General features: G+C 45.9%; 3 protein-coding genes across 4 annotated transcripts in view; all 3 read left to right on the plus strand.

The window, feature by feature from the left end:
* Positions 1 to 21,496: 21,496 nt before the first annotated feature.
* On the plus strand, positions 21,497 to 22,240 carry LOC147958898 (uncharacterized). The gene is made up of 2 exons (XM_087533228.1): positions 21,497 to 21,528; positions 21,644 to 22,240. The coding sequence occupies exons 1-2, from the start codon at positions 21,497 to 21,499 to the stop codon at positions 22,212 to 22,214; spliced, it is 603 nt and encodes a 200-aa protein (XP_087389354.1). The 3' UTR covers positions 22,215 to 22,240.
* Positions 22,241 to 30,391: 8,151 nt separating this feature from the next.
* LOC125521585 (uncharacterized) lies at positions 30,392 to 33,952 on the plus strand. Of its 2 annotated transcripts, XM_087536651.1 has the most exons (5): positions 30,392 to 30,998; positions 31,085 to 31,139; positions 31,912 to 31,973; positions 33,108 to 33,299; positions 33,631 to 33,952. In XM_087536651.1, exons 1-5 carry the CDS (start codon positions 30,776 to 30,778, stop codon positions 33,633 to 33,635), a joined length of 537 nt encoding a protein of 178 aa, XP_087392777.1. In that variant the 5' UTR covers positions 30,392 to 30,775; the 3' UTR covers positions 33,636 to 33,952. The 2 variants fall into 2 exon arrangements, with proteins under 2 accessions (XP_087392777.1, XP_087392776.1); XM_087536650.1 differs by having other exon boundaries at positions 33,108 to 33,952.
* Positions 33,953 to 64,524: 30,572 nt separating this feature from the next.
* Positions 64,525 to 72,089, plus strand: part of LOC147958899 (uncharacterized) — an 8,972-nt gene continuing 1,407 nt past the window's right edge. Inside the window, exons 1-2 of the mRNA XM_087537536.1 lie at positions 64,525 to 65,052; positions 65,406 to 72,089. The exon at positions 65,406 to 72,089 is cut by the window's right edge and continues 1,407 nt beyond it. Coding sequence (XP_087393662.1) covers positions 69,332 to 70,606 — 1,275 coding nt within the window. The 5' untranslated portion in view covers positions 64,525 to 65,052; positions 65,406 to 69,331 and the 3' untranslated portion in view covers positions 70,607 to 72,089. The remainder of the gene's footprint in view (positions 65,053 to 65,405) is intronic.

A 72,089-nucleotide genomic window follows, 5' to 3' on the forward strand; every position in this document is an offset into this window, starting at 1 on the left:
TGGGACATAGGGTGCTGAGTGGCTGATCTTGTTTTATATTGGAAGTAGCTGATCTTTTGTACCAAGCCTAACGAGTTACATGAGTACTCGTGAGATTGGCTCGTTTAACTTGGTCTATAAACGATCTTAAACTAAAGCTCGGCTCGACTCGTTATTTTTCGAGTTCGAGTCGATTCGAGCCGAGTCATGAGCTACTCATTTAGCTCACGAGCTTCGAGCTTTTTTTCAAGCCCTAGCCACCACTACTACTCCTATCTCTGTTTAGCATCATCAATACAGGCTTTGTACACACACGCACACAAAGTCCATACGGCTTTGTACACACACGCACACAAAGCACACGACCATGGCCATGGCCATGACCGCCAGTAGCTGCAGTGCTAGCAACATTAGCAAGCAGCGGCCGCGGTGCAGCTAGCAACAGGCGACGGCAATAGAGCATCAGCGGTGACGGGCGCAGGTGACTGCAGGAGGACGCTGGCGAAGCGGCCAGAGGGCGCGGGGGCGGAGCGAGCTCGGGTCAGGCGGGCAGCAGCGTCTACGGCGATGGATCCACGCGAAGGAAGAAGGGGATCGACGGATGGGCTCATAGGGGGGGCGTAGGCGAACTCGGCGAGGTCGGGGGTGGTCGAGGCGGCGCGGATCGAGGCGAAATCGACGACGGCGGAAGGAAGAAGACGATCTCGATCCCGTCGTTCGGCGGTGCCCTGGCTCGATCTGGACTTGTAGACGACGTGGAAGACGACGGGGAAGCCGGGGGACACACTATCTTGGCGTGGGGACGACGGTGGCCGCGACAATGACGACGGCGAGCGCGGTCACCGCACGAGCTCTCGCGCTCGAGTACGAGCCGAGGAGGAGGCGGCTCGATGAGGAAAGAGGGGGAATCGGGCAAGGGGTGGTCTCTCTGGAGGCGGCGAGGGTGTGGAGTCCGGCGAGGGTCGGGGCGGCGGGGGTGGGGGCACGGGGGCGACGGGGGAGGAGTCCGGTGAGCGTCGGGGCGGCGGCGTCGTGGGTCGGGGCAGCGCGCGGGTGGATCTGGTGGCGAGGGAGAGAGGGTCGAAGGGGATCTGGCGAGGGAGAGGGAGGATAGCTAGGGGAAGCTTACTAATGGCGCACCACACCTTGGTGCGCCATTAGAAATCTTTTTTTAGATAGCAATGGCGCACCCCGCAGCAGTGCGCCATTAGAATGTTTTTTTATTACAGTTCGAGCACAGGTTATATAGCACCTAACCCAATCCACATCAGAACCCGCCCACTAGCCCGACTGGTCAGCACGTAGCACACACACTAGGAGGTCTTGGGTTTGATTCCCAGGCTCCGCAATATTTTTTTTTGCATTTTAAATGCTGTTTGATATTTATTTGTGTTTAAATATGTTCGAACTTGTTTAAATCATAACAATAATATTTTTTTTATAAAAATAGTAATAATTTTTTAAAAAATATGTTCAAATTTGTTACTTGAAAATATCATCGACGGCGGCGGTGGAGCGGGGGAGGGTGCGGGGGGTGCCCGTTGGCGGCAGTGGAGCGGGGGAGGGTGCGGGGGGTGCCCGTTGGCGGCGGTGGAGCGGGGGAGGGTGCGGGGGGCCGGGTGCTCGTCGGCGGCAGTGGAGGGGGATCGAGATCGAGTGTCCTGATGAATTCAAAAAGTGCCCGTGAAATTTAAAAATATTCATGATATCAAAAAGTGCCCATGAAATACAATCGAGAAATGAAGACTACGATTTAAATACAATCGATCTTAGCTAGCTATCTGTTCACAATCTTCTTGCCCTTCTTTTTCGCAAATGGAGTTCTTTTGTGGAACGAACGTCCTTTAGGTAGGGTGGTCCTGCTTCTTCTTGTGGTGTGTGCTGCTACTTCATCGTCGTCGTCATGTTCGATCTTCGGGTCGCCGTACTTGTCGAAGTCTTGCTCATTGGCTACTCCATCCATTCCGATGATCTTCCTTTTGCCTCTCCTCACGACAACACGACTGGGCTTTGACGGGTCGGTAATGAAGAAGCATTGGTCCACTTGGGAAGCCAGTACCCATGGCGCATTTTTCGCGGTGACGTTTGCGCCCGCGGTCTTGGATTTGGCTTCGGGTATAACCATGGTGGTGAAATACCGGTCTTCTTTTAGGACGCTCTTGGCCCATCTGACACGGAACATCGGGACCTTCTCTCCAGCGTAGCTCAGCTCCCAGATCTCCTCGATCCTTCCATAGTATCTCTCCTTGTCGTTACCGGTGTAGGATTCCATCGTTACCCTGGAGTTCTGATAACCATCGCTCTTCATGTCCTTGTTCTCGGTGTAGAATGTGTAGCTGTTGATATCGTACGCCTCATAGGTCATCAGGTTGTGCTCGGCGCCCTGTGACAAGGCGAATATGAGTTGTTCTTCCGCGGAAGAATCCTCATGTAAAGGGTACGACAGAAGCTTCTGCTTGAACCAACGCGTGAAACATGAGTTGTGGTCTTTGATTATATCTCCGTCCGTCCTCTGTTGGCCTCGGTCATTGTACGTCTTCTCAATAAAGGTTTTGTGCTCTACCACCCAAGGATCGACCACGTCTATGTGTTGTAGCGCGACTAGGTTTGCTCTTCCAAAGTCGGCGAGTCGACCCTCAAAGTCGGCGAGTCGACCCTCAAAGTCGACATGCATTTTGCGGCGACCCTCACGGTGACCCCATCCAGCGAGCCTGCCGAGGTGCCTGTTGACGGGCAGACCAACGGGGTTCTCGATGCCTAGATAATTCATGCAGTAGGAGATGCACTCTTCAGTCAGAAAGCCCCTGGCTATACTTCCCTCTGGACGTGACATGTTGCGAACGTATCCTTTGATGACACCATTCATCCTTTCGAACGGCATCATGCTTTGCAGGAACGTCGGCCCGAGTTGGATGATATCCTCCACGATATGGACCAGCAGATGCACCATAACGTCGAAGAATGTGGGCAGGAAGTACATCTCAAGCTCGCATAGTATCACCACGATCTCTTCCTGTAGCCTTCTGAGTTGCCTCACGCCAATCAACTTTCGAGAGATGACGTCGAAAAAGTTGCATAGGCCAAATAGCGTTTCACGGACGTGCGCGTCCATGATCCCACGGATTGCAACTGGAAGTATCTGCATCATCAGCACGTGACAGTCATGAGACTTCATCCCGCTGAACTTCTTCTTCGCTGGGTCTAGGTATCTGCTTATCTTCCCCGCGTAACCGTAAGGAAGTTTTAGTCCTATGAGGCAGGTGAAAAACTGCTCGATCTCCTCCTGACTTAGAGTGAAGCACGCGGGAGGGTAGTCACTTCCGATCTTCTTGGCCTTTTTGCCTTTGCGATGAGTTTCTGTGTCCTGCTTCGCCTCATCATCATCATCATTAGCGTGAAGCTCCTGCCTGATGCCCATTGATTTCAAGTCTGCCCTTGCTTTCGGCCCATCTTTGGTCCTCTCTGGCATGTTGAGCAGGGTACCAAGCAGACTCTCGCACATGTTCTTCGTGATATGCATGGCAACAAGGCTGTGACGCACACGGTGGATCTTCCAGTATGGCAAGTCCCAGAAAACAGACCTCGTTTTCCATACCTTCAGCAGCGGCTCTGGCACCTTTCGCTTCTTTCCCGGCTCTGACGCCTTTTGCTTCTTTCCCGGCAGTGGGCAATCTTTCCAATTTTTCAACAGCTCGTCTACTTCCTCGCCGCTCCTCGTACGCGGCTGTTTTCAGGGTTCGGTTTCACCATCGAACAGATCCTTGCGTTTCCTCCACGGGTCATCGTCGCGAAGCCACCTTCGATGTCCCATGAACACGGTTTTTGAAGACCCAGGATCTCTATCTAGCTGGTGATACATTGTGTCATCCATGCACCTTACGCATCCAGAAAATCCATGGCCTACCTGCCCCGCGAGATATCCGTAACCGAGATAGTCGTGCACCGTCGTGAGCAGTGCGGCTCTCATAGGGAAATATTCTTTCTCTGCGGCGTCCCACGTATTGGCTGGCGTTTTCCACAGCGTGTCTAGCTCCTCTTTCAGCAGCCCCAGATACAGATTGATGTCATTCCCTGGTTGTTTCGGCCCTTCAATTAGCATACTCATGTGAATGTACTTCCTCTTCATGCACAACTAGGGGGGAAGGTTGTACATCCACACAAACACAGGCCAGGTGCTATGTGTGCTTCTCTGGCTGCCAAATGGATTGACTCCATCGGTGCTCGCGCCCAGCACAATGTTCCGTGGATCCTTCCCAAATTCTGGGTATTCGAAGTTCAACTCTTGCCACTGGCTCGCATCCTTAGCGTGACTCAGCATCTTGTCTTTTTTATTTATCTCCGGATCATTTCCGTCATCTTCCCGCTTCTTCTCCTCCCTATCCGCATGCCAATGCAGGAGCTTTGCTACCTTAGGGTCCGCGAAATACCGCTGCAGACGAGGAGTGATCGGAAAGTACTACACCGATTTTCGAGGAGCTTTCTTCCTCTTCTTGTATCGAGTAACGCCGCACACTGGACATATGGTAGACTCTGCAATTGTTCATGCACACATGGTATTTCACGTGCGGTAAATCCAGAGGACACACGATTTTCTTCGCCTCCTCGAAACTGGTCGGGCACTTGTTCCCCTTGGAAAGACGTTCGTGCCAGAATGACATGTTCTCGTCGGAGCATGCATCGGTCATTTTGTGTTTTACCTTCATCTCCAGAGCCATGAGCATTACTTTCAGGCGGGTATCCTCGGGCCTGCATCCTTCATACAATGGAGTAACCGCGTCTATCTCCAGTTGATCTAGCTTGGCTTTCTCTCGGGCGGCAGCTCTTGCGTTATCCGTCTGCTTGAGAAGCGGCTATTGAATATGAGGGTCCTGCACCCAGCCTCCATCGTCGTCTGCTCCGGCATCTTCATCTTCATGATCATGCCCTTCGTCTTGATCTTCCTCATCATCATGTACGACATCTTCTACATGATGACTATGTACAGCATCACCGTCGTGATCATGTCCTGGAGATTCTTCGTCTTCTCGCCCGCCCTCGCCGCGGTGGTACTTCTCTTGTTGCTCTTCCTCATTTCTTGCTCGGCCCCAATGGACGACTTCATAGTCATCTTCATCACCTTGCCACCAATAGCCATCCATGAAACCATGCAAGAGCAGGTGGTCCCGCACCTGCCCGGAATTCGGGTCCGCAATAAGGCTCTTCAGCTTGCATCTTCGACACGGACATCTTATCTCTGTCTCGTTCTTTTGAAGCATCTCGACCTTCGTGGAGCTCAAAAACCTATTCACGATGCCTTTGGTCATCGTGCGGACCATGGTCGCCTGCGGGGTAGAGCAAAATGATATTTTAGAACCAAGAAAAAATTTGGCATGACCTTCCCTAAAAATAGGACCAAAAAGAATGCATAGTGCCAGAATTCTCGCCGAAACGGAAATGAATCAACATTCCGGCAAAATATTGGCAACTATCGCATTTCAAATACCGGTACCTGCAAACACAAACATATATGCAACACCACAAACATACATAGATCTAGCTAGGCCACAAAAAGTGCATGTGCACGTTGTTGGAGCGAGATAGGGAGAAAAAAAGTAGATCTACATCATGAAGATAGCTTTCCCCTTACTTACCTATCAAAAAAGGTAATTTCACCACTTAATTTTGATGAATGTATGGTGGAAATGAGGTGAGGAGGAGGAGGCAGCCGAAAGCTTGGAGAAGGAGCTGGAGGGAATGAAGTGGGGAAAGTGAGTGGGTAGGTGTGGCTGTCCAAAATATCTTGTTGGGGTCCCAGGTTACTAATGGCGCACCACCTGCAAATGCGCCATTAGTAACCCTGGTTACTAATTTTGCAGAAAAGTAAAATATATATATATATATATACTAATGGCGCACTTTTACAGGGTGCGCCATTAGTAGTTTAAACTAGTAATGGCGCACTGTGAGGCGGTGCGCCATTAGTAGTTTTGCAAAAAAAAAAGAATAAAAAAAATTCAGTACTGGCGCACTCCCTGTCTGGTGCGCCATTACTAGTTAGAACTAGTAATGGCGCACTTCGGAAGGATGCGCCATTAGTATGTATGTAAAAATGAAAAAAAATTATCACTAGTGGCGCACCTATTTTTTGGTACGCCATTAGTGTCTTCCACACTAATGACACATCACCAACTGGTGCACCATTAGTATATAGTAGTGGCGCACTACTTCCCTGGTGCGCCATTAGTGTCAATCCTATCTATAGCCCTTTTCCTAGTAGTGTGCTCATCAGGATGTAATGTTCCATCTCCTGCAAAAGGATTAGCTAGCAGTTTTTCTATCATGCCCAACTGAATTTCAAAGCAGACATTTTCATTTTCAGTAGGCTCAATAGATTGAGGAGCAAATCTTTGCTCTACTAGTCGGGGTGAAGATACCCCGAACAAGCCCCTCGGAGGATTACTTTCCATAGTAACAAGTGACAGTAAATTTCAGCACACTATATAAATTTTTCCTTACCAAATTCCACCTACCAAAGGTGCTTCACTCCCCGGCAACGGTGCCAGAAAAGAGTCTTGATGACCCACAAGTATAGGGGATCTATCGTACTCCTTTCGATAAGTAAGAGTGTCGAACCCAACGAGGAGCAGAAGGAAATGATAAGCGGTTTTCAGCAAGGTATTCTCTGCAAGCACTGAAATTATAGGTAATAGATTGTTTTGTGATGTGATAATTTGTAACGAGCAACAAGTAACAAAAGTAAATAAAGTGCAGCAAGGTGGCCCAATCCTTTTTGTAGCAAAGGAAAAGCCTGGAAAAATTCTTATATAGAGAAAAGCGCTCCCGAGGACACATGGGAATTATCATCAAGCTAGGTTTCATCACGATCATATGATTCGCGTTCGGTACTTTGATAATCTAATATGTGGGTGGACCGGTGCTTGGGTGCTGTCCTTACTTGGACAAGCATCCCACTTATGATTAACCTCTATTGCAAGCATCCGCAACTAAAACAAAAGTATTAAGGTAAACCTAACCATAGCATGAAACATGTGGATCCAAATCAACCCCTTACGAAGCAACGCATAAACTAGGGTTTAAGCTTCTGTCACTCTAGCGACCCATCATCTACTTATTATTTCCCAATGCCTTCCTATAGGCCCAAATAATGGTGAAGTGTCATGTAGTTGACATTCACATAACACCACTAGAGGAGAGACTACATACATCTCATCAAAATATCAAATGAATACCAAATTCACATGACTACTAATAGCAAGACTTCTCCCATGTCCTCAGGAACAAACATAACTACTCACAAAGCATATTCATGTTCATAATCAGAGGGGTATTAATATGCATATAGGATCTGAACATATGATCTTCCACCAAATAAACCAACTAGCATCAACTACAAGGAGTAATCAACACTACTAGCAACCCACAGGTACCAATCCCAGAATTAGAGACAAGAATTAGATACAAGAGATGAACTAGGGTTTGAGAGGAGATGGTGCTGGTGAAGATGTTTATGGAGATTGACCCCCTCCCGATGAGAGGATCGTTGGTGATGACGATGGCGATCATTTCCCCCTCCCGGAGGGAAGTGTCCTCGGCAAAACTGCTCCGCCAAGGTTCCGCCTCATGGCGGCGGAGTCTCGTCCCGAAAGCTTGCTTATGATTTTTTTTATCATCAAAAGACTCCATATAGCAGAAGATGGGCATCGGAGGGCCACAGGGGGGCCACGAGGCAGGGGGCGCGCCCAGGGGGTATGGCATGCCCCCCACCCTTGTGGCCAGGGTGTGGCCCCCCTCTGGAACTTCTTGCGCTCAGTATTTTTTATATATTCTGAAAATGACTTCCGTGAAGTTTCAGGACTTTCGGAGCTGTGCAGAATAGGTCTCTAATATTTGCTCCTTTTCCAGCCCAGAATCCCAGTTGCCGGTATTCTCCCTCTTTATGTAAACCTTGTAAAATAAGACAGAATATGCATAAGTATTGTGACGTAATGTGTAATAACAGCCCAGAATGCAATAAATATCAATATAAAAGCATGATGCAAAATGGACGTATCACATGACAGCAAGGCAGGTCAGAGGATAGCCTGTCAATTATGTTGGAAACAACATTGATACCAAGGGAGAGGGACGAAGAGAACCATTTTCCTGCTCGTTGAACGAGGCAGACCATTAGGCAAAGTTCTCGTCCATCGGTGGTTACCGCAACAATAGTAACAGGGTCTTACTGGTAGAGTTGTACACCAAGGTGTTTGCATAGGCAGGAAAATATTACTGCTTAGATCATATAGATCACAAGGGAGGTTAAACAAAACAATGGAACAAAAAATGTGAGTATCAGATTAAACAGAACAATGGAAAGGAAAATGTGCTTATGCCCAAATATCAAGAGTATATTTTTCACAAGGAAAAGCCGAGCATGATATGCATGATAGTACTCCAAGTATGTAACCAGATAGACAAAGGGGCAAGGAATTTAATGAGGTTTACCCATACAACGGTGTTTGGATAATTGATCAAGAAAAATTTAGCACTGCGCTTCCAATGTTCTGGTTGATGTTTGGGTACCACAGTCATGCTTCGAGATAGCATTGACATGGTCATCAGGTAAAGTTCAGACTTTGGATAGACAAAGGATCCATCGGAAACAACTTACAAAATAAGTTATACAAATTCAGCAAGGAAAAGATGAGGATGTGGCCCACGGGCTTAGTAACAATTCAACGGGGGGGGCAAGGATGGTATTTCGCATCATGAATTCGATTGATACCCTGGAAGAGCTTAGAATGTTCATGATGATCACGCCATATTTGTCGAGAGGTTCCATGAAGATGTAATAGATCGGCGATGACAAGAAGTCAAAGGAACGATGAAGCGAAAGGTTACTGGAACCACGGGTACGACACAAACTCGAAACAAGCTTGTTGTTCAAGGCAATACAATAAGATGAGGAAGATCGACGTAAGCTTACCTCATCGTCAAAAATTGTGCTACGGGAAGAAGGACTAGGTAGCACAGTTAAAATTTATCACGATAATGATATAAGCCATCAGACTAGGAATGACTTAAGGATTATTAACTCGTAAGCAACAAAAATTACTTCGAGTTATTGAATCGGAGTACGGAATCGATTCACTTATCGGTGTTCTCGAGTGCCTAATAACTCAGAACCCGGGGGGGGGGGGGGCTGAGATCGGTGAGAAGGAATACTAGATGAAGACTCATAGGAAGCAACACAGTTCTTATACATTCTCGAGATACCGGAGGATAATACTAGACGGAAGATCAAAATAGAGGTTGTGGAGATACATTGATTTGCAGAAGACAAGTGCTTTAACTTGTTTGAGAAATGGAATCATAGTGGAACAATCATGGTCAGAACCACGGTTGCAAAGGACCAAACATAGATACCAGATGAACTTATAACAAGGGGATTATTATTATCACAAGAAGCTTCCATGATAAGTTCCACATTGGGTCCATGAGCATGAACACAAAGTTCAAGGTCGACTCCCACTTTTCCAATGCATAACCTTTCATCCACTCCCTATTTTAAAAATGGCATTAGTGTCGAAAGTTTTACCTGGTGAAATACAAGATGAGTATGACTCGTGAACTCTTTCGGGTTCACACGGATTTATGGAAGGCGTACGTTCAACTCATAGGGGCATCTTAGGAACATATACCACAATCTTTAGGAGTCAATATCACCAGCTCAAAAGCAGAGCATGGTTGGCTAAATCAGATAATAGGATTTACCAATGGCATTATGTATCAAGGAAAGAACTTCTCGAGGTTTTTGTATACAAAGGACACTATCGGATGATAATTCAACAAAGGATCTGACAGTCCATAATGGAGCTGATGTGAGCATCGGCACACACACCCAGAGGAACAAACAATGCAATGAGATCAAATTATAGAAACAACTGACTAATTTAAAGCTCAGATGCAAAGGAATTATGATTTCCAAATCAAGGGATCAAAAGCAAACGCTGTGATTGAGGATGGGTAAGTTGAATATACTTAGGGGTACAATCGATGGTAATCTGATTGGTCGAGAATCAGCTCATGTCCAAGATGACGTTTGAGCCGGAAGGATGAATTCTAGGATTCGACTGAGGATTGCAAGCAACCACAACCTGTTGAATCAACGGACTCAAAATGATAATGACAAAGGATGCCAATAACATTACCAGACTTATGGGATTAATCATAATGCAAGCAAGCAAGAATTTCAAGAGCAATAGGCTGATGAGGATTTAAGAAAGATTGAATGGTATTTTGAAGACTTTTGTGAAATACATGAATCAACTGGGGATGAGCGGATACTCGATAAGTGTGAAAAATTATCTGAAGGGGTATTCAGGTGGCAAAGAACGATAAGGCAGTAGGCACAAAGTATTCTCAAAAATTAGAGATGATTTTGGCATATCTTCTAATAACAAGATCAACGAGGAATATTTGTATGAATGACAAGTGTATGCCATTATCCAAATGGATATATCGATGGTAGGGGATTGAAAAGGTGGAGGGCACAAGGGTCTCGGAAAAACATCGAACAACATCTTCGGAATCTTATGATGAAGTAGACAATCATCTGGAATGAAGGGCTCTCCGGGATGAAGTAGTTACGAGAACCTAGATTTAGAGTTAGTAAAATCTTTAACCCGAATAGAAGAGAGATCAGAGTCCCAGAGTAAAGACGAGGAATAAAAGCTCCTAATACCACCCAATGGCGACGTGTGCCCGTAAGACACACAACCATGTCAGTAAAAGTTTTTTTGTAGTGACTAGACTCAACTTCGGCCAAGGATTTGAAAAGGGGGATCCTACAGGCAGTCGGCTCTGAGACCAACTTTTGACGCCCTCGATTCAATCATACACGCAAATGTGTACGATTAAGATCAAGGACTCACGGGAAGATATCACAACACAACTCTAGACACAAATGAAAATAATACAAGCTTTATATTACAAGCCAGGGGCCTCGAGGGCTCGAATACATAAGCTCGAATACACAAGAGTCAGCGGAAGCAACAATATCTCAGTACAGACATAAGTTAAACAACTCTGCCTTAAGAAGGCAAGCACAAAAGCAACAATGATTGAAAAGGCCAGGCCTCCTGCCTGGGAGCCTCCTAACTACTCCAGGTCGCCAGCAGCCGTCACGTTGTAGTAGGCACCCTCGGGGTAGTAGTAATCATCAGTGGTGTTGTCTGGCTCCTGGGATCCGTCATCTAGTTGCAACAATCGGGTATGGGGGAAAAGAGGTAGCAAAGCAACCGTGAGTACTCATCCAATGTACTCGCAAGACTTACATCAGATCTAACTAAGTATGCATCTGTATCAAACGAATGGGTTGTATCTGTGGGCTGAACTACAAAATGCCAGAAGAGAAAGGGGAAAGCCTAGCATATCGAAGAGTAGCATCTTCAAGCAGCTCCAAGCATCTTGCAGCATCAGAAGAGATAAGAGTAGCATAAAGTAAAGTAGTAGAGTTATCAACCTCGGCCAGAGATCCTTTCTCGACTCCCTGCGAGAAAGCAATCCCAGAGCCATACTATCCATCTCTCATTCACAATCCATTTCTCATCACAAGTATCCAGTTCTAGTTGTATCGAACGGGATACAACTCCAAGTGCCCGTTACCATAATACAGGCTATAGATAGATGTTTTCTTCCCTGCAGGGGTGCACCAGCTTACTCACCACGCTCGATTAACTCTGGACGGACACACTTTCCTGGGTCATGCCCGGCCTCGGCCAAACAATACGTCGCAACCCGACCTAGGCTTAATAGAGAGGTGAGCACGTCGGACTAAACCTATGCCCCCAGGGGTCTTGGGCCATCGCCCCGGGAACTCCTGCACATTGCGTGGGCGGCCGGTGAGCAGACCTAGCTACCTCCTTCAAAAGGCAGGAGCTTACCAGTCCAACCCGGCGCGCGCCGCTCAGTCGCTGACATCTAATAAGCTTCGCCTGATGTATACGATGCAGAGCGCCCATACAATGCCCACGTGATGGTTAGTGCTATCAGGCCAGAGGCCCCTCGGATCAAATATCCAAACCGTTAGTGCGTTGGCAGTGCGGTCACGAGCAGAGACTGACGAAAGATGTGACCGCGTCGCCCCGTCTCGGGTACTTGCGGCAAGGGCTAAGAATGGCCGGCCATGCCTCGTAAGTATCTCGCGGGCACCTTCCAAGTCAACCCGACTCCACATCACTCGCTATTAAGCTCACGCGGGTACCCCTCAGGGCCGACCCATCTTTAGTAACATGGTTCAGTGTAAATTCATAGTAACCATAGTAACTGTGTGTCTAACACCAAGGGGAAAACCCGAGGAATCACCCCCGGTGAATTCCACTCGATGTAATCATTAAGGTGAACATAAGAGGATCCACCCTCGAGGTTCACACTTGAGGGGTTGCACGAGAGAGCCATATCAGAAGTGGTTAAGGAGGAAATCACCCTCGATGACCACGTATGGATAGCTACACTACAGAGATCTCATCAGGAATGATGTATGAGGTTCCGTCCTCGACACTCGATGGTAACTCTGCAGTGTCGAGCAACAAAAGGGGAAAAGTGATGTGCGTTGCTGGGGCCTGGTCTTCGATCACGTTGATCGAGTCATCGAACATAAAGCGGGGCAACTGGGTCAAGCTGGGGGTCACTGATGGATCACTAACCAACCAATACTAAGCAGTTTATGGATAAGCAGGTAGGTAACAAAAAAAAGGCTATGCATCAGAGTAGGATCATACAGAAAGCAGTAGCAGTTCTAATGCAAGCATGAGAGGGAAAGAAATGGGCGATATCGGAATTCTCAAGGGGAGTTTGCTTGCCTGGAAGCTCTGCTGAAAAGGAAGAAGTGTCGTCGACGTAGTCGATCACAGGGGCATCAACATCGGTCTCGAGGTCTACCGGAGAGAAGAGGGGGAAGAAACAGTAAATATAAAGCAAACAGATACAACACTAAGCATGTAATGACGATAAGCATAACTAGGGTCGACCTAACGTAGTACTACATGTTGCAGACGGAGGGGATAAACATCAGAGGATAAATTCCCGACGTTAGGTGGATTCCGGACAGAGGAAAAGAGGGGGAAAGTTCCATGTTTAGCTTACTAGGGGCATGTGACAAATGAACTAACCGCGTATTCGGGTTCGTTGGATTTTTCTGAGCAACTTTCATGTAGAAAACATTTTCATCCCAGTTACAGATTATTTTCTACGATTTTTCAAAGTTTTAAACAATATTCTGAAATCATTATTAATTCGAAATTAAACAACTAAAAGCTATGTGCACCCACAAGTGTACACAAAGGCGTACCTGTGGCAGACATGTGGGTCCAGGGGGTCCCAGTTGACCAGTCAATGTTTGACTGGTCAACAGGGGGTGGGGCCCCTTGTCATACACTGTTTTGCTAACTCCAAAATTAACCTAGTTTAATTAGCAGACTTAATTAATCCTAATTAGCATTTTAAACCGGATTAATTAATTATATTGGTTAATTTTTTAAAATCCTCTTTTTAACACCTATTTTGTTTTAAAAGAAAAGGGGTTGTGGGGCCCCACTGGCAGTGGCCCATCTGGCCACTAGAGCGGGTTAGCGAGCATTGGGCGTTGGGGCGCAGGGGTGGCCGCCCATCGAACGGGGCACGGCGAGGCCGTGGCCGGCGATGGCCACCGGGGCGCGGTGGGGCGCCGGCCAGGGGAAGCGGGGCCGCGACAAGCAGCAAGGGGGGCGACGCGGGGAGGAGCTGCGGGCTTGGCTACGAGCGGCACCGAGGCGGACGACGAGCGACGCGCGGTGGCGACGGCAGTTAGCGGGGCAGCCGGCGTTGAGCGGAGTAGCACAAGCGAGAAGTAGCAGCAGGGTGGCAAGCAGCAGCAGAAGGCCACGACGGGTGGGCGACGCGGAGGGGTCGCAGCGACTGCGGGCACGAGCAAAGGCAGGGGCCGGTGCGTACGGGCATGGTGACGCGCGTGTGGCGGGTCGGCGAGCGCCGCACGGGGCGGCGTTGGAGCAGTAGCAGAAAGCAGCAGCGCGGTGCAGGAGCACCAGTAGCAGGTGAGAAGTAGCAGAGCAGGGACGCGGCCAGCGCGACGGGGGCGACTGCGAGCTCGCATGGGAACGTAACTACCGAATGTGGGGAAACAAAGGACAGTGGCGGACGGCCTCACCCTTCGTTGCAGAGACAGGGGCGGCGAGGCGCGAGGGAGTCCGGTGGGGAGGAGACGGGGACGACGCGACGACGACGGGGATGAACGCGGTGGCGGCGACGCGGCTTCAGGCGCCCACGGGGCGGTGCTCGGTGCGGTGGCGCCGGCGTCAGCGTAGTAAACGGCGGAGAAGCACGCACACTCAACGAATGGGCACGGTGGTTCCCGGTTGTCATGATGGAGACGGATGGCGGCGACGACGGCGTTCGTCGATGGCGGATCTGGGCAGGGAGGTGGAGCACGAGGGAGAGGAGGGTGGAGTGGGGGGTGGGATCGAGGGGTCGGGGCATGGCGCCCTTATCCCCTCCCGGCGTCGGCACCGGCGAGGTGGTCCGGGGCGACCCGCCCTTGTAGCGACTGAGACAGAGGAACAGGGAGTGAGGGGGGAGCGACCGGGAGGGCAAGGTGGGCCGGCTGGTTCGGTCTCTTGGGCTAGGTCGAGTGGGAGCCAGGGGGGTTTCCTTTTCTCTCCCCCCTTTTTTCCTTTTCTTTTTTAAATAAACAGAGATGGGTAAGAAATATAGAGCATGCTATTTACTTAGGAAAAATATGGGAAGTGCCCCTTTTATTCCCTGGTGATCTTAGACAGTGCCACAAATAATGTGGAGACCAGAAGAATTCATTTGGTATTTTTCATAAATGGGATAGCATTTTAAAATGCTGAATTGGTGCTGTTATAATTGCTAATGCCCATCTTTGCACAAAAGTGATGTTGTGTTCCTTAACAAATAATTGTTATGGAAGTTTTGACAAATGATGAACATTTTGCCAGCAACTTTTGTTCAACTTCAAACTTCACTAGAATTTGAATTGACTGGAATTTCAAATGGGATATTGAACAAAGGTGATTAAGCACTGTCTGAAAAAATGATTAGCTTAATCACAGAGGGTTACTGAAGCATGACACTGGGATATTACAACAGGCTATTGTTCATCCAGCCCTCCACCGTCTACTGTTCATCCTGCCCTTCACGGGGTGGTTCTGTTCATCCAGCCCTCCACGGGGTCCTGTTCATCCAGCCCCAACCGGCTCGATCGATCGGGGTCCTGTTCATCCAGAGGCAACACCATGGGGTCCCGTTCATCCACCCCCACCGGGAACTGTTCATCCAACCCCTCCCCCCCAGCAACGCTCACTGTTCATCCAGAGGCAGCATTGATCGGCTTCAGTTAGCAGCAGTAGCGAAGGAATTGCTCGATCGGGTTCAGTTAACAGCCATCGATCGATCGCTCGGGTTCAGTAATGTGTAGCCTGCAGTGTAATCGCTCGGGTTCAGTTAGAGCCCAATGCCTCGCTCGGGTTCAGTTAGAGCCCAACGCCTTGCACCCACGCGCGTGCGTGTACGAGAGAAACACGCATCGCTCGGCCCCGACCACCCACCGTAACCGGGAACACCCCGATATTTTCCTCGCCCTCGCTTCTACCACGGTTTTTTCATCATGGACGGCCCAAAGAATGTCATGCAGCCGCGTCTCCGGCCAACCCAGGACGAAAAGTCCATTTTCTATCATGATATTTTGTCATAGAAGTAGGACCCCACCACATCTATGATGATACCGTGTTTTGTCACAATTATTGTCATAGAAGTGTCATAAGTATGGCAGAAAAAAATTCGTTCGTCCCAAAATGTCACGGATGTATCTTTTTTTGTAGTGGAGGTGGCTGGGCACGGGGGCTGCGCTTGGGTCACGCCCAAGCATACGCCACCCCGCCAGGTCCCTCGGACCTAGTCGTTGCGCGCCCTCAGGAGCCTAACTGATCACGTAGCCCCTCACTCCTTGGCCCGTCCAAGTGATCCGATCGGACCAATGGCAGTTGAGGTATGCACGGGGTCGGGCCCTGCCGACGTAGAACACAAGACCTACCATCGCATCTCCTTTCCACAAGTTGTTTGCACGTCAAGGGGGACTCCTGAGCATCGCAACTTAGGAGCCTAATTGACCACGTAGCCCCTCACTCCTTGGACTGTCATGGTGATCCGGTCGGCCCAGCGGCAGCTGAGGTATGTGCGGGGTCGGGCTCTGCCGACGTAGAACGTAAAGCAAATGGGAAGGAAATCGCAAAATCTCAAAGCAAATATTACAAGACATATTGTTCTCCGAATATCAAACACATGTTTAAACGCCTCCACGAGGCATGCTACATGTTGCAGGAGTTTCAACAGGAAAGGAGACGCAGGACAATCATCCCTCGATACCGCCGGCACATGCAAGAGGCACCCCCTCATGGGTGGCGTCGCATTCACCTGCAACACCGGTCGAAGTCGCGGGGGCGAAGGCGTCGAACTTCTCCAAGAAGGCTTCCACCTGACCTTTCACGACTGGGGTGGCGGCTGCGTAGTGTTCATCAGCCACGGGCTCCAGCAGCTCGTCAAGGCAGGCGGCAGGATCGCGAAGATGGAGGTGGTTGAAGACGCGCGGCTGAAGATAGGACGCGAGCCTCTGCCTCTGCCATGGGGCCAATGCCGCTCACGACTTCCTCAAGCGCCTTGACCAAGTAGGGAAGCAGCCGGGCGGGGCCGTCCTCATTGGTGGCCAACGGCTTCTCCAAGCCCTTCTCATAGATTGACTTCAGGGCCTCGCGAGACCTCTTATCCAGAAGCGCGAAGGCCGCGCGGTTCTCGGCCAGAACCTTCTCCTTGGCATCGAGTTCGGCCCTCTCAGCCTGCACATTCTGCGCCAGCTCCTCTAGCCGGCCGCGCTCAGAGGCCTGCGCCTGCGCTAGCTACTCCAGCTCGGCGTCGCGACCCTTGACGGCGTCCTCCCGGGCCTTCATCCTCTCTTCCTCCGCCTTACGGCCACGGGCAACTTCAGCACGCTCGTCACACAGGATCTTCAGCTCGGCCTCCAGCACTTGGCAGCGGGATTGGGCGGCCTCGTCGTCCTTCAGCACCGCCTCCTGAGCAGCTGCTACCTGAGCTGCGGCTCACTTCTCCTCCTCAGAGGTCGCCGCGACCTAGCTTAGCGCCTCCCAAACGGACACGTCAGAATGGAGCCAACCAGAGATCAGCTCCAGGCGACCAGCCACAAGGAGGGGTCCGGCGCTCTGAAGATCTTCTCACAGCCGGGCCATCTCAGAAAGAGGACGTCAGGAGAAGCGGAGGAACCTGGGGTCAGCAACATGGCAGAAGAAGGAGGAAGAGGCGGCGTCGTCACCATGGCCAGGGAGGCAGGAAGCTCCTGAGCCTCTTGGACCTCGCCACCCGAGCCGGATGCTGGCACCTCCTGAGTTAGCGGCACTTCGAGGAATGACTCCTCCCGAGGATGCTCCACCCAGCCTCGCGAGGATGATCGGGCTGGAGAAGCACGAGCACCGTCCCCACCTTTGCTCATGGAGAGGGGCGCGGTCGCAAGAGGCGACCCGGACTCAAGCAGCACCACCTCGCTCTCCCTTCTCCTCTTCGCCGTAGGCGTCAGCCTGGTTACACAGCAAGGAAAAAGAGTCGGAAACAAGCATCAATAGCAAGAACAAGGCCAGACGGGGACACTTACTGATTCGCCGCGACATAGTCCCTCCGCTTCGGGAGCTTGAAGCCGGAGAGCTTTACAACCCGAGGCGCGGATGCGCTAGCTCCGGTAGCAGAAGCAGGAGAGGCAGCTGGGCCGGAAGTGGCTCCAAGCGGCGTCAGAGCAGAAGCAGCGTCCCGGGAGATCAGCACCGATCGGCCCCTCATCGGGATAACCGGCGGCTCTCCCTTCTCCAGGTGGGCGTCAGCCTCGTCGTCGTCAGGAAGGGTGCGGAGGATGTCAGCTTTGCTCAAGGGGGAGGTCTCCCCCATCCCTTCAAGGGTCACCTTCGAGTCTTCCTCCTCCTCCTCTTCCTCCCCGCGGGACTCACCAGAAGACAGCTCCACCAGTGTTGGCGCCGCAGGGGCCCCGGTAGGCACCGGCGGCACCAGTCCGCGCCCGTCAAAGGTCAGCCCGAAGGCCACGACCAGCGCCCCATCCTTGCGGCGGAACAAGGGAGTGAGGGCATTCAGTGGGTACTCCTGGTCGTCCCCGACCAGGAGGTGGAGAGCCACAGCCAGCTTACCATCGGACAAGGCTTTTGGGCTCAAGCGAACCTTGTCCTCTTCGTTCCCAAGCTCCCACAAGGGGGGCGTATGCGCCTGAAGCGGGGCTACGCGCAGCATTAAGAATTCCCTCAGGAGCATGGCCCCGGTCACCTTTGCCGCCTTCGCGTTGCCCGGCTTCAAGTCGGCATTCATCTTCTCCAACACCAATGTCGCCCGCTCATCAGTAAGCTTCATGCGAGACCACCCCTTGTCGGATTGGGGCATCTCCGTCGGCAGCATCAAGCGTGGGTGGGCGCACTTGGCGTCTATCATGGCCCACTTTCTCCTAAAGCCATTCAGCCTTCTTCCCCGTCCTCGAGATTGAGTTGGTCTTGCCGGCCGCGATGAAATTGGCACACCCGGAGGTACGGCCGTCGTTGATGCGGAGGAAGAAGAAGTGGCGAAGCAGAGCCACGGACGGCGTCACGCCGAGGTACGCCTCACAAGAGAAGGATAGAGTTGGGATGAAGATGCGGTGCCTGCAGCCCGTAGTGGTCGAGGACCTCTTGGAAGAAGTCAGAGAAGGGGGAACCAGCCCCGCGACGATGCTGCTCAAAAAGAAGGGGAAGAAGGTGCTTCCCTCGGGCTCTGGCACGGAGCCCGGCCTTCCCCTTCTCGTTGCTTTCCCCTTTCGTCAGCAAGCACGTGCCGGCGAGGTTCTTCTTCGAGACATTGGGCGCATCGAGAGCTGGCTCGTACCAAGCCGGCGACGAGGCAGGCTTGACCCTCCGGGGCGCCATTAGTCGCTAATGCAGGAGAGGATGGGAGCAGGTCTGGAGATTTTGGAAGCAGGGAGCAAGAAGGGGATCTGGACCAAGGCGAAAGGAAGTAGTGAAGGCAAGTGCTGTCTTCGCCAGCCTTTTGACAGTCGGACAGTTGCCGAGGCAATGTGGGGAAGCGGAGACGCCCACGTCCAATCAACCGTCACACGTCGACCAAGGCCGCAGGATATTGGGGCCCGCGGCGCTCCGCACTTGCCCCTTGGCTTCGCCTCGAAGCCAAGCCCAAGCACGCCTTGTGCCCGGGGGTTACTGTCGGCATTCTGGGAACGGGGGTCCCAGACTTGCCTGCCTGCGGCCCACGGCGTGGCTCTGCAAGTGGGCCCGTATGGCCCATCTTCACCAACATGCCTTCAAGACCCTCGCGAGGGGCCAAGCCTCGTGAGGCGGACGACGCAAAACCTTCTCAGGAGCGGCCTCACCAGGATGGCTCGCGAGGGGCGGAGAGATCAAGGCAAGGCAAACCTCGCAAGGTTCCAATGACGTGAGCCGTGATGATCGAGATCCGGCAGGTGCCAGGCGGGCGCCAGCGCTCACAGTGTCCTTGTTTTCTCTTTGGTGTTAAGGAGGCAAGCACAGACGAAGAGTATCGTGGCGTCAAGCAAAGGTTTCCATATCGATGCAACGAGACCAAGACCAGCATGACGGCAAGATGGAGGTCACCGTGGATCCCAAGACGGCGTCACCACCAGAGCCTTTGGCAGGCGAAGAAGACTGCTTTTGTCAGGATAACTGGTACTAGCCGTCAGGAGGATGCATGTGGGACTTATATGAGCCGCAAATAACGCGGTCCATTTTGCACGCACTAGTTTTTTTAATACATATGTTAAACATAACTAATGAAAATGATGTTCAAATATTCGTGTGTTATAAATATTATGTACAAGCAATGATTAGTAAATAAAGTTATTTGAATATACACCCATGTACTCCCTTCGTAAAGCTATATCCAAAAGCTCTTATATTTCTTTAAGAGGGGGTATTATATAAAAATGTCTGGTAAATATGGAGATTTAAATGTTTATTAAATTACAAAAAATTATACACTTGTAGCTTATATTTAAATTATACGAGATGATGAATACAAACATTCGTGTGATATAATTTTCACTTGTGATTTATATTCAGAAAAATATAATTGAAATACTAGCGACTAATGAATATTCATATGAAATTTTAAATTTAAATTATGAACATTTCTTTATACAAATATTGAAATACAAACATGTGTGTATAATCACATAATTGTTTGTGTAATTAAAATAATATTTCGGAATTGTAATGTTAAAAACATTTGTATTGTTATTAATTATCCAAACATTTTTGGAATTCATAAATCTTATTTTAAATATATGACTATTTTTAAAATAACATGTGAACAATTACGCAATGTAATTTATTAAGTTTGTATGTATAATATTTATACCACACAAATAATTAAACGTTATTTTCATTACTGAGATTAGAAGTTACATATCTTTTACAAATTTCTGGAAAAGAACTGGTGCAAATGGGTGGCATTGATCACAGTCCATTTCAGCTCCACGAGCATCTTTGTTCTGCTACATTAGTTATCCATTTTATGACGTGAATACTAGAAGGTGTAGTTGCCACATCCTGCCGTGCGCAAGGCAGGGTCAAGGGTTCGAGACACAGGAGCTTTATTTTTTGTTAATTTTCACACTGCACTGACATATGGGATCCACCTCTCATAGAGGTGAAAAAAAAATGCCACTTCAAGTAGTTTTTTGCAACAACAAAAAAACAGGCCACACGCCCTCCTCTTCCAATCACCGATGGTGGGCCCCATGCCATGCTGACATGCCAAGTCAGCATCGTTTTGTATCCAAACATGGTTTGCACTGTACTTGCACGTCCGTGTCAAGTTTTTTCATCAGTTCAATGTGTGCCACAAGTTTTAGCACCAAAGTGACCGTTTACGCTAAGTTTAGGTATCGCCATCGAATAACACGTCGACATCGAGGGACACCTCAATGGACCCGGCCGAGCGACAGTCCGGACACCACGCAGCCGCCAACTCCGGGGTTGTATATACCGTCGGCCGGGATGACCAGACCGCGGTCCACAAACCCTCTAACTCCGAGCCAGTAAACATTGGTGGAGACGGCTGCCACCACGGCGGCCAAGCCCATCGATCTTATAGCGTCTTCACGATCTTTGGTTGATCTCCCGGCAACTCCTCTGGCCCGGTTTGGTTGATCTTAGCAGTAGTATTTTGTAGCCACGAGTCCCCGACTAGGTAAGGTATACGTGATGAAATATACTTCTTGTCCGGGTACGATAAGTATACAGGACTTTCGTGCGTGCGTACACATGTGTTGGAATTGGATTACAATTGGACTGCCAATCTACATGAAATATATACCTTCTGATCGCACCTCCGCTGCCTGCAAAATCATATATAGATCGATCGGTCTGCGCTAGCTTGTTTCGCCGACATGGACAAGACCCCCATGCTCAGCGGTGGCAGGTATAATCGATCCCATCCATAGCTTGACTTTCTACATCATATGTGACTTCAATATACTGTAAAGTTTTTGACCTGCGGACAAACCTGTTCCTCCTTTTCTGCTATACAATTACAGACGCGAAGAACGACGCAGCAAATTGAGATTTATAATTGGTAGAAGAAAACTTCGCCTATGTCTTCGCGACGAGTGTGGTACAAAGATATGCGATGAACATTATGACGACGATGCCATGCTCCGAACGACAGTGTTGGGCCGTGAAGTAGCTCTGAGAGAGGACATGGCTTTGATGACGATCTACTTCGGTGAGCTTAAGAAACTGGGCATGCTCCGTTGGGCATATTACAAGGAACATCGAGACAGCATAAAAGAATCGCTGGCGATAATCAACCAAAGAATCAAGAAATACAAAGAATGTCGCTTGGAGTCTGGATTGTTCTATTTGGTGCCAAATCTTAAGACTAGCAGGGTCACGGTCCGAAGTCACTTGCACCACATGCCGATCAAGGAAGCAGGGAGGAAGCGAAGGCTAGAACTCCAAAAGAGAAAAGACGCTCTCGACAGATATAACAAGGGTAGCCAGGGATCTGTGGTCTCCGACGACGATACTTCTGTTTCCCCCATAAAGAGATTGTTGTTCTCCACTATGTGCTCCATGATCGTAGGTTGTATAATTATCTTTGTTTAAACAGTTTTGCTAAAGCACATCTAGATGTGTCATAAGTATTGTACATCTAAGTTATATGTCATTGATTTTATGCTAAGATTCGTGCAAATCTTTTCTTTGTCCTTGTTTAAAACTTCTTTCGTGTCTAAGCCTTTCAGCACGTAATGTATGGTAGCCTTACCGTGTTTTACTCGTGGAAGCTTAATTTCAAGACGCTCCCAAATTAATCTGGGTAGTACTATAATCCTTTAGCACTTCAATACACTAGTTAATGTGTACATGCAATGCACGTTAGTTTGGAAATATATTAAGTGAATGGGATATTAAGTAGAATATTTTTTTTTGCGGGTGAAGTAGAATATTATATGCGTGATATTATGTGATTAACACTATATTTGGCAGGAAATTAACTGCACGCTAAACGTGTTGAGCGCTCGACATTGAAGCAGTCTAGGTCGTTGAATTGACATGATTTGATGGTCGAGATTAATTAGATCTGCCTCTTTGGGTCTTGTATAGATACAAATATACAAATCAGCCGACTTATTTCTTAGAGAAATCAGTCGGCTGGCTGGCTGTCAGATCTTTTGTTCGCTAGCCGTCGGATCCAGTCAACGCGACATGGAGTCGTCCTCCTCTAGTCGCATCTCCCCCTTTCGTTCTCTTCTAGCTGCGTCCGATACAAACAGCACACGCCCCTCGCCTGCTGACTCTAGCCGCCACATAGCAACGCCGGGTAGCCATCGCAGCGTCGCTGCATCGCAACACCAACTGCACCAAAAAAGAAAATGTGGCGCGTGAGCTGCGGTCGCCTCCGACCTCCCTTGCATCGGCGGCGAGGTGCGTTGCAGTAGGGCGGCCTCCGGCCTCCCTTGTATGCTCCGTTGCAGCCGGCCACACAACTTCGTCGCCGGCCCCTGCAGCATCTCAACCGTCACGCAGCATCGTCGCAGCCTTCACAGTGACGCCGGCTTTCAGCCTCAGGAGTGCTGCCTCGCAGCACCGACGAGCTACATCGCCGCACCGGCGCCTTTTCTCGCGTGCGTCGGGAGTGCTGCATAGCAGCGCCGACGAGGTTGTAATGCAGCGCCGGTGTCTCCTCTAGCTCCGCGCCCCATCCAACTGGCAGCAGCGGCAGCGGCGACGAGGTTGCATCGCAGCACCAGTCGTTGCATTGAAGCATCCGTCGCCGGCGTGGTCCTGCGGTTGCAACTCGTCCGTCGATTGCATCACCACGAACGAAGCTCGTTGCAGCATCTGCTCACTGGTGAAAATCTGCGGGTTGCAGCGCCGCTGTCGTCGCATAGTAGCACCCATCGCCGGGTTGCAGCATAGCGAGTGTGTGTTTAGGTGTTGCGCTGGCGTGGTTGATGCTAGAGAGGAGAGAAGCAAGAGGGAGAGAAGATACTTTGCAGCTGTAGCGGTGGCGGTGTAGCGTTCCTTGCCGTTGCAGCAACTGGTGGCAGTAGCGCGCGACGAGTCGCGGCTCCGGTGGCCGCCGGCCAGGCTAAGAGAGGGAGAGAAAGAAAAGACGAGCGAAGATAGGAAGAAGGCAGAGGTAGGAGAAACCAGAAGGAAAAGCCAACGAGTGGATCTCCTGTAACGCCAGGAGATAAATATAAGAAAGAGCGACGGGTGATGCGTGGCCTGGACACGTGGCGCGCGCGGGACGGGGATGAATTCTCCAGAAAATCAGCCGGATGATTTGAACACTTTTTCATGATTTGAACACTTTTCCTTTCAAATTTGGATAAGTAGATTTTCTGATTGTTGATCCTTTTGCCAAATTTTTTTTTTTGTTCTTTTCTTGTGTTGTTTCATATCTTCTCGGACCAAAATTTTGACGACTAGCCCCTTTTTGGATTAGTCAATTTTCCTGGCGGTCATGTTCAATTTTTTTTTCTGACGGTCGTTATCCATTGCCTGTTTTTTCTTCTGTTTGTATATGTGTTTTTTCCTTTTTTTTAGCCGATTCATCTTTTCTTATATGAGTAGTTTTGGGATGCCGAGTGAGGGTAAATGTATGCACACAAGTATACTACTCCCTCCGTTCTTGATATAAGGTGTATAGATTTTTTAGAAAATGTTTGAAATATAAGGTGTCTTGCGTTGCACCACTTGTTTGAATATTTTTTTTAGGGATTTGATTACATTTACTTATATTAGGAAAACTCCTTTATTTTCTCATGTCAATTAGTCAGGTGTAATCTCGCTCAAAACTTGTGAAATTTTCACTCCACGTGCGTTCTTTAATTTTCATGCTAAAAACTATACACCCTATATTTAGGAACGGAGAGAGTATATAATATGTGTATAAATTATAGGGCAACTCTAACACGGCCCATGAAAATCAGACACGTCAAACATCTAAAGACAGGACATGTCCGTAGACAACGGTACAGGAGCCGACCATCCAACTCAATGCAACAAATGCCTGCCCCGCGTCCAGCCTCCTCTCTTTCATATGCACATGTTGATCAATAACAATTTAGCATATGTATAAAAAGTACAAATATATGCAATAACAACCCAAAAGCATCAGATTTCAATAATTTTTTACTTCCAACCCATCCCATGCTTTTGAGTTGTTAGTGCTTCAACATGCTAGCACGATATGTTGCACAATCTTTGCTGCATCGGGATCCAATTCTGACATCTTCATGGTCAACATCTTGGCATTGACCTTCTTTTTTTCTTGGAAAAGGAGGATTACCTCCAGCATCTGCATTAATCGATGCATGCAGCCATATTATTAAAAAGCGTAACAAGGTCTTAAGTTTCAAGAAAGCTCAAAATCTGTGCAATAATGAAAAAAAACTCTATAAAGCGTCACATCCGGCAAGAAAACGCCACATCCGGTGATAAAGAACATGCTACGATGCCTGCACTCCAAGCCTATTATTAGCTCGTCATCCAAATCGGCTAAAGATAACTCGTGCTACCGTCTCCCAGCCATTGCACCCAATAGCCAAAAGCTTCCTGAAGTCCGCATGAGTGAGTAACGACCAAATACGGGTCCAGGTTGTAGCTATGTAGATAACATGCAAAAAATTAGTGAATTTTGTTCCATTAAAAATCATATCATTTCTAGTGTTCCATATGGCCCAGAATAGTGCACATATTCCTATCCGAATATGTTTAGCTATGTGTATGTCCACTCCATTAGGCCACGTCTCAAATAACGTGTTTATGCTAATTGGGGCATGCACATTAAAAGTTATATGAATTGATCATCATAGCAATTTTGCAAGTGGACATTCGAGGAAGAGGTGTCTAATCGATTCATTTTGATCACAAAAACATCACCTGGGGTTACCAACCCAATTGCTTTTTATCAGATTATCTTTGGTCAGAATGACTCCTTGGTGGACGAACCACATAAAGACTTTGATAAGAAGCGGAACTTTAATCTTCCAGGTGTGCAAAGACATTGACAATGGCCTAGAATCAATTAAGTCTAAATACATGCATTTCACAGAGAAGATTCAATTCATGGTTAACTTCCTGCTGATTGTATCTGCCTAGTCTGAAAGTTGAACATCCATCAACCTACGGACCAGGTGCAACCAAGCATTCCAATGTTCCCCTACAAGGGATCTCTTAAATTGGATATTAAGCGGTACCGAGTTTAATACTGTGGCGACATAATCGTCCTTATGTTGCACAATATTATATAGAGAAGGGTATTGCAAGGCTAGTGGCATCTCCCCTAGCCATGTATCCTTCCAGAATCTAATAGTGGTACCATTACCGATCTGGAACTTCACCCATTGAAAGAAAGTTACTTTTTTCTTCATTAACCCCTTCCAAAAGGGTGAGTCCGTTGGCCTTGCAGTCACCTAGGCCAAAGTCTTAGAGTGTAGGTAGTTATTTCGCAAGATTTGTACCCACATGCCCTCGGTCTCAGTAGTTAGTCTGTATAGCCATTTGCTAAGCTAATTTCTATTTTTACCTCTAAATTTTTGATCCCTAACCCACCCTGGTCTTTTGGTCTATACATAATATCCCATCTAGTCAGTCTGTGTTTCTTCTTGGCCTCATTGCCTTGCCAGAAGAATTGGGGTCTGTAAAAGTCTAATCTTTTTCATACCCCTACCGATACTTCAAAGAAAGATAAGAGGAACATCGTGAAACTCGTCAAAACCGAGTTAATCAAAACCAACCGACATCCGTATGACATTAGCTTACCCTTCCAACAATTTTTTTTTCAAATCTATCTTCTATACATTGTTATTCTTTGTTCGTTAACCGTCTATGATGAATTGGCATCCCTAGATAATTAAATGGTAAAGATCCCATTGCACAACTAAACAAGTTTTTGTATTCGTCTTGTTCTTCGTTAGCTCTACCAAAGCATAACAGTTCGCTTTTATTGAATTTGATTTTCGGCCCAGATAGTTGCTCAAAAAGGCATAAAATAAACTTGATATTCCTAGCTTTTGCAAGATCATGTTCCATGAATATAATAGTATCATCTGCGTATTGTAGGACAGAGACACCCCCCCTCTACAAGATGGGGGACGAGTCCTCCTACTTGGCCACTGTCTTTAGCCCGACTAATAAGTACTGCCAACATATCCGCTACAATGTTAAACAACACTAGAGACATGGAATCCCCCTGTCGTAACCCCTTACGTGTCTGGAAATAATGACCTATGTCATCATTGACCTTTATCCCGACACTGCCTTTTTATATGAATGAATCCACCTGAGATCTCCAAGCTTCATTGAACCCCTTCATACATAAGGCTTGCTATAGGAAGGGCCATTTGACCTTATCATACACATTTTCAAAATCCACTTTGAAGATAACACCATGTAGTTTCTTCGAATGGATTTTGAGCAACGTTTCATGAAGGACTACAGCCCCTACTAGGATTTTTCGTCCTGGCATGAATGTCGCTTGAGTTGGTTGCACAACCGAATGGGCAATCTGAGTCAACCTATTTCTGCCAACCTTTGTAAAGATCTTAAAGCTTACATTGAGAAGACAGATCGGTCTAAACTGCTCAATGCGAATAGCTTCCACCTTCTTTGGCAACAACGTTATTGTTCCAAAATTTGGGTGAAACAAATTTAAGTGACCATTGAACAAATCATGGGACATAGGCATAAGATCTCCCTTTATGATATGCCAGCATTTTTGATAAAATTCGCCAGGAACCCATCCGGCCAGGGCGCTTTATTATGCTTCATTTGCGTTATTGCATCAAACACCTCTTTCTCAGTGAAAGGGGCAAAGAACGCCTCATTCTCTTCTAAGTTAAGTTGAGGTATGTCCCCGATCACACTCTCATCTAGAGATACAAAACTTTCTTCAGGTGCCACTACAAGAAATATGTCAACTAGTGACCTTCTCTTAGTGACCCCAGCTGAATTGGTCGTAAATCCACGGCCATTTCGCTTGGAAGGGCTCAAACCCTGAAATTGCTTACACCAAATGGTCACAAAGCAGACAAGAGGTGCCAATGACCTTACTTGTACCTGATTACGACCAATATAAATGGTCATGAGATTGTGAACGTGGATGCATTGGTACTTATTGCTATGACTAGGCGCCACCTCATCAGTTTTGCCTATGTGTCATGTCCATGTGTTAATTTTTGCCCTAGGTTGTGAAGCAACCTATATTTCTTTCATTCCCAAAATTCCCAAAAAATTGGGCATTCTTTACTATCCAAATCATTGCCTCATGACAATATTCAACTCCATTTGCCTGGTAAATCTTCCTCGGCAAATTTCCAAAGTTTTTGTTCAACTCGAACTGTTGTGAAGGAAGTACTAGCTAGGCATATCCTAATGAGCTGAATTTTTGCCACATCTTCTATATTCCAAAACCATTGCTCTCCACAAAATTTGAGCCCCATCTAACAATACATGTGAGTGTGGCTTCAACATTCATATTTATGTTCAGTGTGGTACGTTGCAAAGCAAGTGACACCTAGGCTCCTCCATTTGAGCTGCAAATTTTCCAAGATAGTTTTCTTAGTAGATGATCATCCTCAGCCAAAACTCAGGCCCATTGGCCATGTGCATTTCCCGTACCACTAATCAAACACTTGGGTGCTAATTCATGTTTGAGCATTGTTCGGTCTCCTCGTGAGATTCTTCTCTTATTATTTTCTTCCAAGCATCTACCTGGAGAGTGCCAAACCTACTAGACATGCCTAGGATTCCTAGAACGCATGGCAACGCCACGGTGACCAAGCGACAGGCATGCGAGTCTACGCGCTTTGGAGTTGGGGCCCTGGGCCACCGTCCAAACCTCAACGTATCACCACCAAACCATGTATGTATGCTTAAATAGATACTTATGTACCTAGAAATGATTTTTGGAAAAACTAAATAGCAAACTATGAGGCATCTACAGTTCAAATTTGACCCGCTTCCTACTGAATCATCGGGAATTTGTCTTTTTCACCAGAGATGAATCAAACCTTTTGACACCCAAACATTTTGTCAATTGTGCGTTAAACATGGCCTAGTATTTTAGAAAAATGATTCGGTCCAATTTTGCAACAAATATATGGTAGTTCCTTCACACACAAAACTCATTTCGGGCACTCGAAAAATAGAAAATGAATTTTCTGTGCAAAGAAAATGAAAAATCCCTTAGGCAACATTGTTTGGAATTCCAAGATGCACCCTTGCGCACAATATGAGATCATTTGAACAAACTATGCCATGAATGTGGCCATAAGATTGATCATTTAGCTTGAAAGCCATGAATCTTCACGCATGATAGCTCATTCTGAGTTTAAAAATAATTGCCGTATTACAAGTTTATTATTTTTCATGGAAACTTGGTCACATATGATGACACAATGGGAAGATTTTCCAATTTTTTTATTTTTTTTTGAATTTTTATGCCCGTTTCAAAATGCAGGCAAAACGATGGGCTTTACCGTTCCTAGCTAGTTGTTGAATCTTGGAAACCTTTTGATATTTCTCTGATTAAATAGATAGTTATGTACCTAGAAATGATTTTTGGAAAAAATAAAGAGCAAACTATGAGGCAGCTACAGTTCAAATTTGACCCGCTTCCTACTGAATCAGCGGGAATTTGTCTTTTTCACCAGAGACGGATCAAAGCTTTTGACACCCAACCATTTTGTCAATTGTGCATTAAACATGGCCTAGTATTTTATAAAAATGATTTGGTCTAATTTTGCAACAAATATATGGTAGTTCCTTTACAAAAAAAACTCATTCTAGGCACTCGAAAAATAGAAAATGAATTTTCCTTGCAAAGAAAATGAAAACTCCCTTAGGCAACATTGTTTGGAATTCCAAGATGCATTCTTGTGCACAATATGAGATCATTTGAACAAACTATGCCATGAATGTGGCCATAAGATTGATCATTTGGCTTGAAAGCCATGAATCTTCACGCATGATAGCTCATTTCTGAGAACACTTTTTTAAAATAATTGGCGTATTTCAAGTTTATTATTTTTCCTGGAAACTTGGTCACATATGATGACACAATGCGAAGGGTTTCCATTTTTTTGATTTTTTTTGAATTTTTTATTCCCGTTTCAAAATGCGGGAAAAAATGGCGGGCTTGACCGTTCCTAGCTAGTTGTTGAATCTTGGAAACCTTTTGATGTTTCTCTGATTAAATAGATAGTTATGTACCTATAAATTATTTTTGGTAAAAATAAAGAACAAACTATGAGGCAAGTACAGTTCAAATTTGACCCGCTTCGTGCTGAATCGACGGAAATTTGTCTTTTTCACCAGAGGTGGATCAAGGCTTTTGACACCCAACCATCTGGTAAATTGTGAATTAAATATGGCTTAGTATTTTAGAAAAATGATTCGGTCCAATTTTGCAACAAATATATGGTAGTTCATTGACAAAAAAACTCATTTCGGGCACTCAAAAAATAATTAAAATAGATAGAAAGATCAGAAATGCATATGAATTAGTGCTCATCCATAAAATGTGGTCTAACTTGAGTGAAAATTTGTGTGATACCCTTTTGAAAAATAGTTTTGATAGCTACTTCAAAAAATCCCTCTATTTTTAGTACTTGAAAACTATTTTAAATCATTGATTTTCTGAACCAATCAAAACACTTCCCACGGATCGATGACATGGCGCCCATCCATCCATCCATATCTCCATCCAACATCCATCCATCCATTCATGTACAGAAAGAAAGAAAAAGTGATACCCCCCCCCCCCCCGCAGCCCAAACCCTAGATCGGATCCCCCCATCGCACCCCTCTCCCTGCTCCCAATCTCCCCGCCGCCACCGCCACCTCCTCCCCGTACTCGCGCCCCTCCTGATCTCGCTGTCCTCTCCCACCCACCGCCGACCTCGCCGTCCTCCTCACCCACCGCCGCCGACCTCATTCCTCCCTCCCCTCCCCGCATCTCCCAGCCTTGCAGCGCGCCGCCCCGATGCCAAGTCCCTCCTCGCCGTTCCTGCGCCGTCGCTGCTCCAATCCAATCCCGATTCGATTCAGGCCGCCGCCACCCTATCCTCTCCTCTCCTCTCCGGACCACCACGAGCGGCGATGCGCGGAGGGCACTCGGGGGGAGGCGGTGGGGGGCTCGGAACCCCTGCCCGACGATGCACCAGCTGTGGGCGTCGCTGCTGGTGCACGACACCAAGCACGTGGAAGGCCGCTCCTGGCCGTCTCCGGTCATCGGCCGCCTCTGGATCTACGCCGCCTCCAAGGTGCCCGACCCCGACACCGTCGCCGCCATGGAGGACTTCTACCGGGAGATCTACGCCGTCAACTGGGTCCACCACATCGACTTCCCCCAGCACTACCACGTCTCCTGCCTCCTCGGTCCATATCCATCATCTTCCTTGCTAGTTACCGCCGCCGCCGCTGTTCCTCTCAGCTTGCTGACACAATTGTCGATTATTGCTCAGGATGCGTCGAGGTGGTCGGCTGCGTCAGGTCTGCTGGGAGGATGTGCCTCAATCGGTAAGACAACCTCATTCCTCTCTTATCCATGGCCTGGATTTCTACAGCTTGTCATGTTATGCCACTGAAAACATTGGTTAGGGCCTGTTCAGAATAGATCCTTGTAAAACAAAGGAAAGCAAAAAAGTAGAGGAATGTGAATAGCAGCTAGTGGCAAAACAGAGGAATAAAAACAATGGAAAGAAATGAAGGTCGCATGTTCGGTTATGCATGGAAGCTTTTCAAGCGAGAGATATCTTACTAGAATATTTTATATGGCTTTGCGAGAATCCACAGGTTAAACCCCCCCAAAAAAACCACCGATTGTATCTGTCAGTCGCAATTAGTATGCTGTCATTGGCTAGTTTCACATCCCACCTTGTCAAAACACTGCTGATCATTGCATCCACCGTATGCGCCTGAGACTTTGATGCCTGCTATTTTTCTTCTTAAGTTGACATTTAGTTCCTGATTGATGAGTTTCATCAGTAAATTGTTGGTCATTTTAGTCAAGCTTGTTCTCAATGAAATGTTATATTTAGCTAAGCTTGTTATTTTCATACCAAATGAATGGTATTTCAGTAGGAGCAATATTATCTTATTGTGGATGACACCACCATCCTATCTACAACACTTGCTCTGGCAATTAGCAGAGAATGAATTAATTTGACAACTTCCAGCGGATGTTTATTATACCATTGGGTTGAATTCATGTACTGCTAGCTGCAAGATGCTATAGTCTAGATACATGATGCAAAGTATGTTGTATTTACACACTTACATCCAACTGCAGTAGCGGCATGGGCGACTTGAGGTGGGGGACAGAGAGGCTGTGTCGTGCGGGTTCTGATCATGGTATAGCAGCACACTTTCCAACGTCGATCTGAGCAAACGATGATGCAAGGCTGCTCCTCCTTGTACTGCATGTCTTCATTGACTTGATTCTTTGACAGGGAGATATTTAAAGCCTTCACTTGTTCATTGTGTCATCTGCTGATTACTTTTTCTATTATTTTCTTGCAAAGCATGTAATGGTTTGGAGTAGTTGATCATGGCCTGATGGAACATTCATGTTGTTAGCATGTATATATATACACTATTATAGCAGCTTGTTGATCAAGCGCTTCTTTCTATCTAAATGTGTGCACAGAAGTTCAGTTACCTTCTAAAAAATTATTGGTGCACTATATATCTATATATATACACTATTACAGCAGCTTGTTGATCAAGCGCTTCTTTCTATATATATATACACTATCTAAATTGTTTGCAACGGCATTATGCACATGAGGCAGGACTATACAAGTGAATTGTCACAGTAAGGTCCTTCCATGGATTTCATGTGGCTCCTTGAGTTGTAAGATGCAGCTCCAACATTGAATATATTTTGAATGTTTCCAAAGATACTCTCTGTTACGTTTACTTCAATATATACATGCATGTTACTGATAGAAGCTGGCTGCAGGAATCCGTACACATATATAGTCTCTTGTACAGTACATTGCTAGATCACTCACTAGGCATTATGTAATACTACTAGGAGATATGGGTGAGGGACTAAAAGGATGATACGCTTCCATGAATTTATTTGTAAGAAGTTTTTCTTGGCTGTGTACAAATCAGCCCAAATGAATTTATGTTCTTTTTACTTCCAGAGTTATAGTGCACTCATAGTGTCATCACATTGCGTGTTCTTGCTGCATATACCTCTTTGTTTGCTTAGGAAGACAAATACTTATGTAATATGCAAACAACAGCAACAGAGCTAGTGATGCTAATTCTACCTCTTGTTACAGAATTGGAATTCCTCTTGTTGCACAGGACAACTCCGTTTCCTCTTGTTACAGAATCAGAATTCCTCTGCTTCTTATGCTACTCTGCTAGAACTCTTCTTTTCTACTTGTCATATTGAATATACATGTTCTAAGCATTATACAGTACTTTCGTTGTTAACTCCAAACAACTTGGGATCTTCTCTTCTGCATGCAGCAACTGGCTTACCAGTACGCCGCCAAGGGGGCATGCCTTGCCCTGGTAGCAAGGAGGAGTGGAGCCTGTGGCAGGTCGCCGACCGCGCCTTCGAGCTCGGCGCGCCGAACGTGATCATTCTCCCCGGGGACGTCGCAGACCCCGACGACTACAACAGATTTGTTCAGGCCACAATCGACCACTACGGCCAATGTAAGTCAGCCCCTCTCCATTACCACTAACCTGGTTTAACATATTTCTTCCACAAGCAGTCATTCATTTGGGTGTAAGATAGTTGACATTTATACTTGTATATGTTTACCATAAAATTGATACTTTGCATACTATGAGTAAAATGCTCTATTTTCTTTCGTCACCTTTCTTGTATGAATGATTATCTCATTTTAACTTGCTGGAGAATGAAAGCATTGTAGTAGCTGAATTTGTCTTGTCATTCTAAAGAACTTGTTTGTTTTTTGATTGGTTTGTTCATAATATATTGGCCCCAAACTTTTTGATTCTTGTCTTCTGGTTCATGTAACAGGGTGACAGTGGAAGGCATGATGATAGTTCATATTGTCATTCTATTAGTCCAGTGTAATGAAGGTCATGGCCTAGTCAAGTATGGTCGCCCATTGAGTCGTGCATATGTTTCATATGATTGGAGCAGGGGCCCAGTTTGTGCCGATTGTCACTGCATATGTTTAACAGTGATTCTACTTGTATATGTGTTATTACACTAGTAGAATTTGTACCTGTGCGATGACTGGAGCAGGATCCCAATATTTGTAGAGATTGTAACATTGATTGTCACTGTATACAGATTGATTCTGGTTGCTGTTACGTGAAGTATTTCTTATGTTTTATGTCTGTTGATTTAAATATTGATTATTTATTTACTGTCAAATCAAAATCAAAAGAAAAAGGCATTGACAAAAGGGGCCCACTTACTAGAACTTGACCAATGGGACCCATCTAACTAGAGGATTTTTTTGAAAAAAGAAAAATAAAACTGTCTAGCCAAAAAGGCCATGGCCCAAAAATGAGAAGGCTTAATTGTTGGGCTTGGCCCATCTACCTGACCAAAATTAATATGAGAAAAAAACAAATAGGCTGAATTGTTGGGCTCGGCCCATGTAAAACACCGAATTGGACTAGGCTGATTCTTGTGCAACATCAGCTTGCCTCGCTGGATGCCTACGTGGTCTGGGGAGGTTGCTAGTGACCAAAAATTTGGTCGTGGAACCAACGACCTTTTACATATCACAAAGAAGGTCACTAATTTCAGTTTACGACCGCCAGCTTTTGACCTTCTGTTTTTGGTCACAAAAAGGTCGCAAATGAAAAACTGTGACCTTTCAGCGGCCAATAGTGAGGGTCACAAGTTGACATATTTCTTGTAGTGTGCCCCGAAAAGTTTCTTATAATATTCGGAGATGTACAATTTTAGGTTGTCATGTCCTACAATTGTACCCTCATCTTGTTCTAGTTGTATTATCTTTTTCTCTCTATGCTTCCCATTAGCTATCATGTGGAAGAATTGTGTATTATCATCCCCTTGAACAATCTTAGAAACCTTTGGTCTAAGCGCTCATTTCATCTCCTCTGTCACAAGTGCTTGTAACTTCTTCTCGGCCTCATTCTTAATATCTCTCTCAGATGTATTAAGAAAGGTGGATTCCGCTTTCACATCAAGTTCATTAATAGTTCTTGTCCATCTTTCCTTTTCAATTTTATAAATATCACTTCGGTGTTTGGCCCAACCTCTCAAAAAACTGGCGCAAATGTCTAATTTAGTTTTGCCATCACATTAGTGGACCCTCCCATGTCCCTGGCCCATTTTGTCGCAATGAGCTCGATGAAGCCCTCCCTCTCAAACCATCCTAATTTGAAAGAGAAAATAATTTTGTTTCCCACATGGGTCGCTTCCCCGGAATCAACCAAGAGTGGGGTATGGTCAGAAATGGCCCTCAATAGTGCCTGAAGCATAACCTGTGGAAATTTCTGTTCCCACTCAACAATAGTAAGAACCCTATCCAATTTCTCCTAAGTAGAAATTGGCAGAGTATTGGCCCACATGAATTGTCTACCAGTGAGGTCAATCTCCCTCAAATCGAGACTTTCAATTATCATATTAAATATGAATGACCATCTTCCATCGAAGTTGTCATTATTATTTTTCTTGTCTTCTAATGATATTGAAATCACCACCAACCAGAATGGGCAACCTTTCATCCCCACAAATTCTAACCAGATCTGCGACGAAGTCAGGTTGGAGCTCTGGCTGTGCCGCACCATATATGGCCACCAAAGCCCATCAGAAGCCGTCAATTTTTGATCTTACACAAAATTTGATAGCAAAATCACCGTGGACCATGTTCAACACTTCTAAAGTTTCACACTTCACCCCAAGTAGGATCCCTCCGAATCGCCCGCTCGGAGGTAAACAACGCCAATCAAAATCAACCCCCCCTGAAAGGGTGTTGAGAAACTTCGGGGTGAAATTATCTCTACCCGTCTCCAATAAGGCCATAAAATCCAACTTTTGTTCTACTGATGTATCGCTAAGGAATCTCCTTTGAGCCAAGTCCGCTAGACCTCTCACTACAAAAAAACACTTCCGTGATGATACGTGTTTGTCCCAGTAGGTCACGTTTTTTGTCATGCATGTACATCCATGACGATTTTATGCCAGAATCAAGATAGTCATACCTGTGCTGTCATAGAAGTGTTCCATGACATTACCAAAATTATCATCATGGAAGTGTCCACTTCCATGACGATAAATTGTGCGTCATAGAAGTTCTTTCATCAAGGGTGATCGGCACGTGGCATCGACCGTAATGGGTCGCCATTAACCTATCGGGTCCGGTTTTGGATCCGGTAACCTGTTAACAGTCCGGACCAATGTGGATTTTTGTCACGACCGGTTTTCCAATAAAAATGTTTATTGAGAAACCAATCTTTTGAGTCCAGTATGAGAAAAATCCTCCTTACCGGTAGACAAATTCTTGATACAATAAGCCAGTAGCATAAAATATATTACAGGGTCGAGCTACGGTTGCTCAACCAAATTATTACAAGCACGCCAATAATTATACATAATGGCGGACATGACACAGTGGTGTGGAGGCATACTACTGACTCGAGGATAGGGTGGTGGTGGAAAAACACAACGGGGAGTGAGATACATGACTCTAAAACTGGCGTCTCATCGAGCGTCGAGGTGAGGCTCGATGAATTTATTTGGTAGCGGAAGCGGATATAATACAGTGACCAAATCCAGGGTCGCACGAGACTGACTGGGATTCCTCTAGGCGTCGGACTCGCTATCAAATTCCTCATCCATGAGATCGCCTTCGTCACCATTTGGCCAAATCAACAAGCCAGGTGAGTACTTTGAAAGTACTCGCAAGACAGTTCGGACGTAAGATATAACAAATGTATGCATGGATGCGTCATGATTAATTTTTAACAGTGGCACATTAATTCGTAAAAACAAGACAGGAAAAAAAGGGGGTCGGCGGTAGTCCGCTCGAAAACCCAACAAAATAACTGTAAACCCAATCGGGTGTCTGAAGCGACACCTCGATAGGAAGATAAATAAATGAAGCATGCCGTAGTCGGGCGTCTAGGCGACACCACATAAAGGGCTTTAAAAGAAATGCCACAGTCGGGCGTCTGAGCGACGCTGCATAAAGGGCTTTAAAAGAAATGCCACAGTTGGGCGTCTGAGCGACGCCACATAAAGGGCTTTAAAAGGAATGCCACAGTCGGGCGTCTGAGCGACGCCACATAAAGGGCTTTAAAAGAAATGCCACAGTCGGACGTCTGAGCGACATCGCAGAAAGGGCTTTCATTGAAAGTAAAATATAACAATGCCACAGTCGGACGTCTGGGTGACATCACAGAAAGAGCTTTTATTGAAAGTAAATAATAACAATGCCACAGTCGGACGTCTGAGCGACATCACAGAAAGGGCTTTTATTCACAAGTAAATAATACTCATAATAAATATTCAATTCATGAGAATAAACGGGTTAGTCCATCCACAGGAATAAACATTTAATTGGACTTAGCACTCATGTGATTTCACCAGAGTCTCTGTCATCAAATCTGACATTTGTCAGGATAAGATAATACCGAGCTTGGACATGGAATAGATGATTCAAAGGAATATATGACTCTGCAGAGTTTGTACGAAATTTTTTCCCACAGCCAACGGATTTCCGTAGTCACGAAGGACTAGTTCCGTTTACGGTATTTCGGAAGAAAACACAGCTAACCAGTACACACCCATCCTACCTCTCGATGCTAGGAATCACCCTAGACATCGTCCAAGAAAAACTTTTGAGACGGGGAGATCACAATCTCGAATAGCATGGGATCAAATTTATATACGCGCGCTCTAAGGGGTGCCCCCCTCTCGGTCCCAACCGGAAACACCCATGCCCCCTGACCGGATGACTGGCTTTAATCCAGGGCCATGGAACCATCATCATGGCCTCTCCTTTTGGTGTGTACCAAGAAAGCGGTTTGCAACTTACTAAGCCATATTCCTTGCGGAAAACATGTGGTAGTACAGGGAAGGAAGGAACTGGATCGATACGGGTTGACACTGAAGTCATATAGTCTGGCATAAGACTGGCATGCTGCAACACTGCTATCTTACCCATCCTCATGCCAACACATGGCCATGCATACTCACATCCATCAACTTATGGACTTTCGAAACTCACTTGCCTCATCGTTGCATGTAACATGACATTCGTCGGTATGCTCATCAACATGCCATGAAACTACTTAATGCAAACATGCCAAAACAATCATCATATCAAAAGTTCAAACATGCTTGCCTGGTTCAGAGCAGTCGGAGCCTAGCTCGGTGAAGTTTGCGGTCCCGTCACCTCCTTCGGTATCTACGGTATAAAGAAAATATACGCGCTATCGTGAATACCGTGGGGTGCACAAAAATTATTCCAAATATTTTTAAAATAAATAGATAAAAAAGTAGACAAAAATCTGAAGAGGACAGAAAAAGAATCACTCAAAAATTCCTTTCTGTTAAAAAGTTATAAGGGTTTTAACCTAAGGACCCATCTGTAATGAAACAGAAAGTTCCCAGGGGCTAACTTATAAAAACAAAAAATGATTCGAATAAGAATGCGCCGGCCCAGCGGGAAAACGCATTTGGTAGAAGACGTTTTCAGAAAACGGTTCGCTTAGAAAGGACAAAGAGGCTGACAGGCGGGTCCCGCCCGTCAGGTTTGAATTTTCAAATGGGGCGGCAGAGCTCGACGGTGTCCGAGAGCCGCGGTGGTCGCCGGCGGCGATCCACGGCGAGGCAGGGAGATCGGAGAGTACCTCCATGTTCAGGGCGCCATTCCGCGTCGGTTGGTGGTGGTGGTGGTCGCCGGCGAGTACCACGTCGACGGCGAGCCTTGCTCCGGCGGACGGCGGTTCGGGTGGTCGAGGGCCTCGTCGGAGAGAGCTGCGGGAATCAAATTGAGGAGGGGGGTTAGACCTCTGGTAGCTAGAGGGGGTATCTGACGGAATTTGGGCGCCGGAGACGGCCTCACCGGAGCAAATCGAGACGGAGGCCGAGGCGGAACGGGGCGGCCGGAGCTGGGGGAGGAGACCTCCTCGAGGTCCCCCTGTTGGCCTGGCGGGGTGCTGGTGAGATGCAGAGGGGGTGTGTGCTCGAGAGCGAGTTCGGGAGCCCTTTTTATAGGCGATCCGAGGCGGTGGCCGTGAACGGGGTTCTCCGGCGAAGTTTACGGTGGCGCAGGGTATTGGTCGGGGAGGTTTAGAGGTTGAGCGCCCCCGTGGGGGTTCACTGGGTCCGTTTAGGTGCTAACCAAGCTTGGATTAGGGTGCTTTGGGCGAGCTCGACGGAACGGGGCGGCGCGGGCCCGTCGGCGGCAGGGAGCATGTTCCGTGCTTGCCGGGCCACGACGACGGTGCCACGGGCGTGCGCTGGCATGGCAGGGACACGCGGAGAGCCAGGGGACGTTGGGCGGCGCCGGGTGGCGTGGCGAGCGGGCTCGGGCCCTCGCTGGCCGCCACGGGAGGCGCAGCCACCGCAGAAGCTTCCAACGCCGGCGAGGATCGTCGCCACCGACACCTGTGCCCGTCCAAGGGGGCGTGCGGTGCTCTGGCCAGGGAGGAGAGGCCGTGCGCAACGCGCCAAGGGCACTGGTGATGGATGACAAGTCACTGACGAAAAATGACATCGACTGAATTCTGAAAATCTGAATTTTTCTAAAAGTCTACGGAAACAGTGCCGACCAAGTGTTCGATGAAATGATTTTGGCATCTAGGGATTTTTCCTTGAGCTGAAACTTGGTGGGGTGGCCTCTCATTGCACCAGGAGGCTGCCTGAATTTTGGTGGAATATTTGGAGAAGTGTAAATATGAATTTCACCAAATTTGTCAAATCTGGTCCAAACTTGCAGTGAGTGAAATTTGAAATTTTTGAAAAGAAGAAGAGTGGATCAAGATGGTTCTAGGTTTTGGGTACTAAGGACTATCCAGGGGAGTTGGTTTGGGATAAAAACGCAAAGGCAAAGAGGTACTTGCTTTGAAAATCACTCAGGCTCCAAATAATTGGCATAAATGATTTGAGAGATAAAATAATTGAAATAAAATCCAAAACTTGTTTGGACTTTTTGAGCCAGAGAATTTAGATTGTTCAAAGGTGGAGGGAGGGATTTTGAGAAGATTTACTATAGGGGACATGGTAAAACCATGGGTGGTTTCAACATAAGAAAAACCTCAAAAATGCATAGAGTTCTTTTTATAAGAAAAAGAATAATTTCCAAAAATATACTTTGAGAAGGGAACCATCAGAGAAGGAGTTTTAAAAGATCAAACACCATAATTTGAAGAAGATACAAAAATAAAAATCCTTGCCAAAGAAGTTTTTAAGAGGAAGGTTTTTCTGGAAATATTTTAAATGGCCTCTTTTCAAAAACCAACAAAGTTTTTGCTGAAAAACCAAATAAAAATTTTGGAGTGTCACAACACCTACCCCCTTAGGAAAAATCTCGTCCCCGAGATTTCAGATGATCCTTAAATAAGTGTGGATGCTCTGTCCGAAGGAAATCCTCCCTTTCCCAGGTTGCTTCATTTTCGGTGTGATTGCTCCACTGAACTCTGAAAAACTTGATGGTTTTCTGTCGGGTCCTCCTTTCAGACTCCTCTAATATCTTTACTAGGCGTTCTCGATAGGTGAGGTCTGGCTGCACGTCAATGTTCTCATGGGATACTTGCTTCTCTGGTTTGCTTACGCACTTCCTTAATTGAGAGACGTGGAACACGTCGTGGATGTCGGACAATTCTTCGGGTAATTCTAGCCGGTAGGCTACAGTGCCTCTTCGTGCCACTATGCAGAATGGTCCAATGAATCTTGGTGCTAACTTCCCCTTAATCTTAAACCGTTGCAGTCCCCTCATAGGTGATACTCGTAGGTACACAAATTCACCGGGTGCAAAATTGACCCCACGATGTTTCTGATCGTAGTAACTCTTCTGTCGGCTTTGAGCGGTCTTGAGTCGGTCCCTGATTAGCTTGACCTTTTCCTCGGCTTCTTTGAGCATGTCTGGGCCGAAGATACGGCTGTCTCCGGTCTCCGACCAATTTAGCGGGGTACGACATCTCCGTCCGTACAGAGCTTCAAATGGTGCCATTTGCAGGCTGGCCTGGTAACTGTTGTTGTATGCGAACTCGGCATATGGCAGGCTTTCTTCCCAACTGGTTCCATAGGTGAGGACACATGCTCTCAGCATGTCTTCTAAAATTTGGTTTACGCGTTCAGTCTGTCCATCAGTCTGGGGATGGTAGGCTGTACTGAAGGCCAGTTGAGTTCCCAGAGCCTGTTGTAAATGATCCCAGAATCTCGAGACGAACTGAGTGCCTCTGTCGGATATTATAGTCTTCGGGACTCCATGCAGACAAACTATACGGGAGAGATAAATCCTGGAAAGCCTCTGAGTGTTGTAGGTTGTCTTTACTGGAATAAAGTGTGCCACCTTGGTTAATCTGTCGGTGATGACCCATATGGCATCATTCCCATGTCGTGACCGAGGTAGTCCGACAATGAAATCCATCCCTATTTCATCCCATTTCCACTCAGGTATTTTGTTTGGATGCAGTAGTCCGGCTGGTTTTTGATGCTCAACTTTTATGCGTTGACAAGAATCGCAACATGCAACGAATGTGGCTATGTCCCTCTTCATACCGTGCCACCAAAATCTTTCTTGAATATCCTTATACATTTTGGTTCCTCCAGGGTGGATCAAATATGGGGCGGTGTGGGCTTCAGCTAGAATTTGCTGTTTGAGTTCCTCTATGTTTGGCACGCAGAGTCTGTCCCCGTACCATAATATTCCTCCATCGTCTATGACGAACTCCGAGGCCTTGCCCATACTCACCTTCCTTTTAATTCCTTCAATGCTGGGGTGACCAGGCTGAGCTTCTTTAATTCTCTCCACAAGGTCGGGCTGTATTTCCAAGTTTGATATGGTGCCTTCCGCGATCATTAACAAGTTGAGTTTGGCAAATTCTTGTTGGAATTCAGGTATCAAGCTTTGCAGACTGTTTTCGTCGGAGCTGGGGTTCCGACTAAGAGCATCGGCCACTACATTTGCTTTTCCTGGATGATAGTGGATACCAACATCATAATCCTTTACCAATTCCAACCAGCGTCGTTGCCGTAAGTTTAGTTCTGGCTATGTGAAAATATATTTGAGACTTTTATGGTCCGTGTATATTTCACATCGATTTCCAAGTAAGAAATGTCTCCAGTCCTTAAGTGCATGAATGACTGCTGCCATTTCTAAGTCATGAGTGGGATAATTTTCCTCATGCTTGCGAAGTTGCCTTGAAGCGTATGCGACAACCTTGCCTTCTTGCATCAACACGCACCCGAGGCCCTTTCGGGATGCGTCACAATACACTTCAAAATTCTTGTGTATGTCTGGCACAATTAATACTGGTGCTGTCGTTAATTTCCGTTTTAGCTCTTGGAAACTTTTCTCGCAGGCTTCTGTCCATTCAAACTTCTTATCCTTCTTGAGTAACTGCGTCATTGGCTTGGCTAGGGTGGAGAATCCTTCAATAAATCTGCGGTAATATCCTGCCATTCCCAAGAAACTTCGTATGTCCGTTACGCTGGCTGGTGACTTCCAGCCAAGTATGGCCCTGACTTTCTCCGGGTCCACTGCGATACCGTCTTGGGTCAGCACGTGGCCTAGAAAGCCTACTTGTCTTAGCCAAAATTCGCACTTGCTGAACTTGGCATACAATTGATATTTCCCGATTTCTCCTAGTACAATCCTGAGATGTTCCGCGTGCTCTTCTGGTGTCTTGGAGTATATCAGAATATCGTCGATAAATACCACAACGAACTTGTCCATAAACTTCATAAATACTTTGTTCATGAGGTGAACAAAATATGCGGGGGCGTTCGTTCATCCAAAAGGCATCATTGTGAACTCATATAGTCCATATCTGGAGGTGAAGGCTGTTTTAGGGATATCTTCTGTTCGCACTTTTAATTGATGGTATCCTGACCTTAAGTCAATCTTTGAGAATACCTTGGCCTGAGCGAGCTGATCAAATAAATCATTTATCCGTGGCATCGGGTATTTGTTCTTGACTGTGACCATGTTAAGTGCTCGGTAGTCTATGCACAATCTCAGTGTTCCATCCTTCTTTTTGGCAAATAAAATTGGTGATCCCCAAGGTGAGGAGCTGGCTCGAATGTATCCCTTGTCCAGCAATTCCTTTATTTGGTTCTTCAACTCAATCAACTCGGATGGTGCCATTCTATATGGTTTCTTGTATATGGGGGTGGTTCCTGGTGCTAGCTCAATGCTGAATTCTATCTCTTGGTCTGGTGGCATGCCTGGTAGTTCTTCGGGAAATACGTCTGGAAATTCACATACTACTGGAACCTTGTTTAGCTCAGAAACGTCCACCTTATTCAATCTCGGCTGCCGGGGTATTTTTCTTTCTTTGGCTGATACTTTTATTGTCTTCCCGTGGTGGTGTGTGAGAATTATGGTCCGGTTGAAACAGTCAATAAAACCTTTGTTGGTGGTTAACCAGTCCATACCTAGGATGACATCCAGTCCTTTATTTTCCAACACAATAAGATTGGCGTGAAACTTCAATCCTTCAAACTCAATAACCACATTCTGACAGTAACTCTGAGTAACTTGCTGAATCCCAGGGGACTTGATGATCATGGATTTTTCCAAAGGAAGCATCGAAAAATTATTTTGCAAAGCAAAACTTTTCGAAATGAATGAGTGAGAAGCTCCAGAATCAAACAAAACCATTGCAGGTATTGTGTTGACAGGAAACGTACCGAGTACGATATCCGGAGCATTTTGTGCCTCCTCTTTGGTTACATGGTTCAGATGACCCTTCCTGTGGTTGTTGTTGGGGTTGAAATTGTTGCGCTTGGGCGCTGAATTATTTCCACCGTTGTTTGGCTTCGGGGTCGAGTTCCTTGGCTTGGGGCACTGTTTGGCATAGTGCCCTTCTTCTCCACAAGCGTAGCAAGTAACGCCTGGGCGATATGTGAACTCCTTGTCCCTTGCATGGAAATTCTTGGTTGGGCGTGAGACGTTTGTCGTAGGTTTGTGTGTCCCACCTTTCTGAGAATCTGTCTTGCTTCGGTGGTTGCGCGCAAGAGTAGTCTGGTCTCTTTTTCGCTTGCGGAAATCCTCCAAGCTACGTCTCTCATTTTCCAGGGTAATGGCTTTGTCCACTAGTGTCTTAAAATCTGGAAAAGTGTGCACGACCAGTTGGCATTTAAGCGCGGGCGCCAGACCGTCAAGGAATTTCTCCATCTTCTTGCTTTCAGTCATACGTTCTTCATTGGCGTAGCGAGACAATAGAGTAAATTGACCGTTGTATTCTGACACTGTCATGTTCCTTTGTTTGAGGTCATCGAACTCTCTCTTCTTGATTTTCATAGTACTCTTAGGAATGTGTGCACCACGGAAACCTTCCTTGAAATCATCCCAGGTTATATCACTTTCGTTGGGGTGCATGTGCAGAAAATTCTCCCACCATGATGCAGCTGCTCCTGTGAGATAGTGCGGGGCATATAGTACCTTCTCGAGGTCTGAATATTTTGCAATAACTAATTTTCTCTCCATATCTCGAAGCCAATCCTCGGCTTCAAGAGGTTTGTCAGTATGAGAAAATGTTTGGGGACGTGTCTTCTGTAGCTCAGATAACTTGGAATGCTGCTGATACTGTCCATGGTGATTTCCCATGTTGATGACTTGGTTCATCATTTCCCGATGTTGTTGCTGACTCTACTCATAAAGGCGACACATTTGTGAAAGTGCCGATTCACTGCCCTGTTGGCTTGACTGTCCTTGTGCGAACTTGTTGCTGGGTTGTGTATCATAATTTTCTTCTGGTGGAGTTGGCATGGAGCGAGTCCAAGGAAGAGACATTTTTCACTCTGGGGATATATTTTGTAAAACCCATAAGAAAGTGAAAAGGGTCGCAAAAACAATTCCATAAATGCACAAAGCTGGCAAATAAATTAAATAACCAAGCTTACTTAAGAAAAACAAATCGATTTGCGCACGAAGAAGGACTGCTCATTACATATCTTACACGCAGACAGTAATTATACAATACATCACTCAGGATATGCGTACATAATCCTGACATGTTATTTAGGCTAGTGCACTCCTCCAGATCCTACATGATGCGCAAACAGGCTACTTCTCACAACCTATGTACATATAAACATATCGTACAAAGCGGTACATTGCATGGCGGCTAAGCGTACTCAGGCGGAGATGTTGACGATCTCCTTTGCCCTGCCGAGGGTGAGGCGTAGCGAGGCTGGGGACTTGACTTCCTCCTCTCTAATAGGCTCCATACGTGTAGTGTTGCACCGAGTAGATGGAGCGGGTGCCAGGGGCGGAACAACACGAACAGGAGTGGGCGCGCAGGGTGGTGCAGTGCACGCTGGAGTGGGCGCAATGACTTGGTTGAATTCTTCGGTAGAAGGCAGGCGACGAGTAGGTGCATAAGATGCTGAGGACGAGACAAAAGTCAGTGGCGGTGCGGTGGGTAGGAGCTCCCTCCTGTTGGCGGCACAGCCATGGACTGAGTCCATGCGGGCAGCCACGAAGTCGTCCACCAGGTTGTCGAAGGCTGCCTCCAGGGCCCGGAGATACTCAATAAGCATCTCAAAAGCCTCGTCTCGTTCTCCTCTGGGGCAGGAGAATGTGTAGTGACAGGTGTAAGGCACATGGCATGGAAGATAACGGTAACGACGAGTCTTCATCACGGGGAGGCCATCCCTAAGACGAGCTATCGCCTCGCGGGCTGCCATCTGCATAGCATGCCTCTCCGTAGGCATGGCTCTTCCCAAGAACCGGAAGCGGCGGAACTCACCACGCCCTCCCTTGAACTGCACGGCGGCCTAGTGCATGGTCAGACTGTCGTTGACTCGGTGCTGGCAGAGTGTGAAGACTGGGCGCACAGATGGCCCCATCGCGACCTGAACGATGAAGGAAAGAAGCTTGACGAACCCATCGGGCACGTTGGCGAAGGTCTGAGACTCGCAGCTGTTGTCGGCCATCTACAGAAGTAGGCAAAAATTCTGCATGGTCAGATCATAAATTTATGCTAACTGTCAGAAAATGATTACAATTGCAAGAAAATATAAATTGGCTCTATCATGCTAATAACCAATTAGCGATCGCACCTAGTGGCTTCCTACAGTCAGCCTGGCTCTGGTACCAAGCTTTTCACGACCAGTTTTCCAATAAAAATGTTTATTGAGAAACCAATCTTTTGAGTCCAGTATGAGCAAAATCCTCCTTACCGGTAGACAAATTCTTGATACAATAAGCCAGTAGCATAAAATATATTACAGGGTTGAGCTACGGTTGCTCAACCAAATTATTACAAGCACGCCAATAATTATACATAATGGCGGACATGACACAGTGGTGTGGAGGCATACTACTGACTCGAGGATAGGGTGGTGGTGGAAAATCACAACGGGGAGTGAGATACATGATTCTAAAACTGGCGTCTCATCGAGCGTCGAGGTGAGGCTCGATGAATTTATTTGGTAGCGGAAGCGGATATAATACAGTGACCAAATCCAGGGTCGCACGAGACTGACTAGGATTCCTCTAGACGTCGGACTCGCTATCAAATTCTTCATCCATGAGATCGCCTTCGTCAGCATCTGGCCAAATCAACAAGCCAGGTGAGTACTTTGAAAGTACTCGCAAGATAGTTCGGACGTAAGATATAACAAATGTATTCATGGATGCGTCATGATTAATTTTTAACAGTGGCACATTAATTCGTAAAAACAAGACAGGAAAAAAAAGGGGTCGGCGGTAGTCCGCTCGAAAACCCAACAAAATAACTGTAAACCCAATCGGGTGTCTGAAGCGACACCTCGATAGGAAGATAAATAAATGAAGCATGCCGCAGTCGGGCGTCTAGGCGACACCACATAAAGGGCTTTAAAAGAAATGCCACAGTCGGGCGTCTGAGCGACGCCGCATAAAGGGCTTTAAAAGAAATGCCACAGTCGGGCGTCTGAGCGACGCCACATAAAGGGCTTTAAAAGGAATGCCACAGTCGGGCGTCTGAGCGACGCCACATAAAGGGCTTTAAAAGAAATGCCACAGTCGGACATCTGAGCGACATCGCAGAAAGGGCTTTCATTGAAAGTAAAATATAACAATGCCACAGTCGGACGTCTGGGCGACATCATAGAAAGGGCTTTTATTGAAAGTAAATAATAACAATGCCACAGTCGGACGTCTGAGCGACATCACAGAAAGGGCTTTTATTCACAAGTAAATAATACTCATAATAAATATTCAATTAATGAGAATAAATGGGTTAGTCCATCCACAGGAATAAACATTTAACCGGACTTAGCACTCATGTGATTTCACCGGAGTCTCTGTCATCAAAACTGACATTTTTCAGGATAAGATAATACCGAACTTGGACATGGAATAGATGATTCAAAGGAATATATGACTCTGTAGAGTTTGTACGAAATTTTTTCCCACAGCCAACGGATTTCCGTAGTCACGAAGGACTAGTTCCGTTTACGGTATTTCGGAAGAAAACACAGCTAACCAGTACACACCCATCCTACCTCTTGATGCTAGGAAACACCCTAGACATCGTCCAAGAAAAACTTTTGAGACGGGGAGATCACAATCTCGAATAGCATGGGATCAAATTTATATACGCGCGCTCTAAGGGGTGCCCCCCTCTCGGTCCCAACCGGAAACACCCATGCCCCCTGACCGGATGACTGGCTTTAATCCAGGGCCATGGAACCATCATCACGGCCTCTCCTTTTGGTGTGTACCAAGAAAGCGTTTTGCAACTTACTAAGCCATATTCCTTGCGAAAAACATGTGGTAGTACAGGGAAGGAAGGAACTGGATCGATACGGGTTGGCACTGAAGTCATATAGTCTGGCATAAGACTGGCATGCTGCAACACTGCCATCTTACCCATCCTCATGCCAACACATGGCCATGCATACTCACATCCATCAACTTATGGACTTTTGAAACTCACTTGCCTCATCGTTGCATGTAACATGACATTCGTCGGTATGCTCATCAACATGCCATGAAACTACTTAATGCAAACATGCCAAAACAATCATCATATCAAAAGTTCAAACATGCTTGCCTGGTTCAGAGCAGTCGGAGCCTAGCTCGGTGAAGTTTGCGGTCCCGTCACCTCCTTCGGTATCTACGGTATAAAGAAAATATACGCGCTATCGTGAATACCGTGGGGTGCACAAAAATTATTCCAAATATTTTTCAAATAAATATGATAAAAAACTAGACAAAAATCTGAAGAGGACAGAAAAAGAATCACTCAAAAATTCCTTTCTGTTAAAAAGTTATAAGGGTTTTAACCTAAGGACCCATCTGTAATGAAACAGAAAGTTCCCAGGGGCTAACTTATAAAAACAAAAAATGATTCGAATAAGAATGCGCCGGCCCAGCGGGAAAATGCATTTGGCAGAAGACGTTTTCAGAAAACGGTTCGCTTAGAAAGGACAGAGAGGCTGACAGGCGGGTCCCGCCCGTCAGGTTTGAATTTTCAAATGGGGCGGCAGAGCTCGACGGTGTCCGAGAGCCGCGGTGGTCGCCGGCGGCGATCCACGGCGAGGCAGGGAGATCGGAGAGTACCTCCGTGTTCAGGGCGCCATTCCGCGTCGGTTGGTGGTGGTGGTGGTCGCCGGCGAGTACCACGTCGACGGCGAGCCTTGCTCCGGCGGACGGCGGTTCGGGTGGTCGAGGGCCTCGTCGGAGAGAGCTGCGGGGATCAAATTGAGGAGGGGGGTTAGACCTCTGGTAGCTAGAGGAGGTATCTGACGGAATTTGGGCGCCGGAGACGGCCTCACCGGAGCGAATCGAGACGGAGGCCGAGGCGGAATGGGGCAGCCGGAGCTGGGGGAGGAGACCTCCTCGAGGTCCCCCTGTTGGCCTGGCGGGGTGCTGGTGAGATGCAGAGGGGGTGTGTGCTCGGGAGCGCGTTCGGGAGCCCTTTTTATAGGCGATCCGAGGCGATGGCCGTGAACGGGGTTCTCCGGCAAAGTTTACGGCGGCGCAGGGTATTGGTCGGGGAGGTTTAGAGGTTGAGCACCGTCATGGGGGTTCACTGGGTCTGTTTAGGTGCTAACCAAGCTTGGATTAGGGTGCTTTGGGCGAGCTCGACGGAACGGGGCGGCGCGGGCCCGTCGGCGGCAGGGAGCACATTCCGTGCTTACCGGGCCACCGCGACGGTGCCACGGGCGTGCGCTGGCATGGTAGGGACACGCGGAGAGCCAGGGGACGTTGGGCGACGCCGGGTGGCGTGGCGAGCGGGCTCGGGCCCTCGCTGGCCGCCACGGGAGGCGCAGCCACCGCAGAAGCTTCCAACACCGGCGAGGCTCGTCGCCACCGACACCTGTGCCCGTCCAAGGGGGCGTGCGGTGCTCTGGCCAGGGAGGAGAGGCCGTGCGCAACGCGCCAGGGGCACTGGTGATGGATGACAAGTCACTGACGAAAAACGACATCGACTGAATTCTGAAAATCTGATTTTTTCTGAAAGTCTACGGAAACAGTGCCGGCCAAGTGTTCGACGAAATGATTTTGGCATCTAGGGATTTTTCCTTGAGCTGAAACTTGGTGGGGTGGCCTCTCATTGCACCAGGAGGCTGCCTGAATTTTGGTGGAATATTTGGAGAAGTGTAAATATGAATTTCACCAAATTTGTCAAATCTGGTCCAAACTTGCAGTGAGTGAAATTTGAAATTTTTGAAAAGAAGAAGAGTGGATCAAGATGGTTCTAGGTTGTGGGTACTAAGGACTATCCAGGGGAGTTGGTTTGGGATAAAAACGCAAAGGCAAAGAGGTACTTGCTTTGAAAATCACTCAGGCTCCAAATAATTGGCAGAAATGATTTGAGAGATAAAATAATTGAAATAAAATCCAAAACTTGTTTGGACTTGTTGAGCCAGAGAATTTATATTGTTCAAAGGTGGAGGGAGGGATTTTGAGAAGATTTACTATAGGGGACATGGTAAAACCATGGGTGGTTTCAAGATAAGAAAAACTTCAAAAATGCATAGAGTTCTTTTCATAAGAAAAAGAATAATTTACAAAAATATACTTTGAGAAGGGAACCATCAGAGAAGGAGTTTTAAAAGATCAAACACCATAGTTTGAAGAAGATACAAAAATAAAAATCCTTGCCAAAGAAGTTTTTAAGAGGAAGGTTTTTCTGGAAATATTTTAAATGGCCTCTTTTCAAAAACCAACAAAGTTTTTGCTGAAAAACCAAATAAAAAATTTGGAGTGTCACAATTTTCCACGTGTAAAATTCTCATTGGCTAGAGGAAACATGTGTTGGCTCACTGCTGGGACAGATGTCATCCACTCATTGGACAGGAGGTGCTTAGGATACATCGACATGTGGCACGACCCAACGGAGGCCCATTCTGGTGAAAAGGCCGGCCCAGCTAAAGGCTTACCATGTTTTTTCAGACACTAGTGGGCTGGCCCGTTAACAGCATGCCATGTTTCGGGTCAAATTGAGGCCCATACCAGATCAGGCCCGTTCACAGCCTACCGTGTTTTGGGCTAAATTACGGCCCACATCAGATCAGGCCCGTTAATAGGCCACTATTCTTTTGGGCCCATTCTAAGAAAGGTTTGTATTTCAGCCTGTTAAATGCCTGTTTACCAGTTCATACCGATAATAGTTTCGGCCTGTTAGCGGCCCATGGTGCATCTGGGATGTTGTCGGCCTAGTTTAACTTTAGGCCATTTAACGGCCCATGCAGAAACTGGGCTATTTCTTGTCCGAAGTAACTTTAGGCCTCTTAACGGCCCGTAGTCTTCGTGGATAAATTTCAACCCAACTGGCCTATCGGCCTGTTAATGGCCCGTGTAACAATTGGGCCTAATTACAACCCGCATTGAATCCGGCCTGCTTACAGCCCATGTGATAATGGCTCATGACATTTTTAGGCCTATGGCCCGCGTAGATACCGGCCTTCTTAAAGCCTATAATTTTATTGAGCGAAACAGGCCTGAGATATATTTTGGCCAAACATGGGCCTTAGGCAGTTTTGGCATGTATTGGCATGTGAATTTTTCGGCTCCATGCTAGGCTAATCTACGTTTTAGCTCTGCTGCGCGTCGGTCCTAAACAAACGATTTTTTACCCCTTTCCGCGACGGCATTTGGAACCGTCGCCAAGTGAGTGTGTGCGATAGGGTGTCCTTCCCACACGACCCAGAAATCATCGGGGATAGGCCCTCCTGGGACCCAGGCTGGGGCCGTGTGCGATCGGGTGAGGCATCGAAACTCAATCATTTCCGTAGGTATGTACATCCTGTTGGGTAACGTAGAAGAATTTTAAAATTTTCTACGCATCACCAAGATCAATCTATGGAGTCATCTAGCAACGAGGGAAAGATGAGTGCATCTACATACCCTTGTAGATCGCGAGCGGAAGCGTTTAAGAGAATGGGGTTGATGGAGTCGTACTCGTCGTGATCCAAATCAACGAAGATCCTAGCGCCGAATGGACGGCACCTCCACGTTCAACACACGTACGGAGCGAGGACGTCTCCCGTGCCTTGATCCAGCAAGGAGGAGGGAGAGGTTGAGGAAGAGGGCTCCAACAGCAGCACAACGGCGTGGTGGTGGTGAAGCTGCAGTACTCCGGTAGGGCTTCGCCAAGCTCTTACGGAGAAGAGGTGTTGGGAAGGGGAGGGGCTGCGCCTTGGATGTTATGTGCAGCCCTCCCCTCACCCCTCTATTTATAGGGGAAGGGGGAAGGGGGCCGGCCCCCTCTAGATGAGATCTAGAGGGGGGCGGCGGCCAAGGGGAGGGGGGCTTGGCCCCCAAGCAAGGGGGCGCCCCCCCCCCCTTAGGGTTTCCCCCCAACCCTAAGCGCATGGGCCCTAGGGTGTTGTGGCGCCCCAGCCCACTTGGGCTGGTTCCCTTCTCCATACAGCCCGTAAGGCCCTCCGGAAGAGGTGGCCCCTCCCGGTGGACCCCCGGAACCCCTCCGGTGGCCCTGGTACAATACCGATATGCCCCCGAACGTTTCCGGCGACCGTATGACAACTTCCCATATATAAAACTTTACCTCCAGACCATTCCGGAACTCCTCGTGACGTCCGTGATCTCATCCGGGACTCCGAACAACATTCGGTAATCACATACAAGTCTTCCTAACAACCCTAGCGTCACCGAACCTTAAGTGTGTAGACCCTACGGGTTTGGGAGACATGCAGACATGACCGAGACGACTCTCCGGTCAATAACCAACAGCAGGATCTGGATACCCATGTTGGCTCCCACATGCTCCACGATGATCTCATCGGATGAACCACGATGTCGAGGATTCAATCAATTCGTATACAATTCCCTTTGTCAATTGGTACGTTACTTGCCCGAGACTCGATCGTCGGTATCCCAATACCTTGTTCAGTTTCGTTACCGGCAAGTCACTTTACTCGTACCGTAATGCATGATCCCGTGATCAACCACTTGATCACATTGAGCTCATTATGATGATGCATTACCGAGTGGGCCCAGAGATACCTCTCCGTCATACGGAGTGACAAATCCCTGTCTCGATTCGTGCCAACCCAACAGACACTTTCGGAGATACCTGTAATGTACCTTTATAGTCACCCAGTTATGTTGTGACGTTTGGCACACCCAAGGCACTCCTACGGTATCCAGGAGTTGCACAATCTCATGGTCTAAGGAAATGATACTTGACATTCAGAAAAGCTACAGCAAACGAACTACACGATCTTTGAGCTATGCTTAGGATTGGGTCTTGTCCATCACATCATTCTCCTAATGATGTAATGACGTTATCAATGACATCCAATGTCCATAGTCAGGAAACCATGACTATCTTTTGATCAACGAGCTAGTCGACTAGAGGCTCACTAGGGACGTGTTGTGGTCTATGTATTCACACATGTATTACGATTTCCGGATAACACAATTATGGCATGAACAATAGACAATTATCATGAACAAAGAAATATAATAATAACCATTTTATTATTGCCTCTAGGGCATATTTCCAATAGTCTCCCAGTTGCACTAGAGTCAATATTCTAGTTACATTATAATGAATCGAACACCCATGCAGTTCTGGTGTTGATCATGTTTTGCTCTAGGGAGAGGTTTAGTCAATGGATCTGCCACATTCAGGTCCGTATATACTTTACAAATCTCTATGTCTCCATTTTGAACACTTTCACGAATGGAGTTGAAGCGACGCTTGATATGCCTGGTCTTCTTGTGAAACCTGGGTTCCTTGGCAAGGGCAATAGCTCCAGTGTTGTCACAGAAGAGAGTCATTGGGCCCGACGCATTGGGTATGACTCCTAGGTCGGTAATGAACTCCTTCACCCAGACTGCTTCTTGTGCTGCCTCCGAGGCTGCCATGTACTCCGCTTCACATGTAGTTCCCGCCACAACGCTTTGCTTGCAACTGCACCAGCTTACTGCCCCACCATTCAAAATATACACGTATCCGGTTTGTGACTTAGAGTCATCCAGATCTGTGTCAAAGCTAGCATCGACGTAACCCTTTACGACGAGCTCTTCATCACCTCCATAAACGAGAAACATTTCCTTGGTCCTTTTCAGGTACTTCAGGATATTCTTGACCGCTGTCCAGTGTTCCATGCCGGGATTACTTTGGTACCTTCCCACCAAACTTACGGCAAGGTTTACATCAGGTCTGGTACACAGCATAGCATACATGATAGACCCTATGGCCGAGGCATAGGGGACGGCACTCATCTTTTCTCTATCTTCTGTCGTGGTCGGGCATTGAGCCGTGCTCAATCCCGTACCTTGCAATACAGGCAAGAACCCCTTCTTTGACTGATCCATTTTGAACTTCTTCAATATCTTGTCAAGGTACGTAGTCTGTGAAAGACCAATGAGGTGTCTCGATCTATCTCTATAGATCTTGATGCCTAATATATAAGCAGCTTCTCCAAGGTCCTTCATTGAAAAATACTTGTTCAAGTAGGCCTTTATGCTTTCCAAGAATTCTATATCATTTCCCATCGACAGTATGTCATCCACATACACTATGAGAAATGCTACAGAGCTCCCACTCACTTTCTTGTAAATGCAGGCTTCTCCATAAGTCTGCATAAACCCAAACGCTTTGATCATCTCATCAAAACGAATGTTCCAACTCCGAGATGCTTGCACCAGCCCATAAATCGAGCGTTGGAGCTTGCACACCTTGTCAGCATTCTTAGGATCGACAAAACCTTCTAGCTGCATCATATACAATTCTTCCTTAAGGAAACCATTAAGGAATGCCGTTTTGACGTCCATTTGCCATATCTCATAATCATAGAATGCGGCAATTGCTAACATGATTTGGACGGACTTCAGCTTCGCTACGGGTGAGAAAGTCTCATCGTAGTCAACCCCTTGAACTTGTCGATAACCCTTAGCGACAAGTCGAGCTTTATAGATGGTCACATTACCATCCGCGTCTGTCTTCTTCTTAAAGATCCATTTATTTTCTATGGCTCGCCAATCATCGGGCAAGTCAGTCAAAGTCCATACTTCGTTTTCATACATGGATCCTATCTCGGATTGCATGGCTTCCAGCCATTTGTGGGAATCTGGGCCTGCCATCGCTTCTTCATAGTTTGAAGGTTCACCGTTGTCTAACAAGATGATTTCCAAGATAGGGTTGGCATACCACTCTGGTGCGGAATGTGTCCTCGTGGACCTACGAAGTTCAGTAGTAACTTGATCTGAAGTTTCATGATCATCATCATTAACTTCCTCTCTAGTCGGTGCAGGCACCTCAGGAACATTTTCTTGAGCTGTGCCACTTACCGGTTCAAGAGGTAATACTTCATCAAGTTCTACTTTCCTCCCACTTATTTCTTTCGAGAGAAACTCTTTCTCTAGAAAGGACCCATTCTTAGCAACAAAGATCTTGCCTTCGGATCTGAGGTAGAAGGTATACCCAACAGTTTCTTTAGGGTATCCTATGAAGACGCATTTTTCTGATTTGGGTTCGAGCTTTTCAGGTTGAAGTTTCTTGACATAAGCATCACATCCCCAAACTTTTAGAAACGACAGCTTAGGTTTCTTCCCAAACCATAATTCATACGGTGTCGTCTCAATGGATTTTGACGGTGCCCTATTTAAAGTGAATGCGGCAGTCTCTAAAGCATAGCCCCAAAATGACAGCGGTAAATCGGTAAGAGACATCATAGATCGTACCATATCTAATAGAGTGCGATTATGACGTTCGGACACACCATTACGCTGAGGTGTTCCAGGCGGCGTGAGTTGTGAAACTATTCCACATTTTCTTAAGTGTGTGCCAAATTCGTGACTCAGGTATTCTCCCCCATGATCTGATCGCAAGAACTTGATTTTCCTGTCACGTTGATTCTCAACCTCACTCTGAAATTCCTTGAACTTTTCAAAGGTCTCAGACTTGTGTTTCATTAAGTAGACATACCCATATCTACTCAAGTCATCAGTGAGGGTGAGAACATAACGATAGCCACCGCGAGCCTCAACACTCATTGGACCGCACACATCAGTATGTATGATTTCCAGTAAGTCGGTTGCTTGCTCCATTGTTCCTGAGAACGGAGTCTTGGTCATTTTGCCCATGAGGCATGGTTCGCACGTGTCAAATGATTCATAATCAAGAGACTGTAAAAGTCGATCTGCATGGAGCTTCTTCATGCGTTTGACACCTATGTGACCAAGGCGGCAGTGCCACAAGTATGTGGGACTATCATTATCAACCTTACATCTTTTGGTATTCACACTATGAATATGTGTAGCATTACGCTCGAGATTCATTAAGAATAAACCATTCACCATCGGAGCATGACCATAAAACATATCTCTCATATAAATAGAAACACCATTATTCTCGGATTTAAATGAGTAGCCATATCGAATTAAACGAGATCCTGATACAATGTTCATGCTCAAAGCTGGCACTAAATAACAATTATTGAGGTTTAAAACTAATCCTGTAGGTAAATGTAGAGGTAGCATGCCGACGGCGATCACATCGACCTTGGAACCATTCCCGACGCGCATCGTCACCTCGTCCTTCGCCAGTCTCCGTTTATTCCGCAGCTCCTTCTTTGAGTTACAAATGTGAGCAACCGCACCAGTATCAAATACCCAGGAGCTACTACGAGTACTGGTAAGGTACACATCAATTATATGTATATCACATATACCTTTCGTGTTGCTAGCCTTCTTGTCCGCTAAGTATTTGGGGCAGTTCCGCATCCAGTCACCACTTCCCTTGCAATAAAAACACTCAGTCTCGGGCTTGGGGCCATTCTTTGGCTTCTTCCCGGTAGCTTTCTTACCGAGCGCGGCAACTCCCTTGCCGTCCTTCTTGAAGTTCTTCTTACCCTTGCCTTTCTTGAACTTAGTGGTTTTATTCACCATCAACACTTGATGTTCCTTTTTGACTTCTACCTCTGCTGATTTCAGCATTGAATATACCTCAGGACTGGTCTTTTCCATCCCCTGCATATTGAAGTTCATCACAAAGCTCTTGTAGCTCGGTGGAAGCGACTGAAGGATTCTGTTAATGACCGCGTCATCCGGGAGATTAACTCCCAGCTGAATCAAGCGGTTATGCAACCCAGACATTTTGAGTATGTGCTCACTGACAGAACTATTTTCCTCCATCTTACAGCTGAAGAACTTGTCGGAGACTTCATATCTCTCGACCCGGGCATGAGCTTGAAAAACCATTTTCAGCTCTTCGAACATCTCATATGCTCCGTGTCTCTCAAAACGCTTTTGGAGCCCCGGTTCTAAGCTGTAAAGCATGCCGCACTGAACGATGGAGTAATCATCAGCACGTGTCTGCCAAGCGTTCATAACGTCTTGGTTCTGTGGGACGGGTGCATCACCTAGTGGTGCTTCTAGGACATAATCTTTCTTGGCAGCTATGAGGATGATCCTTAGGTTCCGGACCCAGTCCGTATAGTTGCTGCCATCGTCTTTCAGCTTGGTTTTCTCTAGGAACGCATTGAAGTTGAGGACAACGTGGGACATTTGATCTACAAGACATATTGTAAAGATTTAGACTAAGTTCATGATAATTAAGTTCATCTAATCAAATTATTTAATGAACTCCCACTCAGATAGACATCCCTCCAGTCACCTAAGTATAACATGATCCGAGTTAACTAGGCCGTGTCCGATCATCACGTGAGACGGACTAGTCAACATCGGTGAACATCTTCATGTTGATCATATCTTCTATACGACTCATGCTCGACCTTTCGGTCTTCTGTGTTCCGAGGCCATGTCTGTACATGCTAGGCTCGTCAAGTCAACCTAAGTGTATTGCGTGTGTAAATCTGGCTTACACCCATTGTATTCGAACGTTAGAATCTATCACACCCGATCATCACGTGGTGCTTCGAAACAACGAACCTTCGCAACGGTGCACAGTTAGGGGGAACACTTTCTTGAAATTATTACGAGGGATCATCTTATTTAAGCTACTGTCGTTCTAAGCAAATAAGATGTAAAACATGATAAACATCACATGCAATCAAATAGTGACATGATATGGCCATTATCATTTGCTCCTTTTGATCTCCATCTTCGGGGCTCCATGATCATCGTTGTCACCGGCATGACACCATGATCTCCATCATCATGATCTCCATCATTGTGTCTTCTTGAAGTTGCCTCGTCATCTATTACTTCTACTACTATGGCTAACGCTTTAGCAATAAAGTAAAGTAATTACATGACGTTTATGTTGACACGCAGGTCATAAATAAATAAAGACAACTTCTATGGCTCCTGCCGGTTGTCATACTCATCGACATGCAAGTCGTGATTCCTATTACAAGAACATGATCATCTCATACATCACATATATCATTCATCACATCCTTTGGCCATATCACATCACAAAACACTTGCTGCAAAAACAAGTTAGACATCCTCTAATTGTTGTTGCAAGTTTTTACGTGGCTGCTATAGGATTCTAGCAAGAATGTTTCTTACCTATGCCAAAACCACAACGTGAATTGCCAATTTCTATTTACCCTTCATAAGGACCCTGTTCATCGAATCCGATCCGACTAAAGTGGGAGAGACAGACACCCGCCAGCCACCTTATGCAACTAGTGCATGTCAGTCGGTGGAACCGGTCTCACGTAAGCGTACGTGTAAGGTTGGTCCGGGCCACTTCATCCCACAATGCCGCCGAATCAAGATAAGACTAGTAACGGCAAGATAATTGACAATATCAACGCCCACAACTGCTTTGTGTTCTACTCGTGCATAGTAACTACGCATAGACCTAGCTCATGATGCCAATGTTGAGTAACATAGCAGAATTTTAAAATTTTCTACGCATCACCAAGATCAATCTATGGAGTCATCTAGCAACGAGGGAAAGAGGAGTGCATCTACATACCCTTGTAGATCGCTAGCGGAAGCGTTCAAGAGAACGGGGTTGATGGAGTCGTACTCGTCGTGATCCAAATCACCGAAGATCCTAGCACCGAACGGACGGCACCTCCGCGTTCAAGACACGTACGGAGCGAGGACGTCTCCCGCGCCTTCATCCAGCAAGGAGGAGGGAGAGGTTGAGGAAGAGGGCTCCAACAGCAGCACGACGGCGTGGTGGTGGTGAAGCTGCAGTACTCCGGCAGGGCTTCGCCAAGCTCTTACGGAGGAGGAGAGGTGTTGGGGAGGGGAGGGGCTGCGCCTTGGATGTTGTGTGCAGCCCTCCCCTCACCCCTCTATTTATAGGGGAAGGGGGAAGGGGGCCGGCCAAGGGGAGGGGGGCTTGCCCCCCAAGCAAGGGGGCGCCCCCCCTTAGGATTTCCCCCAACCCTAGGCGCATGGGCCCTAGGGGGTTGTGGCACCCAGCCCACTTGGGCTGGTTCCCTTCTCCATACAGCCCATAAGGCCCTCCGGAAGAGGTGGCCCCTCCCGGTGGACCCCCGAAACCCCTCCGGTAGCCCCGGTACAATACCGATATGCCCCCGAACCTTTCCGGCGACCGTATGACAACTTCCCATATATAAAACTTTACCTCCAGACCATTCCGGAACTCCTCGTGACGTCCGGGATCTCATCCGGGACTCCGAACAACATTCGGTAATCACATACAAGTCTTCCTAACAACCCTAGCATCACCGAACCTTAAGTGTGTAGACCCTACGGGTTCGGGAGACATGCAGACATGGCCGAGACGACTCTCCGGTCAATAACCAACAGCGGGATCTAGATACCCATGTTGGCTCCCATATGCTCCACGATGATCTCATCGTATGAACCATGATGTCGAGGATTCAATCAATCCGTATACAATTCCCTTTGTCAATCGGTACGTTACTTGCCCGAGACTCGATTGTCGGTATCCCAATACCTTGTTCAGTCTCGTTACCGGCAAGTCACTTTACTCATACCGTAATGCATGATCCCGTGATCAACCACTTGATCACATTGAGCTCATTATGATGATGCATTACCGAGTGGGCCCAGAGATACCTCTCCGTCATACGGAGTGACAAATCCCAGTCTCGATTCGTGCCAACCCAACAGACACTTTGGAGATACCTGTAATGTACCTTTATAGTCACCCAGTTACGTTGTGACGTTTGGCACACCCAAGGCACTCCTACGGTATCCGGGAGTTGCACAATCTCATGGTCTAAGGAAATGATACTTGACATTCAGAAAAGCTACAGCAAACGAACTACACGATCTTTGAGCTATGCTTAGGATTGGGTCTTGTCCATCACACCATTCTCCTAATGATGTGATCCCGTTTTCAGTGACATCCAATGTCCATAGTTAGGAAACCATGACTATCTTTTGATCAACGAGCTAGTCGACTAGAGGCTCACTAGGGACGTGTTGTGGTCTATGTATTCACACATGTATTACGATTTCCGAATAACACAATTATGGCATGAACAATAGACAATTATCATGAACAAAGAAATATAATAATAACCATTTTATTATTGCCTCTAGGGCATATTTCCAACACATCCCACACGGTGAATCCCAGAAATCATTTCCGTAGTTATGTACATCCCACACGGTGAATCCTAGAAATCATTTCCGTAGGTATGTACATCGCACACGGTAATACGAGGAAATCATTTCCGTAGGTATTTGCATCCCACACGGTGAATCCCAAAAAAACATTTCCGTTCGTATGTATATCACACATAGTCAATTCAAGGAATAAGTTTCCCTTCTTATGTACATCCCACACAGTCAATCCAGGGAAAACATTTCCGTTCGGACATAAATACCACACAGTTTTATGTGTAGGCTCGTGTGTGAAAGGTGTAACTAGCACACACGGTCTTCCTTGCACTACTAGGGAAAACCCTAGTAGTAGCGCGGGTTTAAATCCCACTAGTAGCGCGGGCAGCCGCGCTACCAATAAGGCGCTACAGCTATTACTTAGGAGTAGCGCGTGCGACAGGCGCTACTGCTAAGACACATAGCGGCAGCGCTTGTTCTCTCCCGCGCTGCTGCTAATCTAGCTAGTTGTAGCGTGATTCTTATCCATCGCTACTAGTACTTTTTTTCATTTTTAGTGTATTTATACGATGTTATACAAATTTTGGTACAATACCAATTATGTGGTTTATATCATTATGTCCATAACAGCGTGTCAAATGAAGGTCGATTAGGTTCAAGTGGAGGCAATATGTGGTGCATGTCAAAAGTATACTACTAATCCAAACTTGATCTAGTTTGGACTAGTAGTACTTTCGATGTGCACCACATGTTGCCTCCACTTGAATCTAATCCGCCAGCACAAGCTATTTAATCATCATCATAGTCATTACCACCAACAGTATTTATTTAATCACCATAGTCATAATGTAGCACATCATCATCTTCAAACTCATTCTAGCTAGCTAATCACCACCAACACTAGCTGCGATAGCTATCTAATCACCACCAACACTAGCTAATAATAATCATCATAGTCATTACCACGAACACTAGCTATTTAATCATCGTAGTCATAGTGTAGCACATCATCATCTTCAAACTCATTTCTAGCTAACTAATCACTCCCGCTGCTCTCTCTCAGGTAAAATAACATAAAACATGTATAACACTCCTCCTTCATCAAGTTGGAGCATGAGATGAACCTATCTCCTAATCGTGGGCTGCGCTTTTTATTGCTGCCCCCTAGTACTTCTCTGCGATCATTCGCAATTTTGCTCCAGTCTTTCACTATTAAGCATTCCTCGCTATTAGAAATCTTGAATGCACTAAAGTGCATTGTAGGATATCTTGGCCGTAAGCTAACAATATTCATGGTACCTTTAGTCTCGATCCAATCAGGCACAACATTCATCGGGAGTCCCTATTGAAGAACATCGTATAGTAACATACTTAGCAATGAAGTTTAGCTTAAAAATAATGTATGCAAAATATGAACTGGGGAGAAATAGTAAAAATCTTACCATCTTTCCTAAATAGATGTGACCGTAGTTCAGTACAAACACTATTGGTCGCACGTTTTCAGTACTAACATTTCTAAGTGCAGGAAGAAAATTTGTCTTGACAGTATCAAGATCCTGAAGCCATGAAACATAATGACTTAGCTCCTCGCAGTTTAGTTCATCCCCAGGACAGTAGTAGGTCCTGTCTACCAAGCGTTGGTCATGTTTGCTTGAACGGAAATAAGCTGACAATAGAAATTAGTTGTCAACTATTTTTGAATAAACAATATCAAAGACATAAATATGGTTAAGAAACTCACATAATGGTAGAACTAGAGGCGTCTGCACATCGACCCAGATGTCGGTATTACCTTCAATATCATCTTCTGGACGAATATCAAAGGTGATAACCATATCAGGCTCAAATGCATAAGTCTTGCATAGTGCTTGCCAAGTTTTGCATCCAAAATAGGTGTAGTCGTCTTCGTTGTATAATTTTGTGTGGAAAATATAACCATGCTCAGTCTTCAAGTAAACTTTCTTTGCCTCCATAGTACGACTGAAACCTATCTTATCGAAGACAAAAACTCTTGCATGGCAGGGGATACGCTAGTAGAATAGTAAAATAAATAAATTATAAATTGAATCAAATGAAGGAGATGTCATGCTTAATTACGAAAAAAGACTTGCCATTGTGACTTACTGTATCCACTTCGAAGTTCTCGTCCAGCTTGATGCTGAAGCGCCTATCATCATCTAGGAAGATTCCGTCGCACAGGCCGCGCTCGTCTTTGCAGTACTTGCAAATACCGAAATCGTTTTCGTCGTCAGACATTTCCTATGTTCATAGTTGAAACATTAATTGAAAATTGATCGGAGACAACTACCAGGATACTCCAGACACAAATCTGGGACACTCGATATTTCCTACATATTCTGGCACAAGTCATGCCAAAATTCACGGAAAAATCTGGCATGACCTTTGCTAAAATAGGACATATCGAGCGCCTGAAATTTGCCGAAACGGAAATGAATCAACACTCCAGCAAAAACATAGGCCACTCGGAGGTGTAACCTGCAAACATGACCGGCCACTTGGGCAAGCACATATCCTATTTGAGCAACACAAGATACAGACTTCAAAATATCTTATAGGACTCAGATTGACATGAGCATTCAATAAGCAAAACCAAATCGTAAAATAAGTAAGTATTCAAATTAGCATGCATTCAATAAGCAAAAGTAAATCATCTCATGCGTCCGTACATCATCGAATATTATCACTAATACATCCCGAATAGTATCATACATATAACATCACTAATACAACTAAAACCCTAGCGCACGACGGGTATCGGCGCGGGCGGTGGACACCCACAAAGAAGGAACCATCACAGGATCATAGCTCCAGTGAGATCCCTGGAGAACATATCAGGTATTGGAGAACCTGTGCTCCAACGCAAACAAGTAGAACGGACGTGCGCGTCCTCCTCACTAACACGGTGACGCACCACCTCTGCGGGGTCCTCGAGCCTCTGGACCGTCACTGGCCCACGCGACCGCCACCAAAGAAGGTTTGGGTCAACGACGGGCTGATTCCTCACCAACCTGCGCCCCCTGGTAGGTAGCGCCTCCCAGTACCACCCCGGCGGAGCCCAGTCTCGGACATGACCCATCTGGTGACGCAGGTGTCCTCCGCCAACTCGACGACGAGGATGCGGGATAGGCATCGTCGATGTCGATGCGGGAATAATTGCTTTAACTAAAAATGTAAACTAGTTCTATTAATTTTTGTACTAAAAATAAAATAGTTGTATTAACTCAACTAGTTCAATTAAGCACTTACTATGAATAAAAATAAACTAGTTCAACTAGTTATATTAATTTTCTTACTAATTCTATTAAACACTTACTAAAAATAGTAAAAAAACTAGTTAGATGAACTCTAAAATTTAACCCTAACTGATGAACTCTAGAATTTAATGAACCCTAACTAATTTGATGAACTCTAAAATTTAACCCTAACTATTTGATGAACTCTAAAATTTAATGAACCCTAACTAATTTGATGAACTCTAAAATTTAACCCTAACTAATTTGATGAACTCTAAAATTTAACCCTAACTAATTCGATGAATTCTAAAACTAATTCTATTTAACAACTACTGCCATAATTAGCATCTAATTTGATGAACCCTAACTAATTAGATGAACTCTGAAATTTAACCCTAAGAACCCTAGCTAGGAAGAGGTAGGGGAGGAGGAGGAGGGCGTGCTCACCTCTGGCGCCGGCGGAGTTAGGGAGAGGGGCACGCGGCGTCGAGGCCGGGGACGGGGTCGGGGTCGGGGCGGCGGGCGCATGGCGGAGGGTGGAGATGTAGGGGGCGTCGAGGTCGGGTCGGGGCGGCGTCGAGGTCGCGGCCGGGCACGGCGTCGAGGGTGTGCGGAGAGCGACGGGTCGCGCGCGGCGGCCGACGGCGATGCAGGACGGCGACAACGGAGGAGTAGGATTTGAGGGAAGTGGCCATGGGGGAAGAACGAACCGTGCGGTTAAGTTAAAAGTAGCAGTAGCGCGTTCCAGGAAGTGCGCTGCAGCTACGGTAGCTATAGCGCGTTTCTTAACAAGCGCTACTGCTATTCCTTCTCTTTTATATTTGCTTTCCATTTAATTTTATTTTCGTTAGCAGTAGCGCCTTTGTTCGTAAACGTGCTGTGATACGTCTCCATCGTATCTACTTTTCCAAACACTTTTGCCCTTGTTTTGGACTCTAACTTGTATGATTTGAATGGAACTAACCCGTACTGACACTGTTTTCAGGAGAATTTCCATGGTGTTGTTTTATGTGCAGAAAACAAATATTCTTGGAATGACCTGAAACTCCACGGAACATTTTAGAAAAAACAATAAAAAATCATCGCCAAAGATGAAGACCAGGGGGCCCACACCCTTCTCACGAGGGTGGGGGGCGCGCCCCTACCTCGTGGGTCCCCTAGAAACCCTCCGACGCCAACTCCAACTCTATATATTTGCTTTCGGAGAGAAAAAAATCAGAGAGAAGAAATCATCGCGTTTTACGATCACTACTAGAAAATCTATTATTAACGACCATACCGAAAAAGTCTTGGTCGTTAGACTCAGAGCAAGACTCCATGGGGCGCGAACTATGAACTACCCTTAGCAATCACCACGTCACCCCTCAAAAAGGAAAAGAAAACACTATGACATGTGTGTGGTTGTTATCGTTCCGATCTCGTCTCTCCGATGCCTAATTTAGTCCTCATATATAAGAAAATATAGTATTTTCTTGGCGCAAATTATATTATTCATCGGATAACCCTCCAACGGAAAAACAGATCTGTTATGATCCCATCCCCTACGCTTCTTTTCCTCTGGCCATCTCCTCTGTTTTCCCTTTGACCCGATCGTGATCTGTTTGTTTCTGCGCAGGTGGTTACGTGGGCGAGGAAGGTGCTGATGGGAGCCACCACCTTCGCCGCCGAGCACTGGCACGGGCGGACGTGCAGCAGGCAAGCGATGTTGCCCGTCGCAAGCACTCGTTGTGGGAGGAGCTGCCAACGAGACATGCGCCATCCGCCGCCAAGCACCATCGTGGGATGAGATACAGCGGGAAATCGACATCGTCCGCTGCCGGGACTCGCCTCAGGAGGAGCTACAGCGGTACGTTGAGGACCGGTTGGGCGAAGGAGACGCCTGGGCCCACGTGGTTGCTGGATCCATGGGCGCATCAAAGGCTGTTCTGGTCGCGACGGCACGACTGTACTTTTTTTAGGGAAGGCGGCACGGCCGTACTTCGTACGAGTCTGTAAAACCTTGAAGTGGGATCCAATGCGTGGATGGGTTGCTGCTGGGCACACAATCCATTGTCACTTCGAAATTACACACATGAGGTTTGCCTTTTTTTTCCTTTCATTTTTTCTTGTGCTAAAATTTTAGATTGTTTCCATTTGTGTTGGCCAATGCAAAACAGAGTTAACATCGTTTATTTCAACTTTATATTAGAATCTGTACCAGTGTCGTTAGATCTACAAGCTTATCATCAAAGCCATCTTTTTAGATTTGGTAGATATAATGGAATATATTCGCCCGCTTGTTACCCATAGCCTGTGTGAAGAAATTTCTATTTTGAATGGGAGATTCATTCCTTCTTATGAGTTTGTTGTTTGATGATATATCTAAGCAATAAAAGTTTGATGTACACATATAAATGTATGTCCTGACTTTCTGTTCGTGTCTGTTTCAGGTTTAGAATCAGCGCATTGACTTGCTCCTTCACTAGCTATGATGTCCAGGTTACGATGTATATCACTTATTATCCAGCACAATAGTATTCTTTTTTAGTAGAGGAGAATAATGTTCAGTGTTATTTGTTGGGTATATGCCAGCAACCAAGAAAGCTAAAAACTATTTGCCGAGAAATATTATAACTCAAGTCTTGGGCAAATTAGACAAGAGACACACCGTTTAATCTTTCTTTAGAATACTTTGTCTTTGTCACATAAGGAGTAATAAAAAGAATTTGCATTGAGATGCGTCTAAGCTATGAGGCATAGTATACATTTTTATCTGGTCTAAACTTAATGCACGTGCAAACTTCTTCATATATGCTATCCTTTGTGCGAATTCATTTATATCTATTGACTTATAAATCATTATGTTTTCGCAAAGTTTCTTTGTGAAGAATGATATGCACTTGAATACAAAGACATATGATGGTGTGGCATGGCTGAAGATAACGAAGAAAATGATATATTTATATTTTCCAGTTGTGTTTGTTTTTGATTTACAGATGAACAAATACAATGGTTGTCTACAAAGTGTTGTTCGTTCATATTTTCTAAATGGTGTTTCAACTACAGCAATGTATGTGAGGATCTTGTTCAATACTTATGGTTCTCATTCAATACCCTACTCGCTAAATGGCCGATTAACTTGCTGATTTTCAAAAGTGTTGTACAGCAATGTATGTGAGGGTCACCGAGTAGCCGATAAACCAAAAAATCGTCTGATTAATTGATTAAATGGCCGATTAACTTGCTGATTAGCCGATTAATCCCCTACTCGCTAGCCAACCGAGCAGCTACCAGTTAACGATTTCCTCAACAATGGTTTTGGTTAATGAAAACATGTTATAACACTTTAACTGTTCGTATTTTTTTGTGCATGATTGGTGTGCTCGCCAATCTTGAAAAGTTGCATGCAACATGAAGCCGTTGGTTGTACCAATTGAGATGGATCATTAAAGGAAATCAAAATTGTGAAATGGATGGTAAAATGCTTTTAACAATGACAAAAGTGGTTGTTAATACCAAAATTATGGTCGTTATTTTCTCAGAATTAATGACGACATGTTGTCCCATCGTTACAAAATAACAACGGGAAAGGGTGGTCGTTATTACTTTTAACGACGGAGCCTATACCGACCACCATTTTGTGGTCGTTAATGACTTTTAGCGACCACAATCTATCTTTTAACGACCAAATATCCCATCGTTAAAAACCTTTTTCCTAGTAGTGGATATGGAGCCGCCGCCAAGCCCTAAAACCTCTCAGGAGGGCTGATCTGGAGTCCATTCGGGGCTCCGGAGAGGGGGATTCGTCGCCATCGTCATCATCAACCATCCTCCATCACCAATTTCATGATGCTCACCGTCGTGCGTGAGTAATTCCATCGTAGGCTTGCTGGACGGTGATGGGTTGGATGAGGTTTATCATGTAATCGAGTTAGTTTTGTTAGGGTTTGATCCTAGTATTCATTATGTTCTGAGATTGTTGTTGCTATGACTTTGCTATGCTTAATGCTTATCACTAGGGCCCGAGTGCCATGATTTCAGATCTGATCCTATTATGTTTTCATGAATATTTGTGAGTTCTTGATCCTATCTTGCAAGTCTATAGTCACCTACTATGTGTTATGATCCGGCAACCCCGAAGTGACAATAATCGGGACCACTCCCGGTGATGACCATAGTTTGAGGAGTTCATGTATTCACTATGTGCTAATGCTTTGTTCCGGTTCTCTATTAAAAGGAGGCCTTAATATCCCTTAGTTTCCAATAGGACCCAGCTGCCACGGGAGGGTAGGACAAAAGATGTCATGCAAGGTCTTTTCCATAGGCACGTATGACTATATACGGAATACATGCCTACATTACATTGATGAATTGGAGCTAGTTCTGTGTTACCCTATGTTATGACTGTTACATGATGAACCACATCCGGCATAATTATCCATCACTCATCCGGTGCCTACGAGTTTTCCATATACTGGTTCTCGCTTATTTACTTTCCCGCTGCTACTGTTACAATCACTACAAAATACCAAAACATTACTTTTGCTGTCTTTACTTTTGTTGCCGCTACCACCACTATCATATTACTTTGCTACTAAACACTTTGCTGCAGATACTAAATTTCCAGGTGTGGTTGAATTGACAACTCAGCTGCTAATACTTGAGAATATTCTTTGGCTCCCCTTGTGTCGAATCAATAAATTTGGGTTGGATACTCTACCCTCGAAAGCTGTTGCGATCCCCTATACTTGTGGGTTATCAAGACTAATTTCTGGCACCGTTGCCGGGGAGCATAGCTCTATTCTTTGAGTCACTTGGGATTTATATCTGCTGGACACTATGAAGAACTTGAGAGATCCAAAAACCAAGATCTATCCCTCAACTACGAGGGGAGGTAAGGAACTGTCATCTAGCTCTGCACTTGATTCACCTTCTGTTATGAGTAAGCTAGCGACACCTACACCTGCTTCTGCTATTCGTTCTGATATGTTGCATGTTATTGATGATGCCACTTCTGCTATGCATGATACTTATGATGAAACTGCTTCTATGCCTGATACTACTGTGCCCCTTAGTGAATTTCTTGATGAACAAAATTCTAGGGCTAGAGAAAAAGAAATTGTTGAATCTGAATACGATGGTGATAGTGATGATGAAAATATGCCTGTTATTCCTGAGGGTTATCTTTTTGATATGGAATCTTCTGCCGCTATTTTAGCTTGCAAAGATAGATATGAGCTGAAGAGGTTATTAATTAAATGGAACAAAGAATCACTTAGAGATAAAATGAAACCCGACCCTGCTTTTGCTACTTCACCTATATGTGTTCCTGATAAGGATTATGAATTCTCTGTTGATCCTGATATAATTACTTTGGTTGAATCTGATCCGTTTTATGGCTATGAATCTGAAACTGTTGTGGCACATCTTACTAAGTTAAATGATATAGCTGCCCTGTTCACTAATGATGAGAGATCGCGTTACTTCTATCTACTCAAAATATTTCCGTTCTCATTAAAGGGTGATGCTAATATATGGTTTAATTCTCTTGATCCTGGTTGTGTGCGTAGTCCCCAGGATATGATTTATTACTTCTCTGCTAAATAATTCCCTGCTCATAAAAAACAAGCTGCTTTGAGGGAAATATACAATTTCGTGCAAATTAAAGAAGAGAGTCTCCCACAAGCTTGGGGGAGGCTTCTCAAGTTACTTAATGCTTTGCCTGATCATCCTCTTAAGAAACCTGAAATACCTGATATCTTTTATAACGGATTAACCGATGCTTCCAGAGATTACCTGGATAGTTGTGCTGGTTCTCTTTTCAGGGAAAGAACACCGGATGAAGCTGAAATTCTATTGAATAATATGTTGAGAAATGAAAATAATTGGGCACCTCCTGAGCCATCTCCTGCTCCAATTACTGAGCCTATTCCTAAACCAACTCCGAAGAAGAGAGGTGTTCTATTTCTCAGTCCCGAAGATATGCAAGAGGCAAAGAAATCTATGAAATAAAATGGTATTAAAGCTGAAGACGTTAAGAATTTACCTCCTATTGAAGAAATACATGGTCTTAATATACCGCCTGTTGAAGAAACATATGATCTCAATTCTTTATTTACTGAAGAACCTCCTGATCCTGATATCCCGACATAGGTAGTAAAGGTAAATTCTCTCTATAGATATGATAAAGCTGAAGTTCCTCTTACTAAAATTGCTAGTCAGTTGTTAGATGAGTTTGATAACTTTATGTTTAAGCAAGACGACTTCAATGCTTATTTTGGTAGACAATTAAAAGAAAATGCTTATATGATTAGACGCTTGGGTGATTATATGGCTAATTAAAGGTGAACTTAAACTTGTTAGAAAACATGCTTCTATGGTTACCACTCAAGTAGAACAAGTACTTAAGGCTCAAAAAGAAGTGCTTAATGAAATGAATAATAAGAAAAATGATTACACTGTTAGAGTGGCTACTAGAACTGGTAGAATGACTCAGGAACCTTTGTATCCTGAAGGCCACCCTAAGAGAATCGAGCAAGATTCTCAAAGAAATAATATTGATGTTCCTAGTTCTTCTAAAAAGAAGAAGAAGAAAAATGATAGAACTATGCAAACTTCTAGTGAACCTATTGCTGAACCACCTGATAATCCAAATGATATTTCTATGTCTGTTGCTAAAACACAATCTGGTAATGAACATGAACCTAGTAAAAATATTAATGATGATGTTCATGATGATGCTCAACCTAGTAATGATAAAGATGTAGAAATTGAACCTGCTATTGATCTTGATAACCCACAATCAAAGAATCAACATTATGATAAAAGAGACTTTGTTGCTAGGAAACATGGTAAAGAAAGGGAACCTTGGGTTCAGAAACCCATGGCTTTTCCTCCGAAACCATCCAAGAAAAAGGATGATGAGGATTTTGAGTGCTTTGCTGAAATGATTAGGCCTATCTTTTTGCGTATGAGATTAACTGATGTGCTCAAAACAAATCCTTATGCTAAATATATGAAGGATATCATTACTAATAAAAGAAAGATACCGGAAGCTGAAATCTCCACCATGCTTGTTAATTATACTTTTAAGGGTGGAATACCAAAGAAACTTGGAGACCCCGGAGTACCTACTATACCTTGCTCCATTAAAAGAAATTATATTAAAACTGCTTTATGTGATCTTGGAGCCGGTGTTAGTGTTATGCCTCTCTCTTTATATCGTAGACTTGACTTGAATAAGTTGACACCTACTGAAATATCTTTGCAAATGGCTGATAAATCAACTGCTATACCTGTCGGTATCTATGAGGATGTGCCTGTTGTGGTTGCAAACGTTACTATTTTAACGGACTTTGTTATTCTTGATATTCCCGAGGATGATAGTATGTCTATTATTCTTGGAAGACCTTTTCTTAATACTGCAGGGGCTGTTATTGATTGCAACAAAGGTAATGTCACTTTTCATGTTAATGGTAATGAGCATACGGTACACTTTCCGAGGAAACAACCTCAAGTTCATAGTATCAATTCTATTGGGAAAATTCCATCGATTATAATTGGAGGTTTTGGATTTCTTCTTCCTACTGTCAAGAAGAAATATGATATTCTTATTATTGGGGATGTGCATATCCCCGTTGAGGTAACTTAGTGTTATTCGAAATTTCTCCGGTTTCATGATTATCGGAATGAGTTTGATAACAAGACTTGATCAACCTTGTTAGTGGATTCTTTTTGATAAGCATGAGATGGATGAAACTAGAAGCACAAAATTCTGTACCCTCTCTATACCTTCTGTTAATTAGTAGAAATAAAGTAAAAATAGTATTTCTCTGTTTGTTTCCTGACTTATCCGTGCAACATAAAAATATCCCAAAAATAAAAGTCCTCAGAATGACATGCCAATTTAATATGATTTTTTCGGGAATATTTGAGAATTTACTGTGAAAAAATTACCGCGGGAGGAGCTGCCACCTGGCCACGAGGGTGGTGGGCGCGCCCCCTGCCTCGTGGGCCCACGGTGGCCCTCCTCCACTTATCCCAGCACCCATCTTCTTCCTCTGTCTCACACAAACCCGAAAAACCAACTCAAGCACGAGTTCCAGCCACTTTTGCTGTGATTTTCGATCTCCTTGCTCAAAGCACCTCTCGCAAAACTTCTTGGGGAGATTGTTCCTTGGTATGTGACTCCTCCATTGGTCCAATTAGTTTTTGTTCTAGTGCTTTATTCTTTGCAAATTTGCGCTTCATAGGTGACCATGTTCTTGAGCTTGCATGTCAAATTTATATGGTTCTAAGTAGTTCTAATGCTTGATTTAGGCTCTAGGCGCTTGTAGGAGTAGTTGCTATCAATATTATTGAAGTTGGTTCATTTTTGTTTGAAGTTACTAAAAATTTCAGATTGTTTCAGAAAAATAATGAGGAGATTTTTGAGGGGCTCGTCGAGCCAAAGCTCGAAGGAAAAGGCTCCGAAGCCTAAGTATAATTTGCCGCGCACCGCGGAGATTCGGGCGTGTGAATGGCCTTCTGAAGATTTCTTGAGAGCAGCCGGTATCTATGAAGATTTTCATGAATTGGCTCACAATGCAGGCCTCACTGCTTTCCTCCACGACCAATGCGATCAGTATCTCTTACTCACAAATACTTTTGTGCAAAACTTTCATTTTCATTCTAGGAACTCACCACCTACAGTGGAGTTTCATTTATATGATAAGCATAAGGAGATGTCACTTTATGATTTCTGTCGGATTTATTTAATCCATTTTGAGGGCAAGATAGAAGAACCACATCATGATGATGTGGCTGGGTTTATTGATACTATCACTGTAGGAGAAACTAGAAAGGTTTCCGATGCATGAATCACTAGCATACATTTTCCTGTTTTACGTTACTTTGCATTATTTGCTAGTCGTTGTTTAATTGGACACAGAAACAGTGGAAACCTGAGTATCCCTGATATAATTATTCTGCACCATGATTTATACAATGATAACACTTTTAGTATGGGCGGTATTATTGCTAGACGGTTAAGTATGAACCGTACTAAGGGTCCCATCTTTGGAGGCGTCTATGCCACACGCCTAGCTGCACATTTTAACATACCTATTAGGCATGCTGAGAAGGAAGAAAAGGTG

Source organism: Triticum urartu, chromosome 7A (genome assembly GCF_056163025.1).
Source record: "Triticum urartu cultivar PI428250 chromosome 7A, HENAU_Tu73, whole genome shotgun sequence".
In the NCBI taxonomy this organism is placed as follows: Eukaryota; Viridiplantae; Streptophyta; class Magnoliopsida; order Poales; family Poaceae; genus Triticum; species Triticum urartu.

What these genes read in the sequence shown, in the direction of transcription:
- LOC147958898 (XM_087533228.1), top strand. Translation starts at nt 21,497, where the DNA reads ATGGACAAGACCCCCATGCTCAGCGGTGGCAG. An exon ending in CCCATGCTCAGCGGTGGCAG is followed by an intron (nt 21,529 to 21,643) that starts GTATAATCGATC and finishes ATACAATTACAG; the next exon opens with ACGCGAAGAACGACGCAGCA.
- LOC125521585 (XM_087536650.1), top strand. Translation starts at nt 30,776, where the DNA reads ATGCACCAGCTGTGGGCGTCGCTGCTGGTGCACGACACCAAGCACGTG. An exon ending in CCACGTCTCCTGCCTCCTCG is followed by an intron (nt 30,999 to 31,084) that starts GTCCATATCCAT and finishes ATTATTGCTCAG; the next exon opens with GATGCGTCGAGGTGGTCGGC. An exon ending in TCGTGCGGGTTCTGATCATG is followed by an intron (nt 31,974 to 33,107) that starts GTATAGCAGCAC and finishes TTCTGCATGCAG; the next exon opens with CAACTGGCTTACCAGTACGC.